Source organism: Calliphora vicina, chromosome 1 (genome assembly GCF_958450345.1).
Source record: "Calliphora vicina chromosome 1, idCalVici1.1, whole genome shotgun sequence".
NCBI classification, from domain to species: Eukaryota; Metazoa; Arthropoda; class Insecta; order Diptera; family Calliphoridae; genus Calliphora; species Calliphora vicina.
In genome coordinates, this window is record NC_088780.1 from 6566382 (window position 1) to 6633085 (window position 66704).

General features: G+C 31.6%; 6 protein-coding genes and 2 long non-coding RNA genes across 10 annotated transcripts in view; 3 read left to right on the top strand and 5 right to left on the bottom strand.

Moving 5' to 3' along the window:
* LOC135949328 (dipeptidyl peptidase 9) overlaps positions 1–7029 on the bottom strand; it is an 8973-nt gene extending 1944 nt beyond the window's left edge. The window contains exons 1-7 of the mRNA XM_065498857.1: positions 5842–7029; positions 5552–5771; positions 3933–4209; positions 3585–3864; positions 3357–3519; positions 2981–3289; positions 2712–2906 (exon numbers count right to left, since the gene is read on the bottom strand). Coding sequence (XP_065354929.1) covers positions 2712–2906; positions 2981–3289; positions 3357–3519; positions 3585–3864; positions 3933–4209; positions 5552–5771; positions 5842–6857 — 2460 coding nt within the window. The 5' untranslated portion in view covers positions 6858–7029. The remainder of the gene's footprint in view (positions 1–2711; positions 2907–2980; positions 3290–3356; positions 3520–3584; positions 3865–3932; positions 4210–5551; positions 5772–5841) is intronic.
* A 1796-nt stretch (positions 7030–8825) lies between these two features.
* LOC135949329 (uncharacterized) lies at positions 8826–10853 on the bottom strand. Its single transcript, XM_065498858.1, has 3 exons — positions 9539–10853; positions 9308–9468; positions 8826–9236 (listed from the first exon to the last, which is right to left on the bottom strand). Exons 1-3 carry the CDS (start codon positions 10686–10688, stop codon positions 9111–9113), a joined length of 1437 nt encoding a protein of 478 aa, XP_065354930.1. The 5' UTR covers positions 10689–10853; the 3' UTR covers positions 8826–9110.
* An 827-nt stretch (positions 10854–11680) lies between these two features.
* Positions 11681–14454, top strand: Pbp95 (proximal sequence element A Pbp95). The gene is made up of 4 exons (XM_065498859.1): positions 11681–12146; positions 12212–12532; positions 12599–12818; positions 12906–14454. The coding sequence occupies exons 1-4, from the start codon at positions 11742–11744 to the stop codon at positions 14234–14236; spliced, it is 2277 nt and encodes a 758-aa protein (XP_065354931.1). The 5' UTR covers positions 11681–11741; the 3' UTR covers positions 14237–14454.
* A 1009-nt stretch (positions 14455–15463) lies between these two features.
* Positions 15464–33670, bottom strand: LOC135949333 (HEAT repeat-containing protein 5B). Of its 3 annotated transcripts, none has more exons than XM_065498864.1 (9): positions 33325–33670; positions 25520–25927; positions 23825–25453; positions 23466–23739; positions 23217–23249; positions 21039–21899; positions 19998–20975; positions 17960–19934; positions 15464–16222 (listed from the first exon to the last, which is right to left on the bottom strand). In XM_065498864.1, exons 2-9 carry the CDS (start codon positions 25855–25857, stop codon positions 15894–15896), a joined length of 6417 nt encoding a protein of 2138 aa, XP_065354936.1. In that variant the 5' UTR covers positions 25858–25927; positions 33325–33670; the 3' UTR covers positions 15464–15893. The 3 variants fall into 3 exon arrangements, with proteins under 3 accessions (XP_065354936.1, XP_065354933.1, XP_065354935.1); XM_065498861.1 differs by lacking the exon at positions 33325–33670 and adding an exon at positions 27875–28046; XM_065498863.1 differs by lacking the exons at positions 23217–23249; positions 33325–33670 and adding an exon at positions 27875–28045.
* Positions 29574–30827, bottom strand: ImpE3 (Ecdysone-inducible gene E3). The gene has a single exon (XM_065498860.1). The coding sequence runs from the start codon at positions 30670–30672 to the stop codon at positions 29719–29721; it is 954 nt and encodes a 317-aa protein (XP_065354932.1). The 5' UTR covers positions 30673–30827; the 3' UTR covers positions 29574–29718.
* A 972-nt stretch (positions 33671–34642) lies between the features above and the next one.
* LOC135963692 (glutathione-specific gamma-glutamylcyclotransferase 2) lies at positions 34643–35666 on the top strand. The gene has a single exon (XM_065515648.1). The coding sequence runs from the start codon at positions 34704–34706 to the stop codon at positions 35652–35654; it is 951 nt and encodes a 316-aa protein (XP_065371720.1). The 5' UTR covers positions 34643–34703; the 3' UTR covers positions 35655–35666.
* Positions 35667–41649: 5983 nt separating this feature from the next.
* LOC135949499 (uncharacterized) lies at positions 41650–48943 on the bottom strand. The gene is made up of 3 exons (XR_010575873.1): positions 48710–48943; positions 48319–48594; positions 41650–41868 (listed from the first exon to the last, which is right to left on the bottom strand). It is a non-coding gene; the product is annotated as an uncharacterized LOC135949499 (long non-coding RNA).
* A 16929-nt stretch (positions 48944–65872) lies between these two features.
* Positions 65873–66704, top strand: part of LOC135959704 (uncharacterized) — a 3098-nt gene continuing 2266 nt past the window's right edge. Inside the window, exon 1 of the long non-coding RNA XR_010576555.1 lies at positions 65873–66213. This is a non-coding gene — a long non-coding RNA (uncharacterized LOC135959704). The remainder of the gene's footprint in view (positions 66214–66704) is intronic.

Sequence of the window (66704 nt, forward strand, 5' to 3'; positions counted from 1 at the left end):
GCAACCCCCCAATAACTTACAAACATGATTGATACATCAATATATCGGATATAGTCCTGGTTCGGTTGCTACTTAAAATGGCTGAGATATTTATTCCCTTATTTTTCACCAACATTTTCTTATAACCTTCACCATGAGTGGAAAGGGTATATATAAGTTTGTCATTCCGTTTGTAATTTCCACATTTTTCATTTGTGACCTTCTGGATCGTTTTAGATAGAGGAGTCGACATAGCTATGTCTGTCTAACAAAGCCTCGATTTTTGCGCAGTTTTTTCACCAAATTTTTTTTTCAACTAAAATTTTTTTTATATTTATCTAAGTATACTTTTTTGATGGGTATATATGTTTATACCACTCTTAATTGTTTTTACCAAAAATTTTGTTTTCGTATGGTATGTATGATTCAGCGTAGCCAAATATAGCACATACATATGTATATATGTATGTTCTACATCAATTTGTATTTTTATATTTCTTTGTAGTCCACCGAAAGTCAGTGACACCTTATCTTTTAGATTAACATTTGTTGGAATTATATGCAACAATTATCTGGTCATTTGTTTCATCACAAAACGGGTTTCTTTACTGTTGCACCGATTTTTCGAAAATATATTCTAAATTGTTACTATTATAAATCTGGTTCAGTTTAAAGAAACTTCGGCTATGCCGAATCTTATACCCTTACCAAAGTATACTTTAAGATAAAATTTAAAACAATTTTTCTTGAAAAATAAATATTTTTTATGAAAAATTTTTGTTTGGTTGAAAAAATGTTTTAATAAAAAAATTTGTACGAAAAATGTTTGTTGGCGAAAACAAAATTTTGATGAAAAACTATTCTGATTTTCGCGATTTTGACCAATTGTTCGTCTATCATTAGATTTCCTTTTTCTATGCAAATGACATAATAATCCAGATATACAGTGGTGGTCAAAACATATGCAACTAGCATCAGAATTTTACAAAAGTTGTTTAAACTAGTTTTAAAGGTAAACAAAAATATTCATTTTCTTATAATATTTGTTTATTAATGCTTTCAAAATGAGAATATGAAATTTAATTCAGAATTGTTTGCATTGAAAAGAAAAAAAATTAAAAAATCTACGTATGGGTTGATATTTCAATGGCCAAAACATATGCAACTAATTGCTTCTAAAACATTTATGTCTATAAAACTTAATATTTGGTGGCTAGTTCTATATTTTCAATGACGGCCTTACATCGACAAGGCAGTGAAGCTATCATATTGGCAATAAAATTTTCAGGAATAGCGTTCCAAGCATCTACCAATCCTTGAAACATAATATCTGAATTAGTGCAATTTTCGGGGTCAATTCTTTGATTAACGATTTCCCAAAAGTTCTCAATGGGATTTAAATCCGGTAATTGTGGTGGCCATTCCATTACTGAAACTCTTTCTTGTGCTAACCTCGATTTAATAACATGTGAAGAGTGCTTGGGGTCGTTATCGTACTGAATAACTCATGGAAGAGGCATATTATCCTCAGAATTTGGAAGCATTACTCTTTCCAAGATGTCTCTATAGATAAATCCATCCATTATTTCATTAATTCTGAGCGATGGCCCAACTCCAGCAGCTGAAAAACAACTCCCATACCATTACGTTGCATCCTGCATGCTTCACCGACGTTTTCCCTACGCGCAAAAAACCGCTTATATCAAAACGTAATCAAAAGAAACGTTTGAAGTTTGCTATGGAGCATTTAAATTGGTCAGAAAACAAATGGACGACAGTCCTATTTAGCGACGAATCCGAATTTAATATCATCGGAAGTGATTTCATGTGTTACGTAAGACGACAAGTTAACACGCGGCTTCAAGCACGATACTGCAAAAAGACAGTGAAACATGGAGGATGCAACGTAATGGTATGGGGGCTGTTTTTAAGCTGCTGGTGTTGGCCCATCGCTCAAAATTAATGAAATATTGGATAGATTTATCTATAGAGACATCTTGGAAAGAGTAATGCTTCCAAATTCTGAGGATAATATGCCTCTTCCATGAGTTATTCAGTACGATAACGACCCCAAGCACTCTTCACATGTTGTTAAATCGAGGTTAGCACAAGAAAGAGTTTCAGTAATGGAATGGCCACCACAATTACCGGATTTAAATCCCATTGAGAACTTTTGGGAAATCGTTAATCAAAGAATCGACCCCGAAAATTGCACTAATTCAGATATTACGTTTCAAGGATTGGTAGATGCTTGGAACGCTATTCCTGCAAATTTTATTGCCAATATTATAGCTTCACTGCCTTGTCGATGTAAGGCCGTCATTGAAAATATAGGATTAGCCACCAAATATTAAGTTTTATAGACATAAATGTTTTAGAAGCAATTAGTTGCATATGTTTTGGACATTGAAATATCAACCCATACGTAGATTTTTTAATTTTTTTTCTTTTCAATGCAAAAAATTCTGAATTAAATTTCATATTCTCATTTTTAAAGCATTAATAAAAAAATATTATAAGAAAATGAATATTTTTGTTTACCTTTAAAACTAGTTTAAACAACTTTTGTAAAATTCTGATGCTAGTTGCATATGTTTTGACCACCACTGTAGGTCAAAAATCAAGGTAGTCGCAGTTTTTTGCTTATATCTCCATTTGCCATTTGTGGTCCGATTATGCCGAATTTAAATAGCAAAGTTGAAAAGCTTGCAAAACTATGTTATTATTCTTACCTCATCAAATTCTACTAGATATGAATATCCTGGCTCGGTTAATTGTCTGATGTGTTCGGGTCTTTGCAAGCTGACAACATACAAGTGCTTTTCGAGTGGCGTTTCTCTAAGACCTAAAAAGTAGACTAGTTGGTTTTCCTTGTCCACCCATAAGTTTCTACCTAATACCTCCCAATCGCCTGATGTAAGAGCAACCTTTCAAATAATATGTATATAGATTTTTATTTATAAGTTATTAAAATTAAGTTACTTAATTTCGTTAATCTTACCTTATTAATTATTCTTGGATGTAAGGTAGCTGCATCTATAATATCTCCATGGCTGTCGGCCGCATTAGTTGTGCCATGAAATTTTAAACGTTGACTGCTATCGAAAGCATTGCTACTGGGGGGCACTGTCGATGCTTCATTACAACCATTCATGGTTTTTGCCGAAAGACTGGATGTTACTAAATAAATGTGTCTGAACCCAGTATCTTCAGATGCCCATAGGAATGTCACTGTTGTATCAGTTATTTCCAAAAAGTGCAATAGGTCATGAACATTCAGCCAAGTATCGGAAACTTGAGTATTTAAAACCTTTTTTCAATTAAAGGCGACTATTTAAAATAAGTTTCATATATAGTGGTATGTCAGAAAATCGTACCTGTAGTGGCGATACAGTTCTACAGTAAGGACTTTTCCAACTATGATCAGTAGAACCTGAGGGAGATGGTGTTGAACTGCTGTAGGTTTCACAGAAGTTATCTAGAGGTATAAGTAATAAGTCCAAACGTTGCTGTTTACGATCCATACCCTCCATCCACACACTGAAAAATTAATCCAGTGTACACACAATAATTCTAATTGAAGTTTCCTGTTCCTTATGACTTACTATTTAGAATCTGGGGTCCATCCAACACGTACTATATATTCCAGCCAGGGCAATACCACCGACAGCGAATACGTCAAATCTTTAACACATACATCGCTTATTTGCAACGATTCATTCAACTCAAACTGCACCAGTTTTAACTTAGACTTGGCATTTGCTGTGCCAGTGCGTGGAAATCGATATTCTTCCATTTCGCCAGGCATAGAATGAGCAGATGGAAAGGTATATAAACACACATCAGATTCATCCACCTCTTCGTAAACAATACGATATATACCATCTGCAATTATATATTTAAATATAAAGAGTATTTGTATTATTTGTAAGCATATAGGATAAAGTTATTACCATCCGAATGGGGTTGCCACCAATATCCTTGATATCGACTAAACTCTTCTTGCATTACATACGATGGTAGACCGGCACTCAGAGGATCATCGGCAAAAGAACGTCGTCCGTCATGGGCAAATGTTAGACGTTCCTCATGACCGCTGAGTGTATGGGTAACCCAAATGTCACATCCACTTATGTAGGCAATTAAATCGGAATTTTGTGGACATATTTGTGGATCCAATGCGGCCCATTGAGGACATGTGCGCAATTGTATAGGGAAGAGTGGACTAGTCTGTGGAAAACGAAACAAATGTCGCATTAACAATATATTTTAGGAATATAACGGAGTATTATTTCAAATTTTTACTTTGCTATGATTTTGCATTAAATATTTTGCAGGCGGTAATAGTTTTAAAAGTATGAAAAAGCTTAAGAACTTTATTGGATTATAATAAAATCAACAAAATGTTTGAAATTGGTGGCTATTGTATACGTTTAATAAGTGTTTTGTTGATTAAACGATCGATACATTTCATTTCACTTATTATCACAATTCGGAAATAATATGAGAAATAATAATAACAAAAAAAATACACTATTTAATATTAATATATTAAATATATTTATATGGTCAAAAACACTTTTCTTTTAAAATCAATGAAAACGACTTTCATTGCTCATTATTTCTTAATTGTGTATGATTGCTAGTAGTTTAAAAATATAAAAAAATATTGGAACGGACGAGAATAGTTTTTCTTTTTTTACCAAAAATTTCAACTTTTGGACTTAGAGTTGTATTAATGTACTGCTCAACAGATATGGTGCAGTAATATAGTAATATGCATTATTGTTTTTTCAACATTTTGTTGGTAAATTTTGAAGCCAACATTTGGGTGGTTTTACTTTTTTTAGTTTTTTGGTTCCATTAACGAAGTCAAACGCAAAATGTAAAAAACTTATATAAATATTATATGTGAATATTAACAGAATAAAAGTATATAAAAATATAAAGTTTTACAGGGTTGTCTGGATTCCACAAAATATAAAGAAATCAACCTAATGTTTTATATTGTTGGCTATTTTATATGTTTCATAAGTGTTTTGTTATTAAACGATCGTTACATTTCCTAACTAAAAATCTTTTATAAAAAAAAATATTTCAACCAATAAAATCTTACTTTACAAAAACGCCAATTTCACGAAAAAAGTGTGTAAACAATAAAACCTTATGTAAAAGAAGAGAATTTAAAAATAAAAAAGAATTTAACACGATGTTTATTTTTGTATGACACATACATATATAGTAAAAATAGAGCCTATAGTCACTTTCACTTCGATTTCAGAATATATTAAAAAAACCGTAGCTAAACCAATAAAGCATTAATGTATATTTTTACTTTAAAATGTTACCAAGTCTCAAAATTAGCAATTTTAAAACTTAAACTAGCTTATTTTGAATTTTTCGTAATAAAGATTTTAACTTTTCCATTTATCATGAAGGACTTGGAAATCTTTTTTTAGTAAAAATGCGGTTTTTTGAAAATGTTATTAAAAATATTTTTCTTATAATTTTGTCATTGTCATAAAGTTCTGAAAACTGGGGCCACTATTCATTATATTTGAAACAGACTTACATTATATCCAGTATCAAGACACTGATACAAATCGTTAAAACATGGAAACACTATTTTGCCACTTGGTTTGTGCAATTCATAGGAAGTAATTCCCCAAGTTGAGAGACGTTTTCGTTCTTGCAGCAATTGAAATTCCCTTGACCACACACTAACATTGCTGCCACCAATTGATGCTGCTACACTTGACATTGGCTGTTGTAACACTATGTTCCACTGAAGTCTGCACGATAGAATGAAGCAAAAATACAAATTTCAATGATGATTAAATCAAAAATAGTGGCGCAACTAACCTTTTAATGCCACTATTATTAAGATTGCCCATAAATCCACTACTAGATGTAAAGCCGCTAGATTGCATTGTTGGCGAAGAGGCTTTCGATGAGGGGGGAGAACCCATTCGTATGCTACCGCTATCATTTGGGCTATCAGGCGATGCCAGTTCGTCGACGGTAGGTGATGCCATAGAAAGATTTATATCGGTATAGAGTAATGTTGTTTCCCAGGCATTGGGAGGAGTGCTAAGGAAATAGCATCGAACTCGACCATCGGACAGAGTTCGAAATTGTATATTTGTTGGTACCATACTAGATAGATTGGATAATTGCTTGCGTATTTCATTTACAGTGGCCTTTATCTCAGTCCATGATTTCTTGTTTGAGGGTGACACCTCTTTGCGATCATCTCCATCATCTTCTTCATCGTCCTCTTCACAGTCCTCGTCATCATCATCGAGTTCTCGTGGAGGCGTCGTACTGGTCGGCGAACTTAGATGATTGGAAATCGCTGAAGCCGCTGCTACTACAACCGCTGCTGCTTCCGCGGTAGTGGCAGATGCTGCGGCTGCCGCTGCAGTTATAGGTGATGTCAAGGAGTTGAATGCCAAGCCAATGGAAGAGTAGAAGGCATTGGCAGTATTACCAATACTGGTCAAACTTGAGATTGAACCAACACTAGCCACTCCACCTGGTACGATTCCAGGCGCCGATCCAGCAACACCTATTGCGCCCAAGCTAGAGTTACTAGAACTAGGTGTGCTGGCCGCACTATGACTACGGTCTCCTGAGACACGGGAAGTAAACCCGTCCAATAGGTTGGCGAAAGAAGAGGTACTTCGTACTTCTATTGGCGGTGTTGGTTCAGTATTCATCGATAGTGTACCAGGACCTTGAACAATATTACTTCCAATGGCATTGTTAGTGCTTACATTTAGTCCAACATTCATGGTAGGCGTTGAACTGCTTGAGCTTGTTGTCGTTGTGGCACCCGACTGTAAACGGTTTCGTTGCTGCGTCATTGTAGTGTCCATTATTTCACAAAAACTCGTTTTTTCTTTAGCACAAATGGTTTTCCTCTTCTTAGCAGGATCATGAAAAAACACCAGTGTTACAAAACACGCCCCACCAGAAGAATTTTTACTCGCTGTTTAGCACTCAAATGTTCTTATTTTTTCACTTTTTTTAATTTTATTACATCTACAAAAATCCAATTGTTTTTATGATGAAACTGACTAACGGCTATGCAGAGGAGTGCCCTAGCTGATTCTCTACTTCTACTTCCTAATAATACTTCTTCCTAGTGAGATTCCTTCTTTGATTTCCAGCTTTCATATTGCAGACCCACTACTTTACTTTCTTTGTTTTCACGTTGATTTCTTTAAACGTTTCTTTCACACTTGATATACAATATATTGAGTAAATAATTTTGGGAAAAAAATAAAAAATCTAATGAAAATCAAATGTATTTTCACGCTATTTGCAACAATTTTCACAGTATTTTATTTTTTATTTGCATGCAAAAGTTGTCTACTGTCTACTACAATGATGGTAATTTGGCGATTTTATCATCCAAATCAGCGATATTAAAACCAGTTTAGCGGAGATCTTTTTTACCAATTAATGGTCTTTTTGCTATGTAAAAAGGAATGGAATCATTTTAGAAATACTAATTTCATTTTTAAAATCGCAAATTTAATAACATATCTATATAAAACAGTTGTGATTTATCGTTAAAATTTTAATTAAAAAAATGAATTTTAGAACATATTTAATGAGTTTTGACGAATTTAAAGTTACCAACACTGAATACTAAATTCAGTACTTTCTTTTTACAACAGAGTTGTATAATTTTGGCATTGTTTATCGTCGACGTCATTATTGTTTTCCTTTTCTTATTTTGTTTTTGCCTTTTTGCAAAGCAAATCAGAGATGGGAATAGACAAATTTTATTTATTGGCAATGGTACCGGTGTTGCCACTTGGAGTGGCAACACTGGTACCACTCCACTGGGGAGTCCTTTACCCAAAAATCAGACAGTAACATTAAGAAACACTTGGAAAAAGTTTATCTCCATGAGTATGCAGTCTTTCAATGGAAAAGGAGTATGTGCAACATAAATCCGAAAATGTTAATTTGAAAAGAAGAGCCAAACGAAAAAGACTTAGAGAGCGCAAGGACGAAAACGAAAAACATTCAGTCAGAAGATACGGAGCACAAAAGTTTAAATAATGAAATCGTCGTAGATGATCCTTTGGTTGTACACGATCAAGATGAACCTATCTATGGTGTTGGACATTGCCAACATAAAAATTGAGCATTACAAAAAATTTGACACTAAGCCGGGCGATATAGCCCTGAATAGAAGAATAGATAAGACGATATTAGATCTCATGGTGGATGTTCTGTTGCCCTTTATTGTTGTAGAAGGTACGGCATTTAAGCGCCTGCATTTGTCCGATCCTTGTAAACCAAGCAGGTACTCTGTAAAACCTGTAGACTATTACAAAAATGATCAGAATTTTACCAAAAAAAATTAAAAATTGTTTTTAGTATTTATTTTAAAGTATGTATGCTTTAATGAAAGGTATTAGCACTAGTATTTGTTTTTTTCTAATTGGATCTATATGTAATACTAATTCACTATATGGTCGAATATTATTTTCAAAAGAAAATGTCCAATTTGAACCATAAATTGTTTACCTCTTAACGTTTTCAAGAAAATTGCAATTTTTGCTTCATTTTCTAAAAAAAAAACAGTTACATTAACATTTTCTCAAAGTAACTTAAAATAAATATGGAAATCCTGATCTCGAAAAATACATCAATGTACAATCATTTTAAAATCTCGAATCTTGGGACTTTTAAAAACCAGTTCTATTAATTCAATATGTATAATGTATGTTATTCTTAATTTAACTTCAATTTTCATGCTGAGGCGAGTACTTAAGATGTATCAATACTATTTTTAATTAAAAATTATTAAAAAAAAAAAACAAAAATTAAACAATCTTGTAAAGAAATACGATATTTATATATTTGTATTATTTATTATATTTTGTTAAAAAGATGCAGTTCATTAAATTACATACTGCAATGAAAATTTGTAGTGGACTGCATGCAAATCATTTCAAATTAACAAAAATATCTTTCAAAGTATGATTCTAATAAGCTTTTTTTTTAAAAAAAATAACATTGTATTTAGTAGTGAGTTCTAACAAGTTTCAATGTTTTGAAAACGCGTCTGAATAAGAATGATTGATCAACATCATCTTCTTCACATATAACTATGAAATTAAATCGTCCAAAGCTTTATTTTTATTATTTTCATTACGTATTAACGCATCAGATATTTTACTTTCTTCAAATCCCAAGTCCACAAGTTCACTTAGGGGTATTAGATGCTCAATAACCTGCGTAGAAGGTACATGTTAAAACGTTTTTTTTTTTTTAAATTAAGAACAAAAATGTATTACAATTTTACCTTTTTATCATCAGTTCCCACAAGTTGAACAATTCTTGCTACACGTTTATAAGGAAATCCCATTGCACTTATTTGATCAACTAGTTGCTTGGCTTTACTATCCAATTTACTTAATATATCTTCCTTCTCAGTATCAGTATCATTAATTTTTGTTGTTGCTTCTTTTGATAAACATATATGTACAAATATTTATTATTATAATCTCCATACTTCAAAACGATGTATACATACCAATGTTTTCAGTAGATTCTTCCGTATTGTAACTACAATTTTTGTATCTTCTAATTTCTGAGTTTCGAACTTCATCACGCAGTTCTTTTAAAATATCCGGCACACTTTTCGATTTGGTCACTTGGTCCTCCATTAACGCCTGTAATCTGTTATATGGCATAGGATTTTCTGAATCTACTTTATTGGTATTTTGGTTGCCATGATTTGATTGGTAATTATAATAATTATTCGAATTGGTTAGTCCATTATATTGGTGTTGAGGCGACGTAGTGGGAGCAGGCAAGTTGGCATTATATTGTATTGCAGACATAGATATTGTGTGATGGTCCCTGAGCTCAGTTAACGCTCCCTGAGTAGAGTTAAGATCATAGTTGAATCTGGGTAAATTATTATTAGGTTTTGGAATGTTTTCCGCTGTTTTTAACGAATCCGTATGAATTTGCGTGATCTGTTTCTGCTCAGGGTATACATTATTAGGACTTTCATTGATTAGTTCATCGGCTGGAGATTTTATTTGGGTATTGTGTAAAACTTGGGCCAATACGTCCAAGTCATTAATGGTTTTCAATTCAATATTATCAAAGGGAGAGGATGTATCATCCTCAAAATCTTTGTAATTGAATGAATTCGCCAGAGTGCTATTAGAATTACTAGAGCTGCTATTATAAGACAATACTGTCGGTTGCAATATATTATGGAAGCTATTCACCGTTTCCGTCACACAAATCTGCGGTGCCGTTTGTTTGGATTCTAAAATGCCTGTACCATTCTTTCTGCATTTCATATCCATTTCTACTTTTTCTTCTTCCTCCCCCGAGGATAGGTCATCTGTACTAGGATATGATACGCTATAAAGTAGATTCTTTTGTCTATCTTCATCCTCCCGTTTACGTTGCTGTTCCCTTCTCGAGATTCGCTCCCTTCTCAGTTCCTTATTACGCTGACGTATACGTTTCCATTGTTCAATTTTTGACAAGGCCTTCTGCTCGAGTTGCAAATCGTATGAAAACACTGGGCAATTCCGATAATAGTTTTCTTCCAAATTCAATTTGTTTGCCAATGATTGTGGCAGTTTATAGATAGGAGGAGGAGGTTTATATTTTTCGGCTATCTTAACTGGTACGCCATCCATATAATTGGCATTGTACATACTGTTCCTGAACAGTCACAGTTTGCCCTCACATACAAACAACTTTTACTTTTTATTTTGTTTGCAACAATTAAATTAAAAATGTGTAAAACTATGAGTATGACTTTTTTTGTGTTTCTATTGCTAATGCAAAATTTGTTAATTTGTGGAAAAAAACGGAGAAAAATTTTAGATAAATTACCAAGAGTTGCCACACTTACAAAAAATTAAAACGTAACAAAATGTACATTGAAAGCGTTGTACGTCGGATATATCTCAATTATTTACATGTTGTAAACAAAGAATCTATGAATTTTTATAAAAAATTTGTGAATCATATTTGACTCTTGGGACTTGATTCTCAATTTATAAAAGAAATAATAAGGAGAAGTTGTATATAATATAATTTATCGGCATTTCCACGGTCGCGAACCGCACATTCCTACGCCTTTGAAGTGAAAAATTTAGAAATCGGAATAATTTTTATTTTTTTCTTTAAAAGACAGATTTTGTCATTACTTGTTGCCAAAATATTGGCAGTAACTTGTTATCCCGAACGAGACATAATATATAACTCGTTTTCGACTGCATGGAGACAACGGTATATAATTTGGTAACGGTATTTTAGAGATAACTGTAATTGCAGTTTTTTCATTAACTATAGCTTAGCGGTAACGGTAGTCGAGCCGAAAGAGTATTTTAGGTATAGCGGTAGCCAACTCTATGAATTACAAGGGCATGTATTCCCTTGTAATGTATATTTTTTACAAGATTAATTACATGTCATTCAGTAATCATATTTTTGATTTGATTTTTGTTTACAATAATCAAAGGTTACGAATACATTTATTTATTGTTAGAAATTTAAAATATTGTTGACGGATACGCTCTGATTGTGCCGATACTTTGTTATCGAATTATGCCCAATCATTTGTAAACACTCAAAAGTCTGGTATCTTATTTTATTGCAGCATTTGACAGTTTTTTGTTTGTTTGTATTCTCTTATTTTTTTTGTATTTATTCCTTTAAAACTCGATGGATATATTTTTTCAAAGAAGTTTTTATTTCTAATAATGGCGACAAATACTAATGAAGAAATGAAAACAAAATTGGAAAAAGCATTAATCCTGAATCGACAAATGCAAGGAGAACTACTAATCATGCGAGGAAAGCTAGAGAAGCTATTGTCAAATGTCAAAGACACCTATAAAATTAATGATATATTACTGAAGGAAGGCATTGTTAGACGACGAAAAAAGGGAATTGGAATAAAAGGAGCATATTTGAGAGGTGGAACGTTCTACTTAAAGGGAAATATGTTTTTCAAAGATATAAATTGTCGTAATTGTCCAAATAATCGAGATTATGAAACAAGAAAATTGGAAAACGAAATGTTTCCAATGGATTTGAACTTAAAATCGAGACATGTTTGGTCTACTGCTGATAAGCAAGGTGTTATATTGGGTATTAAGGAACAGGTAAGAAAGCATTGAAATTGTACTTTAAATCGATGGCCAAATAAAATGTTTTTTTTTATTTTTAGATAATCGATTACTTGTCAAAATCACCTAAGCGCCGTGGTGAGGAAAATAAAGAAGTAGATAGTGAGAAGTTGGCAAAACTTTTAAACATGGTTCCGAAAGATTTTCGCATCGATTGGGTTAATTTATCAAGTTATAATGTGCAGCATCGTCATTCGCCCAAAACATGTGAGGCTATTTGGAATTTATTTTTACATCCGTCTTTAAAGCGAACTGTCTGGTCGATAAAAGAAAATCATAAGCTTTTGGAAGCCGCCAAAAAATATAGTTTTCAAAATTGGCAAGCTATAGCCAATGATGTAGGACAAAGATCAGATTTTCAGGTATATTGATATTTGAAAAAAAAAAAATGTTTTAAAAATTGTACGTTCCTCTTTATTTGTATTTAGTGTTTTGTTCAATATAAAAATTACGTCTGTCACATGTTGCCCGAATCTACAACAAAATGGTCTAAAGATGATGACAAACGACTGCTGGAAGTAATAGCCAAAAATAATGTAAATGGGATTATTAATTGGAGCAATGTAAATGCGTACTTTCCACATAAAGCCAAAAACACGTTGCATACTCGCTATAATCACACGCTTAATCCGGACGTTCATGTTGGTGGTATGTTTAAATATGCATATAGTTATTAATTGTATTAAATATTAATTAATTGCTAAACACTAACCATTTGTTACTCTTTTTAAACAGTCCCTTTTACTCCAGAAGAAGACCTGCTTTTAATAGCAGCTGTAAAAGAATATGGTACAAAATTCAACTGCATACCGCGTACCCTATTCCCAAATCGATCGCTGATACAATTACGTACTCATTATAATAACGTTCTATCTAAACGTCATAACCGACTTCCATGGTCTTTAGAGGATGACATTAAGTTAATGGATCTTGTGACAGTAAATGGTACTAAATCCTGGCTGGTATGTGAAAAATCGTTTAATGGAAAACATTCACGCATAAGTTGTCGCACACGATTTTTAACTATAAAAAAGTATTTGGAAAAGAATCCTGATGCAGGCATTGATGACATTCCTAGAAAACAGATAAAATCAAGATGCGCTATCAACATCGAAAATTGGAAAGAAAAAGTTGAGGAACTGTCTGCAAATCCAGACGGTGTAAAATTGAAAAAGGAAAAATTTCAAAAACAAAAAAACGATAAACTTCAAAACAAAAAACATGAAAAAGTAAGAAAACCAAAACAGAATGCAATTAAAAAAACAAAAAAAGAAAAGCTTAAGACCGCTGTTAAAGAAGAAATCGAACCGATTGAGGCAATACTACCTAATGAAGAGAAAATTCAACCAGTTGAAGAAAAATTACAACAAATTTCTGAAAACATACAATCAATTACAGAAAATCTACAAATTATAAAAAATGAGGAAAAACGAATTAGAAAGTCCCAAGCAATACAGAAGAAAATAATTGAAAAGCCCTACATACCGCGATTACGAATGAATGGTATAAGAAATTATAATTTTTTTAAATATGCCTACAATTTTAATATGAAACAACACCCCTGCGATAACATATTAATAAACAACGAGGATTTTACTATTGCAATGTCAGCTTTGAATCCCCAAATACCATTATCAATAGATAATTATAAATTTGATACCAGTATACCAGAGAATGTTAAACTAAATATAAGAAATAATCCACCACAACTATCAATTTATGAAAAACTTCAACGTTTGCCTCCAAATTGGTCTACAGCCATGGGATTTCGGGCACTATGTATACACACAGCAACTAATTCGACTACCCAACCATCTGAGCATTTTGTGGACAACACAAACGATTCAATAACAAATTTTCGAGAACGTTTACGTTCAGTTTTCTACTCAACAGCGCTGCTAAGTCGTTTAAACCCTGACATGGTGGGTATTAAAATGGCTGAAACCCCAAAACCAAAAGTGGTCAAACGTAAACGATCTTATAGCAATAAAGTTAATGAAAAAAATACAAATAAAAAAAAATGTATTGAAATTATAGAAAATATAAAAACTGAATTTGAAACGTAAATAAATTAAACTAGAATTCGTTAGATGAATTATTAAATTATAAATAATGTCAAAGCTATAAAATGCAAATACCAATAATGTAATTTTTAATTACTTTAAATCATCATTTTGTAAATTAAATCATTAAGTCATCACTTTGTAAATTTTTTAGAACTTTGAATAAACAAAAACGTACAATTAAAAAAAACAAAAAAAAAATAATCTTTAAAAATATCAAAGTTTTTTATTTCGTTTAGAATTAGTTATTTACAATCAGAGCTTCGTATTAATTAATTCAATTTGAGCATAATTCACTAAACTTAAATAAGAATAAAAAAAATGTCGGCCATTTATTCCATGAATCCATTCCCAGCGGAGTCAATATAGCCATGTTCGTCAGTATGATGAAATCAACTTTCCGTAGCCCCCAAATACATCCAATAACTCCGAAATTTTTCCGGCTCGGTTGCTATTTAAAATCGAGAAAATCGGTCACAAATGGCTGAGATATAAGGAAATAACCCGGACAACTTCGATTTTTGACCTATTTTTTTTACCTATATCTGGATTACTAATTCATTAATATAGACAATATGGATATCTAATGATAGATATCTCATAGATCTTTACAATGACGTATATAATACCATATTAAGTTGGACCTACAATGGGTCAAAATCGGAAAAAATATTTTTTAATCCGATTTTTTTTTCACCAAAAGTTTTCTTCGCTAAATATAAAAAAACATTTAAAAAACAAAAAAAAAAAATGTTTAAAATTAAAAAACAAAAAAAAAAATTTTAAAATTCAAAAAAAAATTTTTCCAAAAAATTAAAAAACAATTTTGGAAAAAAAATTTTGTTTACCTAAAAATATTTAAAATTTTTATTTTGAAGTATTATTTGGTGAAGGGTATATAATATTCGGTACAGCCGAATATAGCTCTCTTACTTGTTTTTTTATAGCTTTTCCTTTATTGTGAGATTTCCATAGAATTCATTTATTCATCGGTTACGAGGTAACGTTTTTTCATCATTCACATAAAAATTGAATTTGAAAATAGTGTCACATTCGTATACGAGCGAACGTGATTTTTTTTTTTAATTTTGGGATTCCTATAATCAATTTGATGTCATTCGATAACGAGCGAGGATGATACTCGAAAGCAAGGAAGCATTCGAAATCTAGATCTTTTTCTTTTTCAATTTAGAACACCATTTTAAAAATATGTAAGTAAAAGACTATTAGTTGGTTAATAATGACAAAATCTTTTTTTATATTTTTAATAAGTATTTTTTTTTTAACATGTAACATTTGTTGTAATAGATACGAGATACACTTCATACATTATATGTTTCTTTAAAATTTTGCTAAAAACTAAATACAGTTATATTTTAGTATTTAGCTTTTGTAAATTGTTGCAAATTATAATATAATTAAAAGCCGTATTTCATTGTTCTTATTGTAAGCAACAACATGACGAATATGTAAGTATGTATAAATACATTATGTATTGTTTGTATTATATGTATATAGGTATGTATCTATGTAGTATTAATATTATTCTATACTTATTGTTAGTTATAGTATATTATATATGTATTTTTTAATCAATGCTAATTAAAATATTAATTAAAACTTTGCCATGCAAAGTTTTTCTTTTTTTTATTTGCAACATTTATTGGAAATTACTAAAATCAGTTTTCAGTTTTATAGTGGGTTTCTGTTGTTTGTCGAGGCCATTGCGAGACTGTGCCGTCTGCACCCGGTTGGCAATAGCCACAGATTGCTGTTGACAACGAACTGCCGCTTCTAATTTTTGACGCAATTCTGGTGACTGGCCCATCAATGACTTAAATTCCTGTGGATATTTAGGGCCGATTTTCATAAGCCATTGTAATGCCTGTTCGTGTAATTGACGTTGATATTTTGGTAGATTGCGCCATTTCGAAGGCTCAGCTAGATAGTTAATTAGCACTGGCACCAGTAGAGTTAACATTTGTATGCCTATATGCGGGCAAATGTAGGAAAATTATGGAATAAATAAATATATAGAACATTTTAATGTAATTAATTAGTTATTCATTAAAGAAAATTTCGTATGAGGGTTAAATTAAGGGTAAAATCTAGTGGAAATTACTATTGTTTTTGTAATAAAATAGAAATTAACATAATAATAAAAACTAAACAACAATGATGATTTTAGTACATGTAGTATGAATGACTGGATGTATGATGCACTATGTAAGTTGCCAAATGACAAAGTATTTTATTTTTAAATTACCTTGCATAAGATTTCCTATATTATTATATTATGTTATTATATGTTTAATTACATATTATGTTTAGGACGGACATAATTGATGATAGTTAGGGATAGTTAGATTTCGTGATTATCGTAATGCATTAGAAGATAAAATAAAGATAGATAAATAAATAAGTAAAAATTACAAATGATTTGATATACGTATTAATTTCATTGTATAATGCTAAAATTATGTTAGAGAGATGTTTAAGAATTTATTGCTTAAATATTCGTTGGAAATAACAATAGCATAGTATAACAATAGTAGTATATTTTCAAATGTATTTTCGAGAATTTTGCTTTTAAAAATCTCATTTTTTTTCTATAAATGGATATGAAAAATCTCCCTCACATACATATTCACGCAACGTATATGAGGAAAATAAAAAATTTTGGAGAATTTGATTAAAAATATTTTTTAATCACTTTTTTCATTTGTGGTTTGTTTATACGCCGATACTTAAACCTGCCAAAAATTGTACTCGTTAATAATTTTCCTCATTGCGCGCTAAAATAATGTTTTTCAAAAAATAATGTTTAAAATTTGGGTTAAATGTTATTTTTATGCAGGAGGCTGTATTCAATACATTCAAATTCGAAATGTATTGTGAAATGTTTAAGGATATATTTTGAGGTAGATAGATAGATTTGACACTAATTTTGCTGTACTGGACATAATAAAAAATAGATTTTTTTCTTAATATAAATTGTAACTATCACGACTTTTATTATAAAAGTGAGAAAACAAAATTTTGAAATTTCACAAAATTTTTAAAAAGTGCATAAAACGTTTGTGATACCTCTGAATGGCTATCGCGAAAAACATATTTTTTTTTTTTTTTAAATTTCCATACATTTGAAATGCTATTTTCATCATTTTATTTGACTAATGAGCTCGTGTTCATTGAATAATTTAAAAAAATCGGTAAATTCTGGTTTCATTTGTATATTTTTTTTCCGCCAAGTATTTCCATAATTATTTATAGGCTATAAAAATGTCCAAAGTCTAGTGATTCTAACTTATGTTGGATTTAAACTGCAAGTTTGAAACTGTTAGTACATACATATGTATATCAAATTAATGAGATAGCTCTTGTATGTTTTAAAGCATATTTTAAAATTTTTAATGACCATAAGACGTGAACACTTAGTAACCTAAAATTTCCGATTCACAACTTTTTTTATGGTTTACCGATATGTGTCATTGATTTATTAATTTTGAAACCCAAATAAAATACAAGCCATCTGAATTCAGTTTCGACGATTCACCAAAATGTTTGATTTTCCTCATATAAAATAATAAATTCTTCAACAATTCTCTTTAGATATAAATATTATCAAAAAACTTTTAGGGTATTAGTGCATATTAATTCTGTTTCATTAAGGACAACAAATAAGAAGAAAACTTCTTAACATAAAAAATGTTTGCATTAACTTACGATTATGTGGTTCAGCTAATTCAATAAGAGCTTCAACGGTTACAATGCTTTCCAAAACAATTTGCAATTCTAGATCGGTTCGTGGCTGCTTGGAATTCTCCATATACAAGCCCTCAATAATGCGGGGAGCCAGAGCATGTATGTAGGGTGTAGACACCTTTAACTCGGATTGTGAAAATATCAGACGGGCCGTTTGTATGCACTTTAGTTTTACGGACAAATTATCCGATTGCAAATACTGACGGAAGTGATTAATGCAAGGATATTGTAGAGATGGTGTTGACACTACTGGCGCAGGAGTGTGCAGTATGAAAACAGCTATAGCCCTCAGCATAGTCACCTCATCCATTTTTCTATCCTCATTGTTGCCTGCGGTTTTTGTTAGATCCACTATGGTGGCCAAAGAGCTTTGTAATAGTTCTTGCCACTCGCTAGCTACCGACGGATGTTTGGACCATTTATCTTTGCAAATAGATTCCAGAGCATGTAAAGCTGCTTGAATGGCCACCGTATTGGCTAAAATGGTGGAGTCAATAAAAGATTTATTAGCTATTTCCTTTATAATGGAAGTTGTCATGTATAGTATGGTGGGTAATATAGCTAAAGCTCCTTTGGGAGAACAGAGAGTGGTTAGTTCCTCAACGCATTCCAAAGCACTGGCCACTAATCTGCCATTGTCCTCTGCCAATTTATTAAAGAATGATTGTGAAGATAACGCCGTTTTGGCTATTAAATCCTGACGAAATTGTACCGTATTCGCGGCCCCAGGATTCATGGTTGGAATTTGACGTACAAAAAGACATAAACACACCTCTAAAATGGCGTATATGTGTGAGGATCCAGGTGTTATTTCCCCTGAACTACCGCCTTCGCCCATTTGGTCGATTTGTTCTTGCAATGAAATATTATCAGCATTTTCTATATTCTTGTGTTTCTCCAGGTACTCATCACGTAATTCTGTGAGTTGTTCTTTAGAAGCTTGAACAGATTGTTTAAGAATTTCAATACATAAGAGCTGAACAAACAAGTCATCGCTGGTCAATATTTGTCTGTGCAACACATTGCACAACTCAATAGTTAAGACCTTGTCTTTAACCAACTGTTGGCGTGCCCATTTTGAATCGAATATGGTATACATAGACTGTAAACAACTTATCACATTTTTTGGTTTTTCCGAAGTTCTGGCACTACACAATGCTTCCATACACAGACCAAAGATCATATGAAAACGATCGGCCGACAACGAGCCATGCGAAATATTGTTATTAGCTTCCAAAGATGTATTATCAATATTGTTGGCTTCAGCATCTGTTTGACTAGATGACTCCAGATGTAATTCAAAGCCTTCATCCTTCAGCCACAATGAAGCCGCATATAAAATAGGAGGCCAGGACGCCAAATAATGAGGTTTTGAAGAGTTAATAGTGTCGGGAGTATAAAAAGCTCCCCCATCATGTGGTAATTGACTTTGGAACTCGGCTGGCAATAAAAGCAAAGCATGATCCTTCATAGCAGCCAACCAATGAGTGGAAAGGTTATCCAACTCTGGCTTTACCAAAGACAAAAGACTCTCACAATTTCTATCATTGCCGTAGTCAGCTGCAATTGTTTCGTCGTCATCCATTTCAATTGCAACTGTTAGTGATGGTATCAAGTTTGAGGCGGTCAACTGTTTTCTTAGCAAAGATGCCGGGGCGGTATTGTTGGTAATCATAGAAACAATGTAAACTTCAGCCCAAGCCTTTAATATACTCAGTTTCTCAAGTGTGGTCATGGATTCGTTGAATAATTGTGTGCTGTTGGTTTTCGTATGTAATTTGTTTAAAGACGACACTAATAACTGATGGACACGACGTAAATCGTTTAGGTCACGTGCCACACCCGAACCAATCCAAGCTGAACAAACTTCGCAGGCGGCAGCCGTAACATGAGATGGAGTGTCCGGAGCAAAAGCTGGTCTCAATGCCGCACCCACCTTAATTTAAACAAATAATTAAACTAGCTTGTATTAAAATAAAAGTATTTCTTTATATCATACCTGAGCTTGAAACTGTTCTAACAGTAAATGTCCAGGAAATTCAGGTTCCGGTACATTTGCAAATCGATCGATAATTTCCTGTAAAGTTCTTAAACCCTCTAAACGCAGCTGATCAGAGTCAGAAGTAGCGGCAATAAATGACATACGTATAAGCTCTGAGAGGTGAAGTATAAGGTAGTCACCGCTCGACTTGGTCATTTGCATTTCTTTGGCCTGCAGCAAGTCAAAGTGTATGGGAGTGTCAGACTCGCAAGCCGACATAATTTTTCTTACAGATTGGGCGGCAAATACGCGCGTAGTCCAGCGTGGTTGAATGGCTGGATGGGAAGAGTTTTCTGTGGCATGATATTCAGTAACATCATCAGCATCATCTTCTTCGTCATCATCATCCTCATCATTATTGGCCAAGTTATGTGATGCTGTCGCACTTGCAGCTGAGCTCGTCTTCGAAGCATCTCCTTTTGAGGTTATAGCAACATCATCTGGGAGAGGTGAATTTTCGACAGCCACCGTTAGAACATTTTTACACAGACTCAGCCAGGTGCTTAAGCTTTCTGCTGCCATCAATTGCAGCATTGACATTAAAGTGTCATGAATATTTTTAAGCATTTCAATGTCTGTTTCGGAGTCTAACATGGCAAATAGGATGCCAGGAAGACCAAATTCAGTAACAACTAGTTTGGGACAGTCATCGGGTTTAATCGATAAGGCCAGATCGCAAACCTCTTTGGCTTCACGATGTGCTAGTTGGCGAAGACAAGAAACAGCAGCTTTACGTTGGGTTAAATAGTTGCTAGACAAGTTCTTAACGAGCGTCGGAACCAATGTGGGTAAACAAATGCTGCCCGGTGCAAAAAGATGCACTTGCTGCAGACAACCGGTAGCTTCAGCCTGGACCAAAGGATCGGAGTGACCTTGCATTATATAAGCTGCGCAAATATACGATCTGCGCATTTTTGCAACGCCTCCAACATTTCCCTAAAACATAAATAAATTGAAATTGAAATTGGATTTAACATTTCTAGTAGAGCTGGTACATACTTGAAGTTCGGGACCCATTGTTGTAATTAAAGCGTTCAAAACACGACCAATGCACTGATGAACATCCACATATGATTGCGGAACATTTAGTAAAAGTTTTAGACACAATGTCAATGTTGCCTCGACATAGCTTCGGAACATTGGCCCACCAGAATCAGCAATTAATGCCAAAGCATGTAGAGCCCACAACTGAACCACAGGCGACGAAATATCTTGTGCCAAAGCCAACAATATAGACACACTGGTATTCAAATGTTGAGACGAGCCCATACCACCAACATAGCGATGTAAACAACCCAGGGATAAAGAGTGACCAGTACGTGTTACCACATCCCGGGCGGACTTTAACTTGTCAAACGAATTTTGCGCCAATTCTGCTGTAAACCGTGATTCTCCCACAACTTGCGCTAAACGACCCAGAGCCTCAGCTGAAGCACACCTCAACATTGAGTTCGAGCTAATTAGACCCGAAGTCACTAGATTGGTAAAACTTTTTCGTACATCTTCTTGGCCAACACTAGCCTTGTTGTCCGTTAGCACCTTTAAGCTACACAGCAAAGATGTATATACATTCATTTGAACTGCCTCTTGGCGACTGCTCTTAGCCTGCTTTATGCATTCACCGAAATGATCCAACATTTGTAAACGATGCTTATTGGCCACTTTGGGGAAAATTACACCAAATAACGTTATGGACATATCTATGATAGCAACACCAAGTGGAAGAGGCCCAGGACACTGATCAACCTTATAACCATAGGCTCCGTTAACTGTAGCATTCGATGAATTGCCAGAAATTCTGTACAAACAACAGGGGTCGTGTTCCAAAGCACCAGAGCCGGCTGCACTATTTGGTTGAAGCTGTTTTTTTTTTAAATAGGTTGAAGTATTTATTAAATAAACATAAAGATATAGTAAAGGCATTCACATCACTTGAGAAAATACGAAATTTCAAACATAAAAATGTATGTAAGTGCGGATTTCAGTATAAAGAGAAAATTATTTTACAATATACAATATGAAAAATAACTTCTCACTTTCAATATATTTTTCGTCGAAGGTTTTTTTTTTCAATTTCGTATTTTCTGACGTGAATAACTTTATTGTACTTTAACACAAAAGGTATTTATCGGGTTAAATTCAACTTTTAAAAATTACGTTATGATTTTCTTTCAAAGTTTTAAAATATTCTAATGACGTTTTTTTAATGGAATCTTAAGTTTTCCTTTTAGAGGTAATATTCTCAAAATGCTGCAATTACCTTTTCCAAATTTTATTCTACTATATAATTGAGGGCAGAAGATATCTTCTTTATATAAAAAATTATTTATAATCGAATTTCCAAACATAATATTGCATTGTAATCAGGTGTATGCATGAATGCAAATTTTCAGCCTATTCAGATTACGAAACTGATTCAATATTCAGTTACAAAATTTTATATAATCTAACATACAAACAAACTAACATTGCAAATTAAATAAAAGCTTTAAAAAAGAACTTATAGCAGAAAAAATGCTATATTTTTTAAAGAAAACAAAACGCCATTAAAATATTTATTACTACATATGTGCATTTCCACGACATTTTGCTTTTGAAATGGAAAAAAGAAGAAATCGATTTTCGATAGAATATTTGTAGCACTATGTTTAGGTTTTGTCTACAAGTCGTTTCCAATATATTATATTGAAATCCCGAACGACAAAAAATAGAACTGCCTCTAAAAAATGCAAAAATCAGCGAATTGGAACATAATTTATTAAAACATTTTTTTATATATTAAAATGGAATAATGTAGCTATCAATTGAGAGCAAAAACAAATATACATATATATTCAGATTTCAGTCCATTTTGTTTATGATAACAAATATAGATATTTTTTAATAATGTTAGAAAAAATCATTTGTTTATGAGCATTTTTTTTCGCTCATGGTGGACGTTTCATTGGAAATGCGCATATGTAATTTAAACGATGGTAAGCTTCATTTTGATTGAATTTAATGCAAACTAATTTTGTATGCCTCTTTAAATACATTTTCTTTTAAATAAACATACTTAAATCTAAATAACGAGAACTATATAAACAAAACAAGAACTATATAAACAACAAAAAATTAACTGCAAAAAAGCGTCAAACAACAACGAACAACTTTTGTCTTAAGCTTTTTAAAACTTACATGATCACCGTCACATCTACGGTTTGGTTCCATCTTATTATACATATTTTTTAAAAAACATTTGTTTGAACAAATAAATGGGAAAATTTATATTAAAATTTTAGTAAAAAAAATTTAATTAATTTGCTTACAATAATAAAATACTAATTCTGTTTCCCTATTATTGATATAATAAAACACAATGAGCTTGTAAATGTCATACTTATGTGTTAATATTATATGATGTTTCTCAAACAATAAATAACATACCTGATCTTCTATAATACGATGATCTGTTTCTTGTAACCAAGTACCCAATATTACAGAGTCATCAGCATGGCATAGACTTCGTAGCAGAGAATTTGTGGTGTTTGCTGGATTTTCAGCCAAAGTAAATTCGGATATAAGCATACGCAATAAATGGGTATAAGAAGCTTCTAAAGCATTGGATGGCAATTGAGATAAAGTTTCATAAAGACGTAAGCGTACCATGGCGGCGGGTGCTTTTAATTGTGTGCCATAGCTTTTCAATACGGAAGATAAACTAAATAAAATGTATTAAAATAAAATAATATTAGAAAACCATTAAGTAATTGTGTTTATAAATATTTTTAAAGATCGCAACTTACTTTACCAACATAGCTAAAGCACTCTCTATGGGTGTCAGTAGACGTTTTATAATATCTTCTGTCACTAGATCGGGACAGTTGACCAAAAAACTTTGCATTACCGATAAAGCTCCTGCACGTCCTTCTAGGGTAACTTGCCAGGTAAACGAATCCCCACGGGCCTTTTCCGATTCCAACTCCTTGTTGGAACGGGGGAAGGAGTGACGCCACAATAGCAGCAATCTTGGTAGTAAGCCCTTTACTACCGGCGATCCCAGAGTCATTATGGATCCAATCAACAACCAACCGGCTTGGGTACGATTTAACGACATGCGACTGTTTTGAGAAGCTGAACGCAGTAATTCTTCTGCTGCATTGAATACAACTTTACCTTTGGTATGTGGTATACCTAAAGGAGAGTAACGTACACTTCCCAAAATAGCCGCTAAAGCGCAACTGTAACCCGATACGGCTTCCGGAGATGAACGCATTTGCTCGAGAGCATCCACAAATCGATCGATTAGTGGTGTTATTAGACTTGGCACAGCAACACAGAAGGATCGTAAACACCAAGCAGCGGCCAATCTAGCTGCAGCACTTGGATGCACCAAAACAGCGCAAGTGGTATCTATAGCATTAAGAGTTTGATCAGCCAAAAGATTTTGAGCTGTTGTGCCCAAACCCAATACTAAAGAACCCAATTCTTGTAGTGCACAGACCAAGAAGTGCTGACTGAACAGAGTTTCTTGATTCGAGTCCTTGGCATTTTCGGGATTAAAGTCTATCGAGTTCATTTGCTTTGCTATCATATAGACCAGTTCCTTGCAGGCTGATGTTTGGGCCTTTTCGCCAAGCATTTTGCCCAGCACAGATCTAAGTATGAAATTGATACACTTGCGAGAATAAACGGCATCAACGTGCGACGAGGCCGCCTTGGGATTGGCCACTAGATCCAATACATGCGAGAGGAATGTAGACAAGTTACGCTCCAACCAAACACTTCCCATATAATCCACAAACACTACATAAGCATGTGTTACACCCACACGTATCTCACGATTTACACTCGAACTGCCTTTGATGATTTCTCCAGTGCCTTTAAGAAAAGAACCTCCTCCGCGCAGAAAGCCCGACATAAGTATACCTAGCGTCTCGTCCAACGATACCTGTCTGGCGTTAGACTTCGATTGTGTCGGCTGAACCGACAATTTCTTATTGTTGGCCTCATTCTGTTGTTGTTGAGTAAATGCTAATAATGTGCCCAATAGTTTTGCCACGGAACAACGAACTTCATAACTGCTGCCATCGAATGCACGAAAACACAAAGCTGGCAAACTTTCGAGTTCAGTTTGATACAGAAATGGAGCATGTTGTATCATTTCTAGAATACATTTTGCAGCTGCAACTCTCACGGCCATAACACGATCAGTTAAGCCATGTTTGGTTGCCTTATAAATATCTTTGTGGACATTAGCTATAGCCGTACCCATGCCAGCACAAACTTTCTCCAATGTAATCATGATTTCAATGCGAGCCTGGGATTCAGCATTACGTAGAGTTCTTAAAAGCAAATTTACCGTCTCCTCATATGAACGGCCCATCATACGTCCCAGTTTTTCATACATAGAACCAAGAACGCATATAGCAGCCCTAAAATAGTAAAATATTACATAAACAAACGATTTATTTTGATCATACAATTAATAAGCCACTTACAACTTGGTAGGCAAGTAACTGGGTGAATCATCCTTATTTTTTAAAATATCATTGCACACATTTGCCGTGTCAAATAACATAAAGGTGTCGCCCACCGAAAACAATGTCGCCAAACAACTGGCCAATAATTTTCGTGTCGGCGGCCCGGGTGAGCCATTAATTTGAGCGGTCAATTGCTGCACAAGTTTCTTTTGATGATTTTTAATTTCATTGCGATCTATATCAAGTAGCGTCTTCTCCAAATAACCCAACCATTCGAAAATAAATACAGAACGTTTTGGCTCGGGTAACTGCTTAAGGGCATCTTCGTTTAAAGTTAAACTATGTGCCAGCTCCATACTATCATCGAAATTTCTTATTTCAGGGGCACTGTTATTTCTTTGATCTGAATCTGAGCGAACAAATGATCTAAAAAAAAATTGTTTGTTTTTAATTTTTCATTACTCTGTACAGACAATAAAATGTATGACGTGATGCGAAAAATATGACGAAAATTATAAAATGATGCTATTGAAATAAGAGATAATAGATACACATTTTGAGCATATTAAGAAACAAATATGAGGTATTCATTTTATAATAAAAATATTACCGATTTTAAACTAATAAAATCAATAAAATATTTATATACATACGTTAAGAGTTAACATGCTAAATTATACAAGTTAACTTTAACGTCGTTAAAAGTGCTCCCAATTCTGTCAAACAAATTAATATTACAAATTTAAATTATAAAGACTTTTAAATTAAAATTGTTATTTTATACAACTTCCATCTGCAATTTCAATTGCAAAATATCAATTAAATGTAGTTTTTTTTGCTAACTATCAACGCTAATGAAAGTGAACAAGCAATTTGAAAATCGTGATATTTCTAACACTTTAATTTTCGAACGTTTATTATTTTTGGTAAATTTTTCCATCATTTATTATTTAGGAATCTTTTGTCTCTTGGTAGGAATTCGATTAGTCTTTTAACGGGTATAATTACTGGTCACTGTATGATTGGACACATGTTGGAACGTATGCGTTACCCAGCTTTTGTAGAAGGTATTTAGATGAGGAGGAGGAAGAATCAGTACAACACTTATTATGTGACTGCCCGGCCTTACAAGAGCGTAGACTACTACATCTTGATAGGGCTCTTTTTCATGATCTAGACAGTCTAGTCAAGAGATGTGTCACTAATAAATATGACCAGATTTATTTGAAGTAGCGATTGCTTCTCACGGGCACCACAATAATCACATAGTCATCGGAATTCTCTTTTCATGTACAATTTTCAGCATACGAGCAAACATTTTTTTCTAAGGGTGCTACAATGGCCCACAAGGCCTCCGAGTGAACTCGCTAAATTGCGATCAACCCACCTATCCTAACCTATTTTTTTAGTAAATTTTTCGAAAATTTAATATTTATGGTAAATTTTTCGAGCATTTACTATTTATAGTAAATTATTCGAAACACTTCTTTTATAGTAAATTTGTTCGAACATTTACTATTTCGAATGGTTACTATTTAGAGGAAATTATTCGAAAATTTTTTGTTTGTATTACATTTTTTAAACATTTACTAATCAGAGTAAATTTTTCGCACATTTACTATACAGAATAAATTTTTCGAAAATTTACGATTCAGAGCAAATTGTTCGTACATTTACTATATATAGTTTTCTAAATGAATATTTAAGCAAAATACCATCATAAAGAAATAATGGATTTTTTAATTAAGAAAGTCTTAATTAACTATTTTGTTCGTTGTATGACAACAAAAGCTTTTAATTTTTCATAAAAAATAATGGAAAGTCTAATTAAGTAGTATTTTTTTCGTTGTATGACAACATTTTGAAAACAACATCAGCAGCAAGTTAATTGTGTTATTTTGCAAAATTCTAAAGAACACATCTTAATAAAAACCACTTAAATAAATCTTAAATGTGTGTGCAGGGCATACAAACATCGCCATTGACACCCTTTTCATGTTTATATAATGAAAAATCTGAAAATCCAATAATTGTTGTAGATGGTATTTTTTATGATTCAACAACACTACGGACTGGTTTAGTGAAAGCAGCAGCAAAATTCTCAATAAAATAAAGAAAGTGCAACATTCGCTTATGCTTGTGATTCGCCAATTCAAAGGAATAAAAACAAAATTCCAAAATAACAAAATAACAAAAAAAAAAAAAATACACGCATAAGAAGACACAAAGAACAGTAAAGAATTAAGCACGGCATATGCATTTAAAGATACAGGCGTAAGGTCTTTTTTAATGAGTTTCCATTTGTAGATATTAATGATGCGAGTGCCGTTAGGATAATTAACATGCCATCATTATCATCACAATTATATTCACCTCCTGGCATCACCAATCGCTTTACGCAAAAAGTGTGGGGTAGTCGTTAATATGTATGTTTCCAAATTTTCCATTATCGCAGCACTTGTGGTGTGTGATGTGTATATTGCAATAGTTCAAGGTTGCAAGTAGATATATTATTTTTTATGTTTTTTCTTACGTTTTTTTTGTGTTTTTTTAAGAAACAATAAAAAATAAATCAATAATTTATATTGTAAATTTAATAAAAATAATTTTCATTTTAAGGAATTATTCATCTTTACAGAGGAATGATTGTTGAAATTAACTATTTTTGATTTTTTAAATAAATCATTAAAAATGCGTTAATCTTATATATACACTACATATTATAGACACTGGCAAATTTCTTTATTTATTTCATCTTCCAAAAGAATATTCAACATTAGATGCGGTATTTACTCGCGCACCGACACTTTCAAACTAAAGAATGAATATTTTGCACTACTAATAGTAGAAAGCAGAAGAAAACAAAAAAAAACTTAAGAATATTACAAAGACGAAAAACAATTCTCTTTATATTTTGGCAACATAAAAATAAGAGAACATTTATTTAAAAAATAGACACAGCTAAATAAAAGAGAAATAGTAGAACAAACACATGTGTGAAGAAATAAAAAATTAGTTATGAATAAATACACAGTACTAATTTGTTAATTTGTAGTAAATTGGTAAAAAAACCCAACATAATTTTTTATTATTTAGTTTTGTGTTAAGAATTCATGAAGTATTATTTTGTAAGCAACTTAAAGGATTTCTAATAATTGCACAGTTTTCGTAATGTTTCTAAAACCATAACCATTTTAGTATTAAAGGTGTTTTCAGACGACAATAATGAATATTAATATTTGTCAGTTCAGAAGGCCGGAAATAACTTATGGCTTTATTAATTGCTTGTAAATAATATACATATGTATGTATATAATTTCGATAAATATGACTGACACTAAATTTTTAGATGTGATCAAAAACTCCAAAATTTATTTTAAAAAACTTTTAGTAGCCTCAAAGAAAATCAGAAAGAAATCGGTATAAAATATTTTTTTTTTTTTTAAAAAAATATTTGAATTCTTTTTCGAAAATTTACTATTAGAATAATTTTTTCAATCAGACTTTTAGAGAAAATTATTCGAAATTTTTTTGAATTTATTTGGAAGATTTTTGGAACATTTACTTTTTTTGGTAAACTTTTAGCGCATTTACTATGTATTACTATTCAAAGTAATTATTTAACAATTTTTTTTTAAATATGTTCCTACAAAATTTATTTATAATAAAATATATTCAATGATTCAAATTTACTGCAATTCAAATCTAAAAAATATGCTTAAGTATATTTTTTTCATTTTGTAAATGATTAAAAATAAAACAAATTGCATGAAAAAAAATATTTTAATTTAATTTGTTAAAAAAATTTAATCATTCAAAGACTGAATTATTGAATTCTGTTATGAATTAATTCAACGATAAAAGAATTCTATTTAACTAAAACCTGATGAATAAAGCTTAGGAATTAGATTTTCCGAATGAATTTATAGAAAGAATATCTGACATTATTTAGTGTCAGAATAAAGATTTTAGTAAATTAAGCTTAATAATTAATAATTAATTCGAAGCTCTGCTTACACGTTTCAAAAAAGCCTATGTGTGAATAATTTTTTTTTAATAATAATATAAATAATTCAGTTTTATACAAAAAATTTGGCTTTATTTTCTTTCATTTCAAAACACCATAATTACACAATTATATAGATTTCTTTGCAACATAATTTTATTCACAACAAAATACACATACATATGTATTTAATTTTATAAAAATATTTTATTTAAGGTAAAAACGGCATAGCAGGAATATAACGAAGCGCTTGAACGGTGGCACTTTTTGGATTACCCAAATCTTTAACAATGCCTTGGATGCGTGATACAACATCACTGCGTTGAATGTCACCACGATCGAGCATGCGTTGGAAAAGTGTATAAAGTTGTCGCTGCGACGACATACGCGACAATTCATTCAAATCCTTTAAAAGTTCATTCGAATAACCCTCATATTTACTGAGGTTAGAAGATTTAGCATCACGTTTTAGAAGATCATACACCAATAAAAACTCTACATAAGGTTTGGTGGGGGGAACGCGTTTTTTGCCAGCAGTTGAGGTAGTAGACCAACGATCCATAGCTGAATCTGCATCTAAGGTGGCACGACCATAATTGTCATCATATAAACGCAAGAAATTATCCAAAGACTCGACATCATTATTGAAATCATCGTGATTTATCTCCGTTATTATGTCTCGTATCAATGACAGCGGCAAATTATTAAATCCTTCGGGTGTACTGCCCAATTCGTAGAATATATCATAACCTTCTGCGGGTAGCTTTAATAGGTTAGATAATACGGGTGCGTATAATGCCGGCTTATGGGGTGGCGTTGGTTTCTGGCTAGGTTTCTGTGTTGTAGTTGAAGGTTGGCCCCACCAGGTAGGGGGATGCCACCAACTAGACGTTGTAGAACTAAAAGGTCGATTAGTTGTTGGAGTTGATGTAGTAGTGCTGCTACCATCCTTGTTAGTACTTTGCTCGGTGGTATCGCTAAATGGTGGCTCTACAGTTGTTGATGATAGCGGCTCATATTGCAGATGATCGATATAGTAGGCTAAAGCCTGCATAGATGCTGGCAAATAACTATTAAGTAAGTTAGCTCCATTCACTTGTTGTGTGTTTAAAACATATACAAAAGTTATACAAAATATCCCATAAAATGTTTGAAGAAAATTCATTTTAAATTTTCTACTGTTTTTACTTTATGTAAAAATATTAACTTCGTTTTGAATTTAATTCAATAATAGTATACGTATGACAATTTCATACTAAAACGAAATAAAAAAAACTTATTAGCCGTTCGTTTGACTTTATATTACTTCTTCTCTTTAGAATCAAACTTATACTGAAAACGAACATTTTGTTTTAGCTTGGCTAAGACTCATCTCCAAAAAACTGGAGAAAAGAACAGACTTGTTTTAGTTTGTTTTGTGTTTAAACTTTTAAATTATGTTTCAATAAATAAATCAAAAAAAGAAAAAGAAAATTAAGTGATTTTAATCGTAAACTGCATTAGGGTTCTGAGGCTAATAGTACGCTACTCTGGGTATTAAAGTTAATAAACTAAACTTAGTTCTTAGTTTTTAAAATGAGTCATTGTGAAATTACTAACAGGTGAATTCTACTTTCCACACAATTTTTACATACAATAAAAAATTAATGTATATAATAACATAATATATATTGTTTAATATACCCTCTCAGTGCCACTTCCAGATACTTAAGCACTTTTGCTTTTTATTTGATTTAATTGAGGTAACAGTGGATAATAAAAAAAATTCTGTTACCACAGTCTACTAAGCACATTTTTTTCAATAAAAAGTAGCGTTTAAAATTGTCGTCATGCTTCTCATCCGGAAGATAAAAGAAAGGTGAATACACTTTTATAGTTGTTTTATTTACATTTTCGTTTGTGTATAAGCGTAAACCCAAAAAAATTAAATAAAAAGAACTGTCTATACGTAGTGACCAACTATAAAGCACACTCAACTAAAAATGTTATCGTACAAATACCTACCATCATAAATTTATTTTTCAATTAAAGGTTTTTTTGAGCTATAACTTTTTTAAATAAATTTCTGGTTATGAATTTGGAGATATAAATTCAATAACTAATTCGAGAAATAATTTCCAATTTTATATTATTGATAACTTCCCGAAGAGTAATTTTTGGGAATTTCTTAAACTCTCTTCCTATTAAATTATCTTGTCTTGGAGTAGTTTTACGGGGTCGTCATCAACAATATTGAATTGAGAATGTTGAGTTTTTATCATTCTAGTATATAAAATTCTCGTGTCACAATGTTTGTGTTTGAGCTCCTCCGAAACGGCTAAACCGATTTTTATGAATATTTCGGAGATATGAGAATAGGTCGTAAAGTATATTTCATACCACTTGGAATTTGTTTTTAAATTTTTTTTTGTCAAAAACTTTTTTTTGCATTTTTTTGACATTAAAAAATAACTATAACCCAACCGATACTCATCCACCAATTTTTTAGCCGACATTTCAGTATTTTGTATGAGCAATATACAAATATAAATACATATTCACATATTTTTATGAAATTTTTTATATAATTTAGTTAGGTACGAGAATAGGTCGTAAAAGCCGATTAGCTTTATCAGGGATTAAGCTTTACCCAGTCTATACTTAATTCCTGTCCTTTTCTTGGCACTGGTTTTTTAACTTTATTTCGCTTTATATCATCTCACTTCTTTCTTATCCTCTCCAATATAATTTCTTCACATCTAGTTCACACCTAGTTATATTTCTAGTGGAAGTGAACTTCTTATAGTACACACTCCTTCAAATCTATCTATGTACAGTGGTGGCCAGCTATTTAAGACAAATACTTGAAATTTTTCATCAACTGAGTTTTAAGTGCGATAGAGATCTAGAAATACTTAAGTGTAATACACAATACCTATTATTAAAAAAAAAATTTTGTTAAAACTCAAATTTTTGTTAAAATTTGTAGGCAGAAAGTCGGCTATAATAATAAAAAAAATTTTATATGAAGCCATTTTCGTCTTTTCCCTTAAAGAAAGGCAATAAAACAATTTTTTTCTGAAACCATTCTTTATACCTTATAGAAGACGTAGAATCAATAATGTTTGACATAGTAGCATTTTTGTAAAAAAAATCATGTCCATATTTTTTGGATTTTAAGTGAGTTAGGGAACTCTTTGAGTTCCTTATTTTTATTGTAAATCTTTTCAGTTTGTGTTCATATATATGTACATACCTATAAGGGTTTTATGTAATTCTAAAAAAAATATGTAAATAAAATAAATTTTGGAAATTTCTTATACCTACATATACGATTATTTTTCCACTTAACTGTGTTTTGAATAAATTTAAAAAATAAAAAAATGAATAAAAGATAAACCACGAAATTTGTTGTTTATTGAAAACCTGATTTCAATGCTTTTTCCAATTTCGAAGAAAGGCAAAATTTAAAATCCGAAATTAAGTAAAACAGAACAGAAAATATAAAAAATGGAAATTGTGGCAAGACCAAAACAAAACAGAAATAAACAAATAAAGTAAGCAAGTAAGCAAGAAATGTAAATAATATAATTTATTATACTTCCTAAGCGTATAAATAAATACCAGACTACTACATCACATTTTTTTTTTATAAACAATTATAAATAGAACAACAACTAGCTGTTGTAAGCATCCGCTTATGGTCATAAATTGATATCACTTAATGTCTGGAGATCAAATATATGTCAGATGTTTTAAATCATTGATAAAATGACTCACTCTATAATGGAAATGCAAATTAAAATACCTTGCAGAATTCACAAAAATATACACTTACCAATTTGTTTTGGTATATAAATTTCACAAAAAACACAAAATATTTATTTGAATTGATTTCACTTAAATATTAGCCATTTGTTTTGCTTTCGTTTACAATTTATTCGTTGTTATTGGAACACTTTCGTTCATAGACAAAAAATGGAAATGTATGTGATGGTGCATGCACTGGTATACAATTTTTTTTTTTACGTCGTCTACGCCTTCATTTTTAAGGTCAACAAAAAGCTTATATTCTTTGTATTTTATTAATTTTTCTTATTTGCACTATGGAATTGATTAGGATATTGTTAATTTTCACAACATTAAATGCACTTTTCTTTGGAAATTAAGGAATTATTAACAAATATTTAACAATTATATTGAAACGGTACCAACAAGAAAATAAAATACACTAGATTAGCGATGGTATTATATTTTAGTATTGATATCGATAGTGATAAGAAAAGAGTAGATAGAATTACGATAATAGAAGTACAGTGTTGTAAAACGTAAATATTTTTGCCGTAATATTTGAACTACTGTGAGATTTAAGGCTGGGTTAGCCGAACGTTCTAATGTAACCGTAATGCTGACTTAACGTAACACTTTAGTGCGATTATAGAACATTGAAAATTTTACAATAAATGAAATAAAAAAAAAAAATATGTGTAACACGAAAAAATTAATTTTTTTTCGGTTGAAAGTTGATTTTATATAAAATAATAAAGTATAAAACCAATATTGCGTGATATTTTTCAAAAAATAAGTATTCTTCAATTTAATTGCCTTTAAAAATCAACCCTGTTTGCAGATGTCAAGTATAAACGTAATGAAATTCAGTTTTTAACAGGTTCAGACGTTACAGTTACACTATATTTGATAACTATAACTGCTCTAACTACTTCACACACAACTGTTCCGTTCCGTTAAGGATACATTACTTTACGGTCGGCTAAACCACCCTTTACTGGTGGAATACCAATTAAAATTCATATCGTGAACTCTTTTAAGCGTTCCGACTTCCTATATGAAGATATAGGTCGACTAGGGACTTACTTAAATCGTGTGGGATACCCTGGAGTTTTGCCATAAATTTTGAGAATTCCAAAAAAAAAGATCTATTTATTATTTTAACCATTTTTCGAACATAACTTGGAATTTTAGAATTTGATTTCGAATTTTCGAACATAATATTGCATTGTCATCAGGTGTATGCCCTTGTCATCGCTATACTGTAATCTCTAACAATGCACAATAACATTTTGTTGATGGGCAGCACTTTTTAAACAGCTGAGCGAAAAATTAACTTCTCCCAGCTGTTTTATATTTACGTGGATTTTTTATTTTTCTTTTCAACTTTGGAAAAAAAATAAATCAAAAACTATATATGTAATAGGCATGTCTTTCGTTCCTGAAATTGAAGATATTTATAATGAGAAATTCAAACAGTTGGTGGAAATCCAAGACTCGCAAAAGGTGGATATCACAAAAGCTCATAATCAAATTCGGAGTGAATTAAGTCATCAACCAGACAGTCCGGATGACATTTGGATATTCGGTTATGGCTCATTAATATGGAAAGTGGATTTTCCTTGTATTGATTGGCAACGTGGTTACATTTGTGGCTACTTAAGACGCTTTTACCAACACAGTATTGATCACAGGGGTGTTAAAGTAAAGCCTGGACGTGTTGTAACACTAATACCGGCCAAACCCGAAGATCGCGTTTATGGGGTTGCATATCGTGTGGCAGCCAAGGATAAAGATGTTGTTATTAAACATTTAGATTTTCGGGAGAAAAATGGTTATGAACGTTGTAGTGTACCATTTCATGTGTTTTCCGAAGAACCCAACAAAAAGTGTATAGATATAGTTATCTATATAGCAACACCTGAAAACGAGTCCTGGGCTGGCAGTGAAGAAGATAGTAAAATTGATAAAATAGCTGAACAAATTTTTAGCTCGGCTGGGCCAAGTGGTAGGAATCGTGACTATTTATTTAATTTGAGCTTAGCCATGCTCAATCTGTTTCCCGGCGTTCATGATGACCACTTAGTGGAATTAGAGGCTGCAGTGAGAGCACGAATAGAAAAAGATGAAGTAAAACTCTTGGAAAAGGCTATCAAAAATGAACTAGCCACTTGTATGCAATATATTCAACAGGAGACATCAAAGGATACTAACGGCTGTAATATAACAAAGACCTCCTACACATTGTTTACTATTAAAGTCGATCATTTAGTAAAGTTTTGTTCGAAAATTGGTTGGCGCGAATATTTTCTTACTAAAGAACTTTATTCTATACATTCCTTAAATTTATGGGGCGATGAGGATCGAAGACAATCGTAATTTGAAATAAAATGTATGCAAATTATTATAACTTGATGTGTTTGTTTTCTTTAAATCTGTTTTTTAATAAGATTTTTATCGACAATAAAATAAAAGTACCTTATATATAAGGTAGACCCCTGCAATAAAAAAGACAACTTTATAAAAGAAACGCAACAAATTGCCAAGAATACTTTATTTAGTTTACTTATTATTTTCATGGTATAACAACTTCAATTATAATAATATGTACATATTTACAAAGAGTTTAAGGATTTTTCAGCTAAAATATATTTAATTTTATAGTATAGTTATTAGTAATTTAATATAATGAATGAAGGCGAAAATTTCCAAAAAACCTATATGAATTTTTTTATTTGTATGATAAAACTTAAATCTACATACATATGTACTTAGTATTCTAAAGGAGGGGATAGCTCAGCAATATGATCGTATTCTTAATAGGAACATTTAGAATTAAAATTTTTAGATAATCTGTCTATCTTAACATCCGCAAGTTGATGAAGTCTATCTTGGAAGATTATGAATTTTTAAGTGACAATTTGCACTTTTTGACCAAACAGGAACTGCATAAAAAATAACTGCTTGATTTGAAGATTAATATTTTGTTCCCAGAGTTTAAAAAGGAGGTTCTATTTAATAAAGGATAAATTGTTCTATTTAGTACGTTACATTTATTGATAATATACGATACGTGATCCCTATATGTTAATTTTGTGTCTAAAACTACTCTTAAATATTTTACATTCTTCATCCATTTGATTTCGGAGTTAAATACTTTATTATTATTGATTTTATAACGTTTTTTGCTTTTCCTGTATGGTGACGATATGTATAAGTTTAATTTTTAATTTACTAATGAATCATTTTGGTCTTTTTAGGCTTTGCATTACAAATAAATGAAATAAATATATGTATTTTCTGGATAGTCTGTCCGCCACCAGAAAACCTGGTTAACGACAGACGTTGTCCAAATTAAAAAAAATGCTTGTGTTCGATTTGTGAGTAGCGGTTTGAAATGTCTTGCAACAACAGAATATATGTAAATCCATGTACATATTTTAAGTTTTTATATAAGTAATAAAATTTTTGTCTGAAATATGAGTGATCACAGATCGAGCTCCTTTTCTTGATTAAACGCTTATTGGCCAAGTTATTAGCTATTTTAGATATTTTGAGTTTTTATACAAAAAATCGATTTTTTGTCAGAAATATGAGTGATCACAAATCGAGGTCTTTTTCTTGATTAAATGCTTATTGGCCAAGTTAACAACGATTTTAGATATTTTGAGTTTTTATATAAAAAAAGATTTTTGGTCAGAAATATGAGTGATCACAGATCGAGTTTCTTTTCTCGATTAAACGCTTATTGGCCAAGTTACCAGCGATTTTAGATATTTTGATTTTTTATATAAAAAATCAATTTTTTTTCAGAAATATAAGTGATCACAAATCGAGGTCTTTTTCTTGATTAAACGCTTATTGGCCAAGTTAACAACGATTTTAGATATTTTGAGTTTTTATAAAAAAACGATTTTTTGTCAGAAATATGAGTGATCACAGATCGAGCTCATTTTCTTGATAAATCGCTTATTGGCCAAGTTATTAGCGAATTTAGATATTTGGAGTTTTTATACAAAAAATCGATTTTTTGTCAGAAATATGAGTGATCACAGATCGAGGTCTTTTTCTTGATTGAACTCTTATTGGCCAAGTTACCAGCGATTTTAGATATTTTGAGTTTTTATATAAAAAAACGATTTTTCTTGATTAAACGCTTATTGGCCAAGTTATTAGCGAATTTAGAAATTTTGAGTTTTTTTTATAAAAAATCGATTTTTTGTCAGAAACATGAGTGATCACAGATCGAGCTCCTTTTCTTGATTAAACGCTTTTTGCCCAAAAATCATGGAACGATTTCAGCAAAAATCAGTTGAGTTCGTTCTAGAACTATCAAAAAATCCAGCCTTTAACTCAAAAAACACTTATAATAATTTTGGTTTAGGTTTTCTGGTAAAATGCTTCTCTGTGCGTCAGTTTATTGAAATCTACTTTTCGAAGCCCATAAATAACATGCAAACGTGATATATCAATATCAATATATCGGGTATAGACCTGGTTCGGATTCTATTTAATCCGATTCTAAAAAAAAACACTGTTCGGATTCTAAAAAAAAACACGACTACTTATATCTCGATTACTATCATGCTCATAAACAATATCAATATCAAGCAAGTAAAAATGATAGATTAGGCACTCTTCTCCAAAGTACAATTTAAGAAAAATATAAAAAAAAAAATTTTGGAGAAAAAATTGTTGGTGAAAAAAATGTTTGGCCTCTATAATCCGAACTGCACTTCACGAAATTCGAGAGTAGTAAAATCATATGCACAATATATTCCATTTCAACAACAACTTCCAATAGAAGATGGTTAAGAAACAACAACAATTACTTTGCAAAAGAAGTAATATCGTCAATAAAAATGATTTGGTCTCGGTTGGGAGTCCCATGTTATACTTCTAGCTGCAGAATACAATAACACACAACAGAATTATAAAGTTTAAACATTAAAAAAGGCAAATAGAAGGGCATTGGTCGAATTTGTGACGGTCACCTCAAAAACAAAATAAGGACGGTTTCTTCTTACTCCATCCATTCATTCATGGAGAGTACACCGCCTTGGACACTTTCATCACAAATTTATTAGTTATATTTATTTTACTTTACTTATTTTTACGTTTCTCACAATTTCTGATACAAAACGTTAAGAAACGCAGTTTATTTAATTGTTTTTGTTTTGGTTCCTTTTTATTGTTCTTCTTTTTTTTGTTTATTTACACTTGACACTATTTTAGTACGAAAGTAAACCTCACAGGTTGTTAGGATCATGACGTATAGAGGGCAGTTATGTCCTGATGTTCTAATGTAAAATTCACAATAACCATACAGTGAAGGGATTCAAATGACGACAGACAACTATGACCTTTCTTTGATCTTGACATACCAATCAATAACAACAAATATATTGATTTTTAACGATCATATATTGGTAGCTATGTTGCCGAAGATCGAATGATTGTTTGAACGGTGTTGTATGGGTACATAATCGAAAAACATCAATAAAACTCCGTAAGATAAAGTAGTGACAGTCGTGATCGTGACAATATTAACTTACATAAAATATTAAATGAAATTCAGTGGGAAAATAGTAAGAATAAATCAAGAGAGATTAAATAAATTATATGTATACGGAAATAAATAATAAATAAAAGGAAACATAAATACACGCCATCTATTGCCGCAAAAGTGAGGCTCTAATAATCTAGTCAGGCCATAATCCCGAAAACTAATTTCTTTTGAAATACACGATAGAGGGCCACCGAGTATCGTAAAAACCATCAAAGGAGTGTGAAAGTAATAAAACCACTATCATAAAAGTCCGGACATAAACCAAAATAGGAACAGGGTAGTCCCAAACCACTAGAATCCAATTTAAACTGTGGCATGGAAATTGTGGGACAACTGTAGAAAAAAGTGGAATTTCCAGGGTAAGCCGTGAAATTGTAGAAATAGGCAAACAAGATTGTGACATTTTATGACCCATCTGACCTTCGAAGGTCATTATACACACAAAAGGTCACCTTCGGAATAAAAAAAAAAAACTAATTCGAATAATATTCTATCATCTAATCATGGTGTATGTTATGTGTACTTGTGTATATGTGGTAGTACATATTTAAAACTTAAATTATTTAATTATACATATTATATTATATAAACTATAATCCCGAAGAAAACATTGTAGATCATATATTTCCTAATTCGTAACGTCTTTCTTCGCGAATGAAATACCTCCAACTAGAATAATTATATAATCAAATTCAGAATTGTTAATTTTCATAAGCAAAAAAAAAAAAAAACTTATCCTAATTCCTGCTATACAGGATTATTAATTATCTTAATTAATTACTATTAAATTATATTATTATTATTTTTCTTACACATAGTTTATATAACTTATTGAAACATATATATTTTTATATAATTACAATATTTAAATTTTATAATATTAGATCTGTTCAATAACAAAAATCTATATATTTAGTATTGTTTTGATACAACTTAACATAGTTTATTTTGTTATTGAACAGACATATATTATACACCTAATTAAATTACTGACTTATTTTTTTTTGAAACATAAAAATTTTAAATCAGTTCGATTCTAGAAAATCAATTAATCGAATATACAAAAAAAAAATACTCTACAATTCAATTAATTAGTTGTTCACAAAACATATTTAATACTACAAACAGCAACAATAATAAATCAGATTAATTATTTGTGATAATAAATGACTTATTTTTTTTTGATCTCCAATAAATAATAATATATAAACAATAATACATATTATAACAAATATCAACCAAAATAATATTTAAATAAACGTTTATTTAAGATAAAAAATCTTGGTTAAATAATTTAAAAAAAAAACTAGTCTAAATAAATAACTAAATGTCTAAGTGACAAAATAACAAAATAACCAAATAAAAAAAAAATATTTAAATAACTAACTAACTCAATAACTAAATATCAATATAACTAAAACAATAAATAAATACATAAATCAATAAATAGATACATAAATTAATAAATAGATACATAAACAAATAAATTAATAGTGAAATCAATCAAATATGTTAGGAACTATAAAATGCCATAGTGAACAAAAACATTAAAAATACAAATTTATAAATTGTAAATCAAACTTATTTAAAACTATATTTCTATATCTTTTGCTTATACTTAAACACATTCAAATATTGTTAAATTGTTAGATTTTTGTTATATCTTTATTTTGTTATTTTTGTAATTATTTGTATGTTATATATTATATGTTAATTGTTAATTTTTGTGATTATTTAATTATTTAAGATTTGTTATTGATTTTGTAACGATAATTATACATGAAACTACCATATAAAGATAATTTTAATCAATAAAATTATGTTTATAATTAAGTTTAAGATCTGAAATCTGTTACATGTTATTATTATTCGTGAGAATGCAAGGCTAAGAGGAGAAAGGTAATGGTGTGAGTCGTGGTAAATGGTGAGTTTTACTCAGGGGTTCCTACGATTCTAAATACGGGTGCATAGGAGCCATGGATGGCTGAAACAATGCCATATCAGGGGAGGGCAACCCGTGAAGGTAACTCAAACAAAACCTTCAGTGATTCCTGAATATATTGACCACCTAACAAACCCACACGCAACTGTCAAAACGTCCGTCCGTCAAGCTTAAAGGTATACCATAACATTGTGTTTAATATGTCTGTTGTTAAGTGTTAGGAAATATGGAAAATTACAAATGGCACGAAAAATTTAAATGTCGACAAACTGAGTGGAAAAGAACCGACCCCAATCCGACGAGCTAACGCCGTGCAACCACCAGCGTGCCAGTTCCACTCCCATTCGAAGGTTTGTCACATTTATGGCGCCCAACGTATGAGCATTTTTCAAAATGCCATACAAATTTCAATACGGTAATGTTTATACAACAAACGCATGTCCCGGAAGGAGTTTAAAAAAACAACATACCATGCCTGCGTCGCGGCGTTTGTTTTGTAATCATAACAGTATTGAAGAACGAATCATTTTGGAATCAAAGAGTGTCGTTAAAGTATGTCATAAACCGTTATGACTAAAACGTCTTAAGTTTATTCGCGACTCTAACGAACACACGGCGAGAAAAAACTGATTAGTTCAAATTTTGTTTACTCGATTATAGGAACTCGAATCAAAACAGTTCTGAAAATAAAGTAAGTCATAAGCCAAACGACTATAAAGTCTCGAGCTTATTAGCGACTTTAACAGACTCGTTGCGAGAATATTTCTATAATCCATAATAGTATTGTCCAGTGAATACATTTCGTCCGCATTTTTGACAGTAGTAGATAAGAAAGAGAATCCATTTCCGAAGGAAAACAACAATTTTCTTCACTATAACGTGGGTAATAATTTTATTTAATTTTCGTAATGAAAATTATTTCAAGATTTATAGATGTTTTTGCAAATACAAAACATTTTCTTGATTTCACAATTTGTAGAAAAATAATGTAAAATGTTAAAAATTTGAAATAAAAACATCATCAGGATCACCAATCAATAGTAAACTACCAGCCAAACTCGATGATTCACACCAGCCAATATCTGAAAGAAAAAAAAAGTTAATATATAAATTGACTAACAGCAAATTCACTTTGCTTAAAACTAAAAAAAAAAAAAATCAAATTACTAAAATAACAGAACCAAAACTTAAAATAATAACTAACAAAATAAAACTTTGTATGTATTATATTGTAGAATTGTAGATTGAGTAAAGTAAAAGTATTGTTTCTTTGTATTAAGTTAACTACTAATCCTAGTACACTCGACTGAACTAATATCAAAACCATACATTGGTTAATAAGAAAATCCTTTTTTTTATATATTGTTCATATAATTACGTTTTTTTTTCTTAATTATCTATCTTCTTTAACTATTAGATCATTTCAATTTTCTTTTGTATAATTATTTTTTTTAAACTTATTTTTTTTGATTCACGCTTGTGTCTTGAATCTTTTGTTTTGATTAGTGTTTTCTCTCAGGAGAAGATTTAGATTAGATTTTTTTTCGTTAAACTGACATATATTAATTAAACAAAAACTATAAATAGGTTTATATTCCCTTATAGGATAGTTAAATTAGTATTTTTGTACCGATCCTCACCACTATAGTCAACAATATAGTTTTGTTTTATTAGGAAAATAGAAATCTTGTTTTCGTTATACTAGTTTTTATATAAACAATCATGGAACAGGAAAGAGCACTAAGATCTAAGGGCAAATCTAAACAAAGCGACCCTACAGCAAACAGAACAGTAACGACAACAACAACCACTACTGCTACGGCAACTACAACAAATGTAATACCATCATTATTATCTCTGACATTCCCACAACTACCGGTTAATACTCAGCAACCATATCCACAACATGTTACAACACAACAAACAACTTCGTCTCCCGAAACCGACAACACCATAGTTTCACCCCAATATAGTAGTACAGCAGCCCTGGGAATACGACAGGAGTACATTGAAAATCGTTCAAACCAGAATGTAAGGTTAAACCAACACATGGAAAACGACACTGTTGTAAACAACGATGGCTTAACTCTTAGAGATTATGTAAGTGCATCAGTAGGAGCATCTCAAGCTGAAGTGTTAAAACAGGTATCCGAAACACTGCAACAATTAGTACCTAGAATTGTCCAAGAAGTGATGAGAGCCGAAAGAAACAATTCATTTGACATCTTTAATAATACCCAGGCACCTCAGCACAACTACGTAAACTTCTCTCAACAAAGACCAATGGAAACAGAAAACCAACAACAACAGCAAATACACCAACCAACTCCTAACCCAAACCCCAATTCTAGAGTACACGCGCCGTTAGAACTGGAGAAATGGGGCATCAAATTTGACGGTAGTAGAAAATCATTTACAGTCGAAGATTTCGTGTTTAGGGTTGAATCGCTACAAGTCGATTACAACTGTCCGATGACAACGCTAATGAAAGGTTTCCATCACCTATTGTCCGGGAATGCTTATGAGTGGTTTTGGACATTTCGCCGCGAAAACCCTTATTGCGAATGGCCACAATTAAAATATAATTTGATAAGGAAGTTTCGTCGATTTGACAGTGATTCCGAGATCCAGCGATGCATAATGGAGCGTAGACAACATCCCTCAGAGCCATCAGAAACATTCATTGGTGAAGTAATAGCTCTAAAGAATCAACTTAGCCGTGAAGTGAGAGAGGAAGAATTGGTCAGGATCGTAAAAGATAACCTAAAGGATGGAATATACCAATTAATATATCCAATATACATCCGAAGTTTCGACCAACTTTTAGATGAATGCCGACGTGCTGAACGGAATTTGGTAAAAAGAAATAGCCACAGACAATATGCCGTTCGGAGAGTAAACGAAATCGATAGTACTGAAACGCAAGGCGATGTCGATTTTAATATAGAAGCGTTTAAATTAGATAAACCACCTGCCAGACAACTCGTTTGTTGGAACTGCAAAGCTCCAGGCCATACTTTCGTAGAGTGTAGTTCCGAACAGCGAAACCTATTTTGTTACAAATGTGGGTTCGCTAATGTCATTACACCTAAATGCCCGAAGTGTTCGGGAAACAAATAGACGAGCATGGCAAGGACTGGGTTGACATGTTCGAATCAAGACCAGTCGTAACGATAACAACAAACATGAACGAAGACTACCAAAAACCGAAGACCGTAACGAAACCTTTTCGAACATATGAAGAACGACTCGAACATTATAACAAAGTACGGGAGAGGATCTTTAATGACGTTGAATTTAAGCCGAACGAGAGAATCATAAAAACACGAGAGAGATACAAGAAGAGAAAAGCCGAGAGAAAAGAAATAGCAACAACCTCGATAGAATCAGATTTCGACAACAGACCTTACATGGATGTACTGGTTAATGGATTACACCTTAAAGGACTGATGGATAGTGGAGCTTCAATAAGTTGCCTAGGACACAATTGTATGCAAAATGTTAGGAAAATGAATTGTCAGATAATTGATTACAAATCCAACATAAAAACAGCAGATGGTTCAGGTCATCAAATAATAGGCAAGATACTGGTTAACTTGAAGTTTGGATCTAAAAATAAGGATGTTGTACTATACTTGATTCCGAACTTAAAACAGGAGCTAATACTCGGATATGATTTTTGGCAAAGTATAGGAATCAACATAAACCCTGCAAGTCTCGTAGTTGAAGAAATAGGGACAGATACAACTAACAATAACAACATACACATATTATCCGAACAAGAACTAAGGATATTAGATAACGTAAAAACGTATTTCCGATGCTATACGAAATATGGATTAGGTAGGACAAATCTGGAAAAACATATTATAGACACCGGAGATGCTCAGCCCAAGAAGATGAGGTACTATCCAGTGAGTCCAGCGGTACAAAAACTGACTTATGCGGAGCTCGACAGGATGCTGGAACTGGATGTAATCGAAATAGCCAAGGAAGCCGAATGGAATAGCAGGACAACGCTGGTGATAAAGCCTAACAAGAATCGCTTATGCCTAGACGCACGGGAGCTAAATAAAGTCACAAAGAAGGATGCTTATCCTCTCCCGAATATCGATGGTTTGCTCGCGAGACTTGGAGATACGTACTTTATATCTGCTATCGATCTGAAGGATGCCTTTTGGCAGATCCCGCTAGAGGAATCTAGCCGAGCTAAGACTGCATTTACTGTCCAGGGGAGGCCTCATTACCAATTCAAAGTAATGCCCTTCGGCCTCTGTAACGCGGCCCAACGACTCTGTCGCCTGATGGACAAGGTCATCCCATCAGAGCTGAAGGACAGGATCTTCGTGTACTTGGACGACCTCCTAATAGTTTCATCTAACTTCGTAGAACATGTGGAGATGTTAAAAATTGTAGGCCAGAAACTAACGGCGGCAGGACTAACCATCAATATGGAAAAATCCAAGTTCTGCTATAAAGAACTTAAATATCTTGGATACATTGTCGGAGGAGGAAAGCTAAAACCGGACAAAAGTAAAGTAGAGGCAATAGTTAACATGAACCCACCTAAAAACGCCAAGGAGGTACGTCGATTCTTAGGGACTGTAGGGTGGTATCGAAGATTCTTAAGCGAGTTTTCAACATTAACAGCTCCGCTAACAGATACTTTGAGGAAAACGACTAAATTCATACTAACGCCAGATGCCCTGAAATCTTTCGAAGAGTTAAAAAAGCGTTTAGTTTCCAGCCCCATTCTCACCAGCCCCGACTTTGATAAGCATTTCTACGTGCAATGCGATGCATCGAATGTTGGAGTGGGTGCTGTGCTTTTTCAAAAAGACGAGGATGGAGGTGAACATCCTGTCGAATACTTTTCTAAAAAGTTGAATACTGCCCAGAAAAATTACTCAACAACGGAAAAAGAGTGCTTAGCTGTTGTGTTGGCGATAGAAAAGTTTAGGCAGTATATAGAGCTAATGGACTTCACCGTGATAACGGACCATTCAAGCCTCAAGTGGTTGATGAAGCAAAAGGACCTGAATGGAAGATTAGCTCGATGGAGCTTGAAGCTACAAGGCTTTAGATTTGATATTGAGCACAGGAAAGGAAGCAAGAATATAGTACCTGATATGTTATCTAGATTACATATTGAAGAAATAACATGCAACGAAGACAGATTGATTGATTTAGATTCAGAAGATTTCAAAGACTCAACTTATTTAACGCTAATTCAGACAGTAAATGACAATAGCGAACGGTTACCAGACATACAAGTTAAGGAAAACAAGGTATATAAGAAAATTAAGTTTGATAGGGAAAGCGGAAGTGAAACATCTTGGAAAGTATGGTTACCAAATCCTGCGATATCTAAAGTCCTAGCTAAATGTCATGAAGATAATACGGTACATGGTGGCGTAGCTAAAACTTTATATAAGTTACGCGAACTTTTCTATTGGCCGACAATGGTTAAAGATACACGGAATTTTGTAAGATCCTGCGATTTGTGTAAGGAAATAAAGCACCCAAAGCAAATTTTGCGACCTACAATGGGGAAAGAAGTAATAACACACAGACCCTTTCAGAAATTGTATATCGATTTCCTTGGACCATACCCAAGAAGTAGATCTGGAAACACATTTATATTTATAGTGTTGGATCATAAAACCAAATTTGTACTTCTTAAGGCAATGTCTAAGGCTACCACTAAAGCAGTCAACAAATTCTTAGTGGACGAAATTTTTCATAAGTTTGGCGTGCCTGAACAAATCCATTCTGATAATGGAAAACAATTTGTTTCTGGGGCTTTCAAAGACCTGCTAAATACCTTCGGCATAAAACATATAAGAACTCCCATCTATGCTCCACAGGCAAACGCGAGCGAGAGAGTTAACCAGATGATAATAAGCGGTATAAGAAGTTTCCTCCAAAATGACCAGTCGAAATGGGATGAGAATATCAGTAAAGTAGAACAATCACTACGATCTACTATACACGCGTCAACTGGAGTAACTCCGTACTTTGCTCTCACTGGCTACAACATGGTTACGCATGCGGATGCTTATGAAATCCTGAGAAAATTGAATGCGTTAGAAGATGGTGAAATAAAAATACTTCCTAAAGCTGACATGATGCAGAGTCTACACAACAAAATCAGTGACAATGTTCATAAAGCGTATGAGAGGAACGCAAGATATTACAACAAGAGGAGCAAGATCATAACTTATAGAGAGGGACAAGAAGTTTATAGAAAGAACTTTATACAAAGCAATTTTGCGAAGGGTATAAATGCAAAACTGTGTAAGCCCTGGTTAAAGTGCAGGATCAGAAGAAAAGTAGGATCTAACCAGTACGAGGTTGAAAATTTGAATGGCCAATTAATCGGTATAATGCATGCACAACACCTTAAGCAGTAGAAAACATTAGAAAAAAATATTTGGACATAAGACTAAGATAACTACAGAAAACAGGATTATAGGTGAATATCAAGTTTATATGGCTAATAAGTAGGGTATTCAATCGATTAACCGAAATTCCTTTTTTTTTTTGCACTTTAACATATTTTCTTTTTGTATTTATTTTTTTTATTTCAATTCAAATACAAATTTCAAATTAAAATTATATATTTTTTCGAACATCCAAGAAAAATGTTTAGTGAGAATAACAACTTGCATTTACATGTAAAGAACTTAACGAAACTATCAAAAGTATTCAATATCTAAAACAATATAAAAAGGACACCAATGATATACCGAAAGATTTGAGATGCTTAGAAAAAAACTAAAAAAACTGAGATATTGGTTATTCTTTATCATGCTTTCGATTTCACCAACATCTACAATCAACGAGAGAGTTTTTATTTTTCGGTCAAGTTTTATTAAATCAAAAAAAAAAAAAAAGAAAAAAAAATTAAATTATATTCTTTTTCAAAAGATCATTTGAGAAGATCTCACTATTATCCTAAAGAAACTGAAATGTGTATACAAAAAGGATCTCAAATACCATATTTGCTATTATTTTTTTTTTGGTTGAATTGTTATATTTTGTTTTTTTTATGTTTGTGTACACAAAATTCGTGGTTGTATTTTCAATTTAAAAATTATTATAGACATTATTCGGCTAATCGCATAATTTTAAATTAACCGATTATTAACCGAATATATCTAAACCCCGATAAAGGATTTGCTCGGTTAACCGATTAAACCAAAAAAACCCGATTAATTGAATACACTACTAATAAGTAACATGAAAATCCATAAAACTATTTCTTTTAAATTTAGATAAATTGGGTGATAACATAATCTTAGAGATGACATAAGAATTGGAAAAAATACTCAAATCAGGCTCGAATTCTGAAAGTCAAAGTCTTTACATTTTTGTTAAACTAACACATATAATACCTCTTTGATCAAATTGAAACCCCCTGACTTTTTTTTTATAAACCGAAAATAGAACTATTCTAAGAACGAATCAAAATCAGTGAAAAAAAACTATAGTAGACATGTTCGGAAAGAAAAAAAGAAAGCTTTACTCACAAGATCTTGTATATGCTTCTTGGATAAATCCGGAACACATTAAAGGAACAAGGTGATAGCGCGGGACATTTATAATCGTGTACAGACTTCCACAATTGAAGATTTATCTGGAAAATAAAAATTTTTTTTAGTTGTTGTTTTAGTAATAGATCAAGGGGAAAGGAAACTAAACAAGAATAGAAGATTTGATTTGATAGATAGATTTGATACGATCATGATACTGATAGGAATACGTGTAGATTTCATAACTTCCAAGACCAGATCAACGAACAGAACCTGGATGAATAGATAGAATACAATTAATAGCGGGATATAAACATTGACGAAAACGTATGTATATATACGAACTTACCCTGAATGGAACAAAAGTATTTAGTAATACCAAACTTACCGAGGTATTAGACAGGTGCCCGGCTTCGTGGTTCCCAGTTTTTATTGCTACACAAGTTCTGCAATAAATACTGGCTTTGTGACGGTCACCTCAAAAACAAAATAAGGACGGTTTCTTCTTACTCCATCCATTCATTCATGGAGAGTACACCGCCTTGGACACTTTCATCACAAATTTATTAGTTATATTTATTTTACTTTACTTATTTTTACGTTTCTCACAATTTCTGATACAAAACGTTAAGAAACGCAGTTTATTTAATTGTTTTTGTTTTGGTTCCTTTTTATTGTTCTTCTTTTTTTTGTTTATTTACACTTGACACTATTTTAGTACGAAAGTAAACCTCACAGGTTGTTAGGATCATGACGTATAGAGGGCAGTTATGTCCTGATGTTCTAATGTAAAATTCACAATAACCATACAGTGAAGGGATTCAAATGACGACAGACAACTATGACCTTTCTTTGATCTTGACATACCAATCAATAACAACAAATATATTGATTTTTAACGATCATATATTGGTAGCTATGTTGCCGAAGATCGAATGATTGTTTGAACGGTGTTGTATGGGTACATAATCGAAAAACATCAATAAAACTCCGTAAGATAAAGTAGTGACAGTCGTGATCGTGACAATATTAACTTACATAAAATATTAAATGAAATTCAGTGGGAAAATAGTAAGAATAAATCAAGAGAGATTAAATAAATTATATGTATACGGAAATAAATAATAAATAAAAGGAAACATAAATACACGCCATCTATTGCCGCAAAAGTGAGGCTCTAATAATCTAGTCAGGCCATAATCCCGAAAACTAATTTCTTTTGAAATACACGATAGAGGGCCACCGAGTATCGTAAAAACCATCAAAGGAGTGTGAAAGTAATAAAACCACTATCATAAAAGTCCGGACATAAACCAAAATAGGAACAGGGTAGTCCCAAACCACTAGAATCCAATTTAAACTGTGGCATGGAAATTGTGGGACAACTGTAGAAAAAAGTGGAATTTCCAGGGTAAGCCGTGAAATTGTAGAAATAGGCAAACAAGATTGTGACATTTTATGACCCATCTGACCTTCGAAGGTCATTATACACACAAAAGGTCACCTTCGGAATAAAAAAAAAAAACTAATTCGAATAATATTCTATCATCTAATCATGGTGTATGTTATGTGTACTTGTGTATATGTGGTAGTACATATTTAAAACTTAAATTATTTAATTATACATATTATATTATATAAACTATAATCCCGAAGAAAACATTGTAGATCATATATTTCCTAATTCGTAACGTCTTTCTTCGCGAATGAAATACCTCCAACTAGAATAATTATATAATCAAATTCAGAATTGTTAATTTTCATAAGCAAAAAAAAAAAAAAACTTATCCTAATTCCTGCTATACAGGATTATTAATTATCTTAATTAATTACTATTAAATTATATTATTATTATTTTTCTTACACATAGTTTATATAACTTATTGAAACATATATATTTTTATATAATTACAATATTTAAATTTTATAATATTAGATCTGTTCAATAACAAAAATCTATATATTTAGTATTGTTTTGATACAACTTAACATAGTTTATTTTGTTATTGAACAGACATATATTATACACCTAATTAAATTACTGACTTATTTTTTTTTGAAACATAAAAATTTTAAATCAGTTCGATTCTAGAAAATCAATTAATCGAATATACAAAAAAAAAATACTCTACAATTCAATTAATTAGTTGTTCACAAAACATATTTAATACTACAAACAGCAACAATAATAAATCAGATTAATTATTTGTGATAATAAATGACTTATTTTTTTTTTGATCTCCAATAAATAATAATATATAAACAATAATACATATTATAACAAATATCAACCAAAATAATATTTAAATAAACGTTTATTTAAGATAAAAAATCTTGGTTAAATAATTTAAAAAAAAAACTAGTCTAAATAAATAACTAAATGTCTAAGTGACAAAATAACAAAATAACCAAATAAAAAAAAAATATTTAAATAACTAACTAACTCAATAACTAAATATCAATATAACTAAAACAATAAATAAATACATAAATCAATAAATAGATACATAAATTAATAAATAGATACATAAACAAATAAATTAATAGTGAAATCAATCAAATATGTTAGGAACTATAAAATGCCATAGTGAACAAAAACATTAAAAATACAAATTTATAAATTGTAAATCAAACTTATTTAAAACTATATTTCTATATCTTTTGCTTATACTTAAACACATTCAAATATTGTTAAATTGTTAGATTTTTGTTATATCTTTATTTTGTTATTTTTGTAATTATTTGTATGTTATATATTATATGTTAATTGTTAATTTTTGTGATTATTTAATTATTTAAGATTTGTTATTGATTTTGTAACGATAATTATACATGAAACTACCATATAAAGATAATTTTAATCAATAAAATTATGTTTATAATTAAGTTTAAGATCTGAAATCTGTTACATGTTATTATTATTCGTGAGAATGCAAGGCTAAGAGGAGAAAGGTAATGGTGTGAGTCGTGGTAAATGGTGAGTTTTACTCAGGGGTTCCTACGATTCTAAATACGGGTGCATAGGAGCCATGGATGGCTGAAACAATGCCATATCAGGGGAGGGCAACCCGTGAAGGTAACTCAAACAAAACCTTCAGTGATTCCTGAATATATTGACCACCTAACAAACCCACACGCAACTGTCAAAACGTCCGTCCGTCAAGCTTAAAGGTATACCATAACATTGTGTTTAATATGTCTGTTGTTAAGTGTTAGGAAATATGGAAAATTACAAATGGCACGAAAAATTTAAATGTCGACAAACTGAGTGGAAAAGAACCGACCCCAATCCGACGAGCTAACGCCGTGCAACCACCAGCGTGCCAGTTCCACTCCCATTCGAAGGTTTGTCACAAATTCTTTATACTCTCTCACCGAAATCGATTTTATAGAAGAGGTATATGAGAGTTTACTTGTATTTGAACCTGAAAGACCAATGACGGGAGAGGTCACAAGACCCTAAAGTGAGGTACGGGTTTATGCAAAATGGAATATGATGCAAATTATTTGTTTTTGATACGATTTTAACGATTGTACTGTAAATGGAATCTACTATCTAAGGCATAGGCTCAAGGCTAATCTGTATTTTCAACCGAACTTTATAAAAGCGGAAATGACTTTCGTTGCAAACCTTGCATATGTTGCAAATCTAGAATAAGTGTTACATTTTGCAGTAATAGAACAAATATAGCATTTGCAAGGTTTGTAGGGTAGTTTGCAACGAAAAGTGATTTCCGCTAATGTGTTACAAACAAAATAACAATTTGAATATACTTAAAGGGTAACTTGCAGAGTACAAACCTCGTATATAAAACTAAAAGGTAAAGAATTAATTGTACAAGAGCAATAAATACAACAACGATGATGACAACCACTACAAAATAGGAAAATACATAATATAACGCCTTGCGGGCAATTGGCGCTATTTTTCATTTGCCAATAAATGTTTTGCCGCTACATAAAGTTTTTTTTTTAGTTTTTCCCGTCCAACCGCCTGTCCTTTCATTTGTCTGTCTCTCTGTATGGGTCTATTGGAGGAGTATAGTTTGGAGTAACATTTGAATTACGAAACTCGTAGACAGAAACACAAACACAGTCTTAAATGAAAAAAAAGTTATAGGAAGAAATAAAAAAAATGCAAAATCACTTAAAGCGTTTTTTTTTCTTGGTTGACCACAACGAATACACTCCATTGGGGAATAGAGCAGCTCTGCTATGCAGCCACAAATAAAGTTAAATAGCAAAAGAATCCATATTAGCTGGACCCGCTGATTCTGCTTGGCAAAATCAATCGATTCGACATTATTATTAATTTTTCATAACTTCTGCGCTGGCTGTGCATATTAGTGTGTGTTTGCTTGGCTTGGTTGGCTTTGGGAATCCTTGCGGGTGTATGTATATTATTGTAATATGAAAATTTCATCTCCTCTTTTTGTTAAGCATATTGAAAATTTTGTTTATGTTGATTTTTAAAATATCTTTTTTTAACTGAGTGAGAAAGTGAGTTGAGGATGTTGATAGTTTTTTGTTCATTTTTTTTTTAAACTCTCTTAAGGTACGCTCCAACCAGTGACCGACCGACCGTCTGACCATCCATTAACAGGGCATGTGAAAAACAATCTACTCAAATTTGTAGCATTACAAAACAAATGAAATTAGATGGAAAATGAACCATCATCACTTTGAAGTCTTGTCTGTGTGCCGCTTAAATGTCTTCTTTGTAAGCGGCATGCTAAAGTAAAACGTTGACGCAAAATATTAAATGATTATTTTGCTATGTATAATTCTGCAATCCCATTTAAAAAAAAGTAAAAGTGATATAATCAGTTTTTAGTTTTTTTTTTTTGTGTAATTTTATAAATTACCTAGATTAATTAGGTTTGTTTGAGGACTAGACTGCTGCAATGTAATGATTTTTTTTTTGTTTCCGAAAATAGTTTCCCCTTGAATGATTTAGTTTCCGTAAACACTGGTGCTTCGTTTTTTATACCCTTCAACAAGAGTGGTAAGGCTAGACATATGTATATAAGTTTGCTTTTCTGTTTGTAATTTGTACAGCATTCATTTGCGATGCCATAATGTATATAAATTCTGGTTCGTTATAGATAACGGAGTCGTCTGTCTGTTGAAATCAACATTCCGAAGCCCACAAATAACTTACATACATGATCAATTGGTTGATTTTTGTCATAGTTTTGTCTATTTTAAGTCATTAACATAGACAATACGTATATTTGAGGCTATCAGTGCAAAAGTGGTGTAACCCCAAATTACTTATCTACATATGTATATATATAAAAATGAAATGGTCCATGTATGTAATGTCATCACGTGAGAACGGCTGGAGCGATTTGGCTGATTTTCGGTAAAACTCGGAAATTCTTTTTTTGTGAGTCCAGTCAACTGTAATAAAAAAGCTCCCATAAGAACAGGCTGGTGTGCATGTGTTGGAGAAACTTGAAGAACTAACATTAGTAAATGCTACCGAGCGAAGCCGCACAGAGGGAGTTTGGTGTCAAAATGTCAATTTTTCAAAAACTCAATTTCAAAAATCAAATGATGCAGTTTTGTAGAGAAATATTTAAAGATGAAATATGTACACTTATAGTTTTAAAAAAAATTTTATTTTATTTTTAAAAAATTTAAGTAAAGTCCATGCAAGGGTGTTAGCTAAAATTTACTTATATTTTCATGCAATTCATTGGTTTATATATGTATAATTTTCCTAATAATACCATTTACCATAAACCGTTAAGAAGATATGCCCAAATCTATAAGTCTCTAAAAATTATTTTATTTTTGATTTTCCATGGAGAAAAAAAACGTAGCCCCACTTTCTCCCAAGCTGTTTTTTTAATAAAATGGAAGGTAGGAGTGTCTTGTTTCGATTAAAAAAAATAGTTTTCGGAACAGGATGAAAACTTTAAATTTTTTGTCGAATAATAAACGAAATAGCAAAAAAAATTGTTATCTATTTATGGGTTTTGTGGGCGGTGGGCGTGACCGATTTTATTGAAATTCGGCATGCGTTCCTTTTTTGTTTCAATAAATGTATGTAGCAAATTTCTAGACTTTTGCTTGGATATAAACAATTTTATGCGAAAAAATCAATTTGGATTGTATGGGCAGTGGGCGTTGGACATGGCCGATTTTAATAATACTTAGCATACGTTCTTCTTTTGTTTCAGAAAATATATGTACCAAATTTCTTGACTTTTACTTGGATATAAACAATTTTATGCGAAAAAATCTATTTGGATTGTGTGGGCAGTGGGCGTTGGGCGTGGTCGCTTTTGATACAATTTTACTTTTTTCTTAGTTTGGTCCATATAATTCTCGGTGCCAAATTTCAGCGCTCTACGACCACTCCTTATAATTTTTGCAAAAAAATGTATGAAGCCATATCTCTGTGAGCCGGGGCGATCAACTAGTTTGTTATATTATCCTCTCTGCAAAACCGATTTTTTCAGCTCCACCAGAACAGCTACAACACTTTTGTGCTAATAGTCTCATTTAATGTTAGACATTTCAAAGACCTTTGCAACTACGTATATAACGCCATAAAAATTGGGACCGATAATGGGCCAAAATCAGAAAAAATATTTTTGAACCCGATTTAAACCTATTTCTAAAGAGAGTTGTATTCAAATGAGCGGCAGTATAATCAATACATTAATTGAATTGGTCTCATTGATGTCCATTAAGCTGAACCAATTAATTGGTAATGCATTATTTAAGTTGTATAAACGAAATGACATGATCACGTTCCACGGTGGCAGACAAATATTTTCAGTCGCCCAGACATCAAAGGTGCTTTATGTGTCCACACGTTCACAACAACTTCCGTTTTGTAAGGAGAATCAATAAAAATAATAATAAAACATGGACTAAAAAGAAAACAAGCGTCTACTGGTGGTGGTGATAAATGCAATAAGAATTAACAAACATTTTAATGTTTTTGATGGAATGTAACAGACACGCATTATAAAGGGGCACGAGTCATTTTCTATGCATCTAACAATATTTGTTTAGATTTATTTTTTACTTAAGAATGTTTAATATTTTTTGGGTTTGAATTGTTACATGAAGACCACGAAATTATACACTTAGACACACCTATAGACATCCATGCAAGTAAGTACAAAATATTCATAAAAACCACCATGGAAAATGTGGTTAACTCCTCCACTGGAATCCAATTTAAAACAAAAACATTTACACACACAACAAATAAAGACTGAAAAGTCAAACACATAACGATTGAATGAAATTGAATGAACTGTAATGTTAAATCGTTTGAATAATTAAAATATATCCTCATAAAATTCACAGCACGCGCTTAGTGTCATCATTGGGATAATTCAATTTTCTGTATTGTTGTTATTGTTGTCTGGGCAATCTTATATTTCACAGCATAAAAACAAATAGTCAGAGGAACAGACAGACAGACATACAGACCTAAACAGTGAAAGAGTTATTGCGGCAGCAGCCTTATTTCCAAATGAATTAATTCATGCTGACTGACCTCATGCATGTATGCATGAATATTTGATAGTTTTTGTTGCACTTTTTTTTCTCCTAAATGTACGAGTAGGATGGTGAGGATTCTTTTTTGTTTGTTTGTTTGCATCATACAAATACATGCATGTATTCCTAACCCTTAGGGGTTACACTGTAAAGTGTACAGACATGAGTTGGGATACAAGACATTCTTGTGTGTCCACACTCATCTTTGGGGTTTTCCACGTTAGTTTCGGGATCTCAATTTCAATTTTATTTAGCCAACTGCTTACTTAATTCATAACCATTCCAAGGTTACAACACACTCATAGAATATTTTATTTTATATTCACAATTCAACAAACATACATACATAAATATTATTGTAAGTTTACACATAAACGAATGCACATAAAAATGTAATGTGATGTATTGTATTAAATATTTATTATTAGTTACACTCAAATGAAAAACATAGTAACTAAAAACTACCAAACCAAACAACTAGATCTAAGTTCTCACCACAATTGGATCATCGCTAGAGTATCCAAAACCGAAACCGGTCAAACGGTTTTTTCATCTTTGTAAACTCCACTGGTTTCGGTTTTCTTTAACTTTTCCGTTTATTGAGAAGCCGGTTTTTGTAAGACGGTTAACCGGTTTTAATGAAATATATTTTCTAAAGCTCATTTAAACATATTTTTACGAAATTGTACTTGAATTCAAATATAACAATTTTTAAGGGCTGATTTAAAGTTGTATAATGCTTTCAAATAGCAGTGCCTCTCAAACTGTAACATCTGTGGAAATTATTAACATTGAATAAAAGCTTTGTGTTGATCATTGATCGTAAGTACGGCAACGCTGAATGTTTGTTGCGACTTGTATATTCGAATTCGAATATTCGAGCTTTGACAGTTAAAGAACAATCTAGAGTGCAGATGGCAGTGTTATAAATAGTGGCAGAGGTTGCAGTATTAGTCAGTTTATCAGAGACGCTGTATTTTCAAGTAAATTCGTGTACATTATAAAGTGTGTCTGTATTTCTGCGAATTTAGAACGTGTATAAAAAACACTGAGTGACTATTTAATTCTGTGGTTGTTGTACATTTTAAATAAATAAAGAGTTGTTACAAATTTTAAACTACTAAACGGCTTTTATTTGCAATCAAAAGTATCCGGTTTATTTAAAGGAAATAAACCAACGTTTTGAAAAGGTTTGATACCATTTTTAAAAATATTGTTTTATTTTATAGAAAATTTTAGCATTTGACAATATTTCGTAAATGATATAAAATAATTGCATAAAGATAGAGCCTTAACCCTCCGTTAGTCGCAATCATTTTCAATCGAGACTAGTCGCAATGTATCAAATTGATATCAATAAAAAGGGGCGTTTGTAAATAATCCTTTCACTTTTTATTTCGAAAACATAAAAACAATATTAAATGCAATGTATTTAAAGTAATGCAAACAAAATTGCAGTAAAAATATTATTTTATCAAAAAATAGCTTAAAGTTTATGGTGTTTAAAACAATTCACAATAAAAAAATATTTGCCTGTATCAAGAATCAAAAATTGTTAAATTTTCAACAATTTAGTACACAATTCCTAATATATTACTTATAAGCGTCCACAAATAAAAATAAATCTAAGTAGACCTTTTTATATTGAATAAAAATTTAATATAACCCGGTTAACCGGTTTTTTTGAAGACAAATACCGAAACCGTTTAACCAAAAATCAAAACCGGTTTGTCAAAAACACACTTTTTCGGTTAAACCGGAAACCGATTTTTTGGACACTATAATCTTCGCTCAGGAACGACCATAGCCTTACTCGTCCACAGATTGTTTTGTACCCAGAGAAGAACTAGATCTAGTTGTACGAGCAGTACGACACTTAATACAGACGGCACTCCCCTAAATGGTTGACCAGGATCCGTGCCTGACAAGACAATTTCGGATACTCTGTTCTAAGGTGAAGCGTTTCCAAGAGAGAGCGTTCTGCATCGATCGAAACATATAGTAGTCGGACGGGTCAAGGTTTTGACTATAAGGCGGGTAAGGCAAAACTTCTCAACCACTTCATTCTAAATAGTTTTTAACATGTATTGCAACATGTGGCCGAGCGTTGTCATGATGGAATATTACGGTTTCGTGACCGTAATATTCCATCGACGTTTTTCGACAAATGCTCTCAAATGAATCAGTTGCATTCGATACAGGTTCCATGTGATGGTTTGGTCAGATTTCAGCAGCTCATAATATATAATGCCCTTTTGCTCCCAACAAATACAGAGAATTACTGTAGCGCCAAGGATATTTGTCTTTGGTGTCGATTCGGATGGTTGACCGAGCTTCACATACGATCTTTTCGGACATGCAAAATCGTCTTTCAAGGTCTCTCGGCTTCAATTCGTATGATACCCAATTTCCCTGCTTTTGAATGAATCCTGCTACTCGCAAACATGTTGAAATTGTTGCTTGAGTAGCTCCCAATGATGCAAGCTGTTATTGAGTTTTACTACAATCTTCATGGAGTAATGCCTGCTATTTTTGGTCATCCAACTTGTTTGGCTGTCCTGGGGGATCTTTGTTTTCTGTGTCAAAATCACCACTTCTGAACCGTACAAACCATCTCTTGAACGTTGAATTCTTAACCTCTTCTCTTCCTACTCCTCCCTTTTCTACCTATACTGTTCTCTTGCTAATTTCGATCCGACTCAATCTATAGACTTCCATTTCCTATTTCCCTTTTCTTTCTGTTGTCATTTTCTTTTCAGGTACCACAAAGCGAACGACCCAAGTGAGCTGTACGAGACGAATTTTTTGGACGGCTGCCTGATTACCTAACCTAACGTATTACAAACAAAAGCTCATTTTTAAGTCATACACCCTATAGTACTCTTATTTGTTTAACAGATTTTTTATATATTGATAGAAAGGTAATTCATTAAATATTTAAGATTTATATTACAAAGAATGACAAACTTAAATGATATTATCGCAAAGATTTGGATTCTAAAATCTCAGAAAAATATGCCGCTTTATATATTTTCCAGTGTTTGTATATTCATAATCATAGAGAAACATAGAGCGGAAACTAGGAAAAAAAATCAAACAAAAAATTTACTGAAAATAATTACATTCTCACCAATTAGGTTTCTGATAACTGAGTTAAGTCTTTGACAGGAGAGTTTCTGCTCTATGTCTATTATCTATATTTCTAATTAATAGGACTTTCGATTTCACACTCAATTTCAGTTTGACGATAACTTTTAATGACAAAGACAGACTTAGAAATCATAAATTTCTAAGTCCTTTTATTATAAAAATAAACCAACCGAATTTGTTTCATCCACTTTTAGCCATTACATTTTTATGAGTGCACATTTATTAATTTATTAACTTAAACTATACAAAGCCAAATATAGCTGCAAGACATTGACAATTCAATCGCATTTTTATGTAGTATCGACTGTTTCTTATTTATTTTTGTTTTTATTGTTTTGTTTGTTCTCTGCAATCTGTGCAGAAAAGAAACAATTGTATGTTGGGAATAAGTTGTTGATTCGTTTAAAAAATACATAATTTTACGGTGTCATACACATAAAGTGTCTGCATATTAAACGACACTATCACACAAAATATTTGCAAAATACGAACAAAAAAACCCAGGGAAAAAATAAGAAACAAAATAAAACGTTTTAAGAGACCGATTGATTTATGCCACCGGCAAGTTACAAGTAAAAGCCCACGTCGATGTCATCGATAGACATTTAAAACAAACAGAAAGACTTGATCAAACAATCGTACATACGAACTTGTAACATGTAAGTACTACTTGCAGCTTGTATGACACAAATACTTCGTTCGTACAACCTGAATCAGACACACTGAATTGATATTTCAATGATCTATGAGTCTCCAAATTTCTATTCCATACGCATTTCATTGTTTTTATTATGGCGATGGTCGTCTCACAAAACCCGTCATGAAATCAAATTGAAACAAAAATTCAATTTATCTCATTATGGCCTGTAAATTGTGTCGACACTTTACGAAATTCGTTTGCCACAATAATCCCAAGTAAATGAATACGAGTGTCCAAAGAAGAGGAGACGATTTGCAACTTAAATGCTCTTAACTTCTTAAATTTCATTTAAACACCAGGAATCCGGCATTTAAATTTTTTTACCTTCTTATTCGTGATTAATAAACATTAAAACTGTTGTAATTTCAATTAATTTCCATTGCGCACAGAGTCACACTTCAAACGAATGAACGGCGATGATGGCTGGCGGTGTCCTTCTCTACTCTTGCTTTGTAGAGAAGCAGTTAAAGGTATGTTTTCTTCGGGAATCGTGTATTTAATAATGGTAGAAAGTACAAAATGAAATAATTTAGTTAATGAAAAGGAAAGTGCAATTTTACTGTGTGACGTTAAATTTTGCCTCCATTTATGGGCCAGTGAAATTAGACACAAAAATTACTGAATTGCCGTAGCAAGTAGTCAATGTATACCTTATAGACAGTAATTGTAACTAATGTCTGATCGCTTGGCTGACTTCAATTTATATAAGTTGAGATATTTGTCACGTACGTGCACTTTGTAGTTCAGAGATAAGACAATTGGTTACTTTATACATCCCATGTAATCTAGCGTGAAGTCAATTGTGACTTAAGTGCCTCCAAGTAATCTATAGTGTAATCACTTTAAACGATTGTTTTGCACTGCACTTTTTTGTGAGTAATTCGTACAAACTGATTTTATACAAATTGTGTTGATATAATTCTCATACAGATTATTTTATTTTTGCTTAAGTATTAGGGTGATTGGCCCGGTTTTTAATAACCGATTATAACCGGTTTTATTGAAAATCTCACATTTCGAATATCGAAGAAACCGGGTTTTTCTCCTCGAATGCCGGGTTTTTCTAAAAGTGTGTTTTATGAGTTTTAGTGTATTAAAAACTATAAAAAACAAAAGAAAAAAAAATCGATATACTCCAAAGCATTTAAACTGTGTTATATTCCTGAGATTATTTTAGCCTTCATAAGGGTTTTAAATTTACTGACATTAACGATCTTCGATAATGTTAATGTTTTTTTTTTGCCAATTTTTTAAAGAAAAAGCTATCGTAGTTCATAAAAAATATGAACTCACTTTTAGAAAAAATTAAATTTTAATTTCAAAATGGGTCAAATTTGACCCGAAGAAAACATTTAACTTAATTGTGCGTAACAAAAATTCAGGATTTTTGGTCCAGGTCAAATATGACCCAAAGACCTCAAGTGCAAAAATTTTATAGATTTTTTTTGTCAATTTGTTTTTCAAAATACCTAAGAAAAGTCATAAAATATCAACCACTCACTTTTAGAAAAAAATAAATTTTAATTTCAAAATGCGTCAAATTTGACCAAAAGAACTTGTGAAGGTTAAAAAAGTAATCAAAGTTGGAACTAAAAAGGCTTATTTTTTGTTTTTAGAATACATAATTTTTTAGGACTGTTATGTTTATCCATTAACTGTTTTTATTTTAATAACTATTATTTTAACCCTTAAATGCATGATTTTTACTTTTATTTTTCTATAAAGTATCAAATATTTAGTTGATTTTTATTTATTATATTTCCTTTAGCTTTAGTTTGATTTAGAATTTCTTTAGCTGAAACTTTTCGTATTCCATTTGATTTTTCTGAATTAGTATCAGCTTATATTAATCTAAAATTAAGTGGAACTGGAATGTAGACAATTGGCAATAATATGCATTAAAGGGTTAATAAATACCAAAATATTAAAACCGGTTAACCGGTTATTATTAACAAATCGAAACCGAAACCGGTTAATATTAAATACCAAATTTTCGAAGAAACCGAAAATCGGTTTCTCAAAAATGTCGAAGAATCGATCACCCTATTAAGTATACTGACATTCCATGTAACCTAGAGAGCAGACAATTGTCACTTTGAAAAGTAGTGGCAATTGCATGAACATTGATCTTAGAGTATTTTGAAAACTGACAAACCATAAACACATGTATGCTTTTTTTCTCCAAATAAAACAAAACAACCCATTTAAACTTCTGACAGCCTTTTGAGTGGTCTTGATCATTGCATTCATCTTCGCTATTATCATCATTCGTTGTTGCATCTGTGTGAAATCTAACACGCACTAATCATTATAATGTTACGATTACATTTCGCCCCAAACTGGACAAATCCCTTGATAGTACGTACAAACGTACACAACACACCGAAAAGGTACATTAGTACTAGTACCTTGTATAAATAAATATTGTACGAGTACGATTGGCACCCTGCTGTTCTTTAAAGATCGATAAACAATGTTTAGTTGAAGTGCAAAAGACACATCTTTAAGACGGTTTTTTTTTTGTTATTTACAGGTTGCATCCATCCACTCAATAAAACTGCTTGTACAACAACTTGTACAACAGCACAGCTACACGTACCTTTTCATCATGTAGCACATGTGGCTTTAAATGAAGCACCAACAAGAGAAGAAAAAAATCAATTAAATAATATTGCAATATAATTTTAATTCGTTACCATTATGATCAATTCCATCAATTGTTTTTTAATAAACGATCAATGCTCAATTTAAACCTAATGATTTGTCATCTAAGTTGTAACAGAAAAAAGGTTTTTAGTTTTACAAGTTTACATCCAAATGGAGTAAGTATTAGTCATTTAATGGAAATAAATTAGTTATATTTAAACATATTTCAAATATTCAAAATCTATTTCCTAAGCTACTACCTATTTATAGCCAGTTAATAATGGCTTTTAGATAATACATTCATTCATACATAAGTATGTAAGTAGGTATTATTAAGATGACGCTAGTATGGCTGTATAGTATAATTGAATGAGTCATCAGCATGAACTTAATATTCCATTCATGTGTTTTTTTATAAGGGAAAATGCCTATGAATGTCTAGAGTTAAAAGGTTAAAAATAAAAACATTGGGGTTTTTTGGTATTTAGCTGCAGCCAATATAAACTTAAAAATACTATTAGAAAAAAGATTACAAATTTCCGTATGCATTATATACTAAAATATTAAAAAAATAAACGAAAAAATTAAAAAACTGATTTTTATTACTAATTTGACCTTTTCAATTTCTATTACGACTATTTTATAAACTAGATTTTATTATAAATTGTATGTATATTTGTTTATTTAAGGCATATTTCAAACGGGGCTAAAATAAGGTTTTGTTCTGCTATGTGGCATGCTTGAGTCTTAGATAAATACACATAAATAGGAAACTCTCCTGTCAAAGACCTAACTCAGTTGTCAAACACCTAAATGATGAGAATGTTTTAGTAAAAAAAAACTATGTGAAAACAAAAACAATTCTCGTATGTCTGATTTTTTTGGAGTAATTTTTTGGTACCAGTTTTTTTTTCTATTTTTAAGTCTCAGCCCAATTATAAACAAAAATTCCCTTGGAGTTTTTTCCCTTTTCTTATTTTTATACCTTTCACCATCGTGTTTGTAAGTTTGTCATTCCGTTTGCAATTTCCACAATATAATTTTCCGACCCTATAAGTATATATATTCTGGATCCTTATAAATAGCGGTGTCGATTAAGCAATGTTCGTCTGTCTGTCTGTTGAAATCAACTTTCCGAAGCCCCCAAATAACTTACATACACGATTCATACATCAAAATCTCCGGAATTCTTCCGGCACGGTTGTTATTTAAAATCGAGAAATATAAGGAAAAAACCAGGACAACCTCAATTTTTTTACCTATTTTTGACCTATATCTGGATTACTAAGTCATTAATATACATAAAATTGATATCTAATGATAGATCATAGTAAGTTGGACCTACAATGGGTCAAAATCAGAAAAATATATTTTTTAACCCGATTTTTTTTTCACCAAAATTTTTTTTCGTTAAATATTAAAAAAAAAAAATTAAAAAAACAAAAAAAAAAATTTTAAATTCATAAAATTAAAAAAAAAAAATATATTGAAGAATCAGTTTTAGTATTTTTTTTTGAAAATCTGTTTTTTTTTTTAATAAAATTAATTTTTTTTAGTAATTATTTAAAATTTTAAGGTGGGTGAGGCAAAACTTCCCAACCACTTCATTTTAAATACATATTCAGTGCGTTTTTCGGAAAATGCTCGCTTCAAACGAATCTGTTGCGTTCCGTACAGATTCCATGAGATGGTTTGGCCAGATTTCAGCAGCTCATAATACAAACCACCCATTTGCTCCCACCAAATATAGAGAATTTCCTTAGCACCGTGGATATTTGGCTTTGTTGTCGATTCGGCTGGTTTCACATACGACTTCTTACGCTTCGAGTTATTTTAATGGTTCCATTGTTCAGCACAAGTAATTTGTATAAGCATCATTTCGGATATGCAAAATCGTATTTCAAGGTCTCTCGGCTTCTATTCGTATGGTACCAAATTCCCCTGTTTGGATGAATCCAGCTGCTCGCAAAAGTTTCGAAAATGCTGCTTGAATAGCTTCCGATGATTTTGTAAGCTCTTATTGAGTTTTAAAACAATCTTCTGGTCTGGGCTATTTTTGTCTTCCGTGTCAAAATAACCACTTCCGAAGTGCACAAACCATCTCTCGCACGTTGAAACCGATTGAACACATTCACCATAAGCATTCGTTGCAATCAGCGTGCTTCAACTGCACTTTTTTCAAATTAAAGAAGTAAAGCAAAACTTCCCACATATGAAGATTCGTTTGTACAAAATTCGACATTTTCAAAGCAAAAAAAAAACTTAGTTGTTTACATTATAAAAGTCAAGTATTGTGAACATCGTGGCGTTGATGTTCAAAGATAATTCTCAATATTTTTATAAATTTTCACAATTAACATTTGTTGTTCACGAGTGTAGCGTTCCAAAGTTTATACACCCAGAGAAAAATATAGTTGTACATGATTATTGTAACCATTTCAAGTTTTTTAACCATATTATGGTCACTGTAATTATTTATATGATTGCGGTAACGATATTATTGTATAGTTACCATCCACATGATTATAGCAATCATATATATGATTGTACTAAATAAATATATGATGAATCGCTTCATCATAATATGTTGTTTTCCTTCATCATAAAAATTGTATATCCTTCATCATAAAAATTGTTGTCACAAACATACACTTATTTACTACAATCATGTGAAACGTACCTTTAACATATTATGATTAACGCAATCATATAACTAATTACAGTGACCATAATATTGTTAAAAAAAAACTATAAAAATATTGAAAAGGTTAGAGCAAACATGTATAACTATATTTTTTATCTGCGTGTACTAATTATATGTCAAACGATTTCATATATGGAAACATTGGTCTGTGGTACTTGTGGTATTAACACTATAAAACTATAAAATTTAAAATAAAAACATACAGTGACTCACAGCAAAAATGAGAAAGTAATTAAGCAAAAATAGTGCAAACGTTAATCTCAGAAACTGAAACAGATCAGTTTATTTTTGGTAAAATTATAAGATAAATATTTTTAAAAATTTGTAGATATTTTCATTTTTCGCTGAAATTATGTTGTTGTATTGTACATATATTTTATTGAAATTGCATTTATATTTATAGATATTTATATGTTTAGCTTAACATTTGTAAACAAAAAATACTATTTAGAAATTTTAGATAATGTACAATTAATACAACAATTGTTAACTATTGATCATCGCCACTATTTACGAATGATTACATTTAGCTAGTTGAGGTGGCTGATTTTTTCTGTGAGTAACTGTAGTTTGCAAATTGAAATTGCATTCATCATTCTGAAATCAGTCTATAGAATGCAGTTCATAAGTTAATAACGTTTTACTTAATTATATATTTATATTTGTCATGAATTTTACTATATTCTGGTTAATCTTGACATATTTACTATATAGCGGAATATTTTCAATATCTGCTGACAGCTTGAACAAAGTAAACAAATGTCCATATGTGCACACAGTGAATTTAACAAATCACCAGAAATTCGAAAATGGTTCATATTTATATCAAGGTATATTAATACCACCCGAAAGACAAGCTCTCTATGATGCTTACTATTTTAAGGGAAAAAGAAAATCGGTTCCGGAGCATGTGAGAGGTTGTGTGTGTGATAAGCATCCCTGTCTCAGTTTATGTTGCGAACAGGATGAGTATTACGATGAGACCAGAAGAAAATGTGAAAAACTTAAGCCGTTTGAACAAGTTTTTTGGGAGTTACTAGTGGTTGAACATTTTTCCAAATATAATGTGACGAATATTTTAAATAAATTCATCATTCAAAATTATTACAAGTGTTGGGAGCCGGAGGTGCTACAGGTGATTCCTGATAATTGGACATTGTATGAGGTGAGTTTTGTAGCAAATATCTATGTATAATTGATATTCTAATGCTTTCAATGGGCATGACTCAAGAAAGGGAAATTATTAAATAAAAAAAAATAAATGTTGCGGTTACTAGCTTGATGAAAATATATACGACAAAACGCATTTTTTACATTTAAATAAAAAAAAGTCGTCATTACTTGAGACAAATGAGATCATCTCCAGAGAGAGCAGCTAGAATAAATGAAATTATATTTTGGCAACGATGTCGCCAGCTTTATCTAGTAAACGACAGGAGTTATCTTAATAAAATTATTACATAGTCAAAGCCAAGGTGTTTCTGAGTTCATTTACATTTACATGGGCTTGTAGTTGGTAAAAAAATGTTTTGGAATACAATTTTTTTCACTAATAAATTAAAAAAAAAAATAATTTAAAAAAATTAAAAAAATTTTAAAAATTTTAATTTTGTTTAAAATATTTAAAAATTTTATTTTAAAGTATAATTTGGTGAA

Coding starts and splice junctions, on each gene's coding strand:
- LOC135963692 (XM_065515648.1), top strand. CDS start 34,704: ATGTCTTTCGTTCCTGAAATTGAAGATATTTATAATGAGAAATTCAAA.
- LOC135949329 (XM_065498858.1), bottom strand. CDS start 10,688: ATGTACAATGCCAATTATATGGATGGCGTACCAGTTAAGATAGCCGAA. Junction 9,469..9,538: donor AGAATCTACTGAAAACATTG/GTATGTATACAT, acceptor GTTTATCAAAAG/AAGCAACAACAAAAATTAAT. Junction 9,237..9,307: donor TGGGAACTGATGATAAAAAG/GTAAAATTGTAA, acceptor CCTTCTACGCAG/GTTATTGAGCATCTAATACC.
- LOC135949333 (XM_065498861.1), bottom strand. CDS start 27,948: ATGGAAAATTTGGAAACATACATATTAACGACTACCCCACACTTTTTG. Junction 25,928..27,874: donor GCGATTGGTGATGCCAGGAG/GTGAATATAATT, acceptor ATTTTTTTTTAG/ATCATTTGTTCGCTCAGATT. Junction 19,935..19,997: donor TAGAACAGTTTCAAGCTCAG/GTATGATATAAA, acceptor GTTTAAATTAAG/GTGGGTGCGGCATTGAGACC.
- ImpE3 (XM_065498860.1), bottom strand. CDS start 30,672: ATGAATTTTCTTCAAACATTTTATGGGATATTTTGTATAACTTTTGTA.
- Pbp95 (XM_065498859.1), top strand. CDS start 11,742: ATGGCGACAAATACTAATGAAGAAATGAAAACAAAATTGGAAAAAGCA. Junction 12,147..12,211: donor TATTGGGTATTAAGGAACAG/GTAAGAAAGCAT, acceptor TTTTATTTTTAG/ATAATCGATTACTTGTCAAA. Junction 12,819..12,905: donor TCCGGACGTTCATGTTGGTG/GTATGTTTAAAT, acceptor CTTTTTAAACAG/TCCCTTTTACTCCAGAAGAA.